The sequence below is a fragment of the Arachis ipaensis genome, chromosome B9 (assembly GCF_059453495.1).
Source record: "Arachis ipaensis isolate K30076 ecotype BB chromosome B9, ASM5945349v1, whole genome shotgun sequence".
In the NCBI taxonomy this organism is placed as follows: domain Eukaryota; kingdom Viridiplantae; phylum Streptophyta; class Magnoliopsida; order Fabales; family Fabaceae; genus Arachis; species Arachis ipaensis.
Window position 1 is genome coordinate 30,061,939 of NC_142444.1, and position 72,089 is coordinate 30,134,027.

Below are 72,089 nucleotides of genomic sequence, written 5' to 3' on the forward strand. Positions count from 1 at the left end.
TATATTACTTAATTTATTTTTAATTTAGTATCCTAATATATATTTTATATGAATGTCTGATTTAGTGATGAATTTTTTATGAACACATATTTTAAAGTTAAAATTATGTTTTTTGTATACTGAAAAAAAGAGAGTAAAAATCAAGTATCAAATTAGTCGTCACTCATATAAACTATATATTAAAATACAAAATACATATTAAAAATGTTCAGTTCTTCGGGCTCCGGACGGGTCGGTGGAGCTCTGATGGTGGAATGATGGGAACCAGCCTTGGTGTAGGTCCCAAGAGAGGTGTCCTGAGGCTTCACGATCCCGAGCTGTTGAGGAGGGGGGTGCCACCTGCAAAAATACTCCGACACTCAAGTCAGAAGAGGATCTGGGTGGCTATGGGAGTGAGTATGGTAGTGACATACCCTGGGGGAAGGGTAGGGCCCTCCCCATTTATACCTTGTTAGAGGGGTGGGTCCCATGAGGATAGACCCACCTTCCTAGAACTTTCATCGCTCCAGTTATGAGGTAGCTGACTTTCACAGGAGGAGAGGTGTCCGGGTCAGGGTCCGGGCGTGTGATGCCCCATAGACCGGCCGCTCGGGTCGGGCGAGATCGAGTGTTGGGCCGGGTCGGCTATGAGGCCAGCTGGGCTGGGCCGCAACAGTGCCCCCAACGCGCCAGCTATGGCCGTGAGCACCGTGGTTGGGGCGTTCAGTTCCTCTTTGTGTGTGTTGTCGCTTTGCCGGTTGCTTGGGTCGGGCGAGATTGAGTGTTTGGCTGGGTCGGCTATGAGGCCAGCTGGGCTGGGCCGCAATAGTATAGTGGTGTTATAGTATAGTGGTGAGTATTTCCGCTTGTCACGCGGACGACCCGAGTTCGATCCCCGGCAACGGCACCAGCCGGTCGCTTGTAATAACCCTAGTTTTTGAAAATCAAATAATTAGTTATTTGTTGATAATTTTATTCTAAGAAAATTATTTTACTAAAGGTAATTAAATGGAGTTTCATGATAATTGAAGTTTAAATTAATTAGAATTTTTATATAATCTTTATTAGATATTTGGTATAATTGAAATTATAATTTTGATAATTGAAAAATAAGAAGATTTGTATAATTTAATTTAAATAAATTCTATTTTGAATGAATTATGTTATTAATTTGAACTTCTAGAAAATGATTTTATTAAAAATGATTAGATTGATATTTATAAATACTTTAAGTTTAAGTCAATTAATATTTTTGTACAATTTTTATTATTAGTTATTTTACAATTTGAAATTAAAGTTTTGGTGATAGAAAAATAATAAAAAGTTATATAATTTAATTTGAATAATTAATATTGAGTCTAAACTATATTTTATGAAAATGTGATTAATATGCTTATTTTATAATTTAAATTAGAAACAATTAATTCAACTTAGCAATATGTTGATAAATAATGTTCTTAAATATTTTTAAGAGAGTATATTTGGTTTTAAAATTACTCTACCCTCCAATTTTATCAAAATATATATTCATATCTATCCATATTCCTTTATAAAATTCCTAATTTCTAATCCTAATTTGCAAATTGAATCAGAAACCCTAATTTCCAAATTAATTAAGAAACCCTAACCCTCCCCCACTCTCCTTAGCAGCAGCCGTTGGCCACACTTCCTTCCCCTAACAGTCATACAACACCCACGTAGCTGAGAAAGAAAGGCAGAAATGGAAAGGGAGAAGAGATAGAGCTTGGAATCAGAGAAGTAGAGGGAGCCGCACTCTGCACTGTCCAGCTCGCCGCCACCGCCGCGTCTCGCCTGCGCCGTCGCCTCTACTGAGTGGTTGCCGTCATCACGCGAGAAAGGAGAAGGAGCTCCCAAGGGGTCGTTGAGCCGCTACGGTCACCGTCGTCTCGGCTGTTCCCACCGCCGTTGGATCCGTCACGCGCGTCGTCGTCCGAGGAGCCACCGTCGTCCTTGCTCGTCGTCTCCCTTAGAGCCGTCGCCGTCGAGGGCCAGTAGAGAGAGAAACGCGAGAGTCAGGGTCGCCACCGAGAAGAGAAGGAGCTGTGTTCCACGCCACCGTCGCCACCGATCCACAGCCACCACCGCGAGGGTTCTGTCGTCGTCGTTCCAGTGCCATCGTTTATGCCGTTCGTCGCCACCACCGTGAGTAAATTCCGCCGCTGGTACTAGTTGAAATGCCGAAGTTGCTGTTTTGATTCTGATGTAATTCGTCCTTGCCTCTGCTCATTGTTGTCCTCTGTTCTACTTCTGCTTGTGATTTTCGTAGTTACCAGAGTCTCTGCCGCCGTGGATACTACCATTGGAGTCGCTAGGAACCAATTTCTGGAGATGCTCTTGATGATTCTGATGCTGCTACGTAGGTTCCGAGCTACTGTGTTGTTGCCAGAGGAAGGGAACTCATAGGAAAAACGTCACCGAGGCTGCTGCTTGGTTTGATTGCGTCGTTAATGCGACATTGAGGTAGGGGATTTATTTTAAAATTAACAGTTTTAACTTATGAATGCCAATGAGGTTTAGTGAGTAATTGCAAATGATTCATAAATATGATTAATTGATAGGAATAAGCTTGGTTTGAGGTTGTGAAATTTGGATTAAGTTTGATATTGAGATGATATTCTAGTGATTTAATTAGTTTAATGAGTTTAGATTATGGCTGTGAATGTTACTGGGTTTTGTTATTATGAGTAATTAATTTGACAAGATTAATTTTGGTTAATGCTGTGACTGATATTGGTTTTCTGATTTTGATGACTTTGTTGAAAAATTCTGATTTTATATGATATTGCTGAATTGGTTGAAATGTGGTTGTGAATGGTGATCCATTTGAAAATACTTGTTAAATTGAAATTTGATAAGTTAACTATTGAAAAGTTGTCGTATTGATAATTGATGAATTGAGTTGGATTTGTGTTTGGTTTGGGATCATTGTGATAATGGTTTGAGTTGTGGCTGTATTTTGAATATTGAGACTAAGCATTTGCTGTTGATTTTAGTAATCTGATATGTTGGAATGGCTGTGAAATTGACTTGCGACTGGTTGGAATTGGTTTTGATGCTTGTTAATGTTGATTCGTGATTAATTAGAATTAAGTTTGAGAATTGTTGAAAGATTGAAGCTTAATTATTAAATTTATCTTATGAAATCTGAATCTAAAGATAAAAACAGTAACTCTAAAAAGTATAAGGATAACTTGTGATAATTGGATATGGAGTTGAAATTTTTTTGGAAAACATAGCAGTTGGTTGTAAGAGAACTTGGCTTTTGTGAATAATACATACTTTGGGTGTTTTGGTGTCAATATTGCTAAGATTTTGGTTAAGTTAGGTGATAATATGTTTTGGGAATTTGAAAAGTGAAAAAATGTTAGTCCTTTGGTTAAAATAATTGATGAATTGATAAAATGGAAGTTATTGATGGATTATGTGGAAATTTGCTATGAATTGGTAAGAATGGAATTGGATTAATGGATTATGTGGGAATCGCAGAGTATAATTGAAATACTATTTATCATGAGTTGTGAATTTCTGATTGATTGAGAATCTTCTATTTGATAATTGTTGAGAAAGGATTGTTGAATTGTTAAGAAAAAGGGAACCCGTAAGGGTGGTTAAGTCCGAGTTTTAGGGGAGGTGCTGCCGAAATTTTATAAAATATCTGAGGTTTCATTTGAAAAGTTATTTTAGAAGCTTTGAATTTGGAAAATTATATTACTTGAGTTTTATTTAGTTAAGAAAAGAATTATAATATTTTGAGTTTGATTTACCAAGGAAAGGTCTATGTTTCGAATTTGAGTTATTTAAAAAGAAATTATGTTTTGAGTTTGATTCAATATAGAAAAAAGTTATGATTTGGGCTTAAAGTAAAGGATTACCTTTTAGAGATTTGTGAATTTATATTATAACATTTGAGTTGGAATATTAAAGAGAAAGATGATTTTCTTGAGTTTTTTGATAGAGAATTAAACTGGAAAACAATTTTAAAGTTGGTTCGAGTTAAGATTTGCTAAAGTAGAAATTATGAAATGATTTGATGATTAAGATTTTTATAGACAAATGCCTGAGGAATTAAGAAAGGTTTAAGGAAAATTATTAAGAATTTAAAGGGGAAAAGAGAATGGGGAACTGATATATGGATTGTTGAGTTTTAGAAAGGAAAATGAAAAGTGATAAAAGGCGGGAAAACCCCACGAACTGCTAGTTGTTTAACTACGGGAAAAAAACCCATGAATTGATAATTGGTTAAATTCGGGAAGTACCCATGAACTGAATGATCATTGATCTCGGGAAAACCTATAAATTGTTATTTGTTTTAAATGCGGGAAAACCAACGAATTGATAATCATTGATTATGGGAATAAGCCACTAACTGTTATATGTTGATCTCGGGTATAACCCACGAACTGAGGATCATTGCATTGTTGTGTATTGATCTCAGGGAAACCCACGAACTGAGGATCATTGTTTTATTTGTGTATTGATCTCGGGGACGCCCACGAACTGAGGATCATTGTTTCCCCTTGTGCGTATATTATGGGGTCGGGCTTTGCGCCGACTGCCGGTAGTCACGAAGGAGTGGTATTCTTACCACCGACACATATGAACTAAGGACACAAAGGAAAGCCATATCTGGGACTTGTTCCTAGGTAATGTCGGGTTGCAGGGTGTAAACCGACACGTGAGGTCATGGCCTGCTTAGGATAGACATGCATCATAGTGGTTGTGCATTTGCATTTGGTTGTGTTTGCTTGTATTACTTCTCTGTGATTATGTTGTTTGTTTTTTTGTGATTTGTTTGTGTGTTGAATTGAGTTTCTTACTTGTGCTAGTAGTCTGTGAATATATAGAGATGATTAATAACTGTTTGTTGTGACTGAGAATCAATTATGAGGCTGAAAGATATTTAATATGACAAATTTTGTGATTGAGATCTGTTTTGAGTTTAGGAATTTAAAGAAAGTAATTATTTACCTAAAGTAAGATTAAAAAGTATTTCAAAGGGTTTGACAAAGATAGTTTTATTAAGCAAAGTTAATTATTTGCGTGTTAATCACTACTTTTACGGCATTCCCATTCCCTACTGAGAACGTGTGGTTTGTTCTCACTCCAAAATCTTCCCCCTTTCAGTGACAGATAAACCCATATTTTATGATTCATCTTGTGCTCAATTAAGTGTTTTTATCAATTCTTCACCCACTTATTCATGAAAATTACATGGTTTTACTATTCCTTCCTTATTTTATGATATATGTGAAAACATGTTTCTTATGCTTTGAAAATATTAAATTTAATTATCCTTTATTACCATTCGATGCCATGATTTGTGTGTTAAGTATTTTTAGGCCTCATAGGGCAGGAATGGCTTATTGGACAGAAAGGAAACATACAAAAATAGAAGGAAAGCACAAAAATGGAGTTTTGAAGAAAAGGTAGTGACGCGCACGCGTGGATGACGCGGATGCGTGCCTAGCGCAAAATGGTAGCGACGCGTACGCGTGGACAACGCGGATGCGTGCCTTGAGCAGAACGCAAATGATGCGTACACGTGACAAGGAAAAACTCCAAATAACGCGAACGCGTGACCCACGCGCACGCGTGACAGACACCACGTGCAGGAATCTACAGAAAATGCCCTCAACGATTTCTGGGCCCCTTTTGGCCTAGATCCAAGCCCAGAAACACAGAATAGAAGCCATAGAATGGGAAAATCAACAAGAAGAATTCAGAAACTTCATTATTCACATAATTTTAGGTTTTAGATGTAGTTTTTAGAGAGAGAGGCTCTCTCCTCTCTCTTAGGATTAGGATTTAGGATTTCTATTATGATTAGGCTACTTCTCTTCAATCACAGGTTCAATGTTCTTTAATTTATGTTTCTCTTTTACTTTTATTTACTCTAATGCTTTTATTTGTATTTGACTTATGTTGCCCAATTGGCTTATGAACTCTTCATGTTAAGATTTGAATATTCTATTTAATGCAATTTGAGGTATTTCAGATTAAGGATTGTTTTATTCTATTTATGATGCTTTTAATTTAATTTAGATTTATTTTTTTCTTTTGGCTTTGGTTAAGTAATTGGTGACACTTGAGTTATCAAACTCAGCAGTTGATTGAGATTTGGGAATTGCTGATTGATTTGGATCGCTCTAAAGCTAGTCTTTCCACAGGAGTTGACTAGGACTTGAGGATCAAATTAATTAGTCGACTTGACTTTCCTTTATTTAGTAAGGGTTAACTAAGTGGGAGCAATAACTATTCTCATCATTCCTGATAAGGATAACTAGGATAGGATTTTTAGTTCTCATACCTTGCCAAGAGATTTTTCTAATTATTAATCTATTTTTCTTGCCATTTAAATTACTTGTTCCTTATTTTAAAAACCCAAAACAAAATATACTTTTTCCATAACCAATAATAAACATACTTCCCTGCAATTCCTTGAGAAGACGACCCGAGGTTTGAATACTTCGGTTATAAATTTTATTGGGTTTGCTTAAGTGACAAACAAGTTTTTGTATGAAAGGATTATTGCTTGGTTTAGAAACTATACTAGCAACGAGAATTTATTGTGAATTCTAAACCATCAATCTTCAGTTCATCAAAATGGTGCCGTTGCCGGAGAATTGTAACTGTGTGCCTTATTATTGGTTTTTGTAAATATTTTCTTTTACCTGTTTATTTGTTTTTATTTTCGTTTTTAATTTTTATTAGCTACTATGAGTTCTCACCCCTATCGCTTTGAGTTTGGTTCTAATATTGTTGAAAGGAATGGAAGCTATAACAGGAACATGCATCAAGGTCAAAACAATCAGAGATGGACGGAGCCACGAGGATCTGATCAACCTTTTAGGCAACAAAACCTTCCAAAGTACCATGGACGACGACCATTCAACAATGCATGTCGAGACAATAGTTATGTTGGACCCCTTCGTGACAACCATCACCCATCAAATTACTATGGTCAGGAGCCATTCCGAGGTGCGTACCAAGATGATAGATATGGTGGATCCCCTTGTAGTTACCAATAAGTGCCATCATATGCCCATAAACCACCTCCTCAACATAGCTATGAACTACCACACTCACAAGCCCCCTACCACCATTCACCTCCATATGACCCTAACCCATATCCACCCCAATTCCAATCCAATTACTCCCAAGAATCACCATTTCCCTATGCACCATGTCCATATCCATCAACCCAAGAATCACGGGAGCGTCTCAAGGAAACAGTGGAAAAATTTCATGCAATTATTCACCAACTGGAGCAAGCGATCAATCGATTACCTTTCAGACGTTCGGACACTCAAGGAACCCCCATGGCTTCATGTGGACAATCTAATGAAGAACGTAGCATGAAGGAGATACTAGAAACTTCGATGGACAATAAGGAGCATGATTTTGTACTGGAACAAGTGGAGAAAGCCGAAATTATCGAAGAAGAAGAATTGGTTGAAGACTTAGGAGATGCTGAACCTCCATGGGAATCCAGAATTGTGGAGAGTTTCATCAAGAAATTTGCAATTGATGCTAAGGAGGATAGTGCACAACCCCCAAAGCAGGTATCTTATGAAGAACTGGACGGAACAACTCAAGAAGCGAGTTTCCTTGATAATGATAATCACGAGTCAAGTTCTCCTAGTAATGAACTTACATCCGCAAGTGAATTTTTTGAGATTGAAGAATCTTCCCCAAGTGAATACGAAGATGATGCGGAGGTAGACTTTTCTCAACCTCCAAATTATGACTTGAGTGATGAGGAAGATATCGAAGACTTTGATCAAGACGTGGTTGCAGTTGAGGAAGTTTGCAAGGAAGTAGAGGAATTCACAGAAGAATACAAGGGAGTAGAGCTTGCAAAACCACTGGAAACACCTATTCCAAGGCCATTACCACCCAATACAAATTTCAAGTGGGTAAAATCCTTATCCCTTATCTTTACTTTTCCACTTGAATATGGTTTGCTTGAAAGAGATGGCCAGCTTAGAGCTCTTTGCGGCTTTAAGAGTAAAAGAGAAATGGTCTATACTCAGAGCTGGTATGCAAGATTCAATAAGGTTCCACGCTTCAATTTGTCGTCCAAGGATTGGTCTCAAGTTCGATTGCATGGGTCTCAGAAGATGTTTGGTCATCTTAGTGAGAATACAAATTCCGTACCGCACGGCTGGATAGATGTAAATAGAAACAATGGCGGATACAAAAACAAGGTTTGGGATCCTGGGATTCATTTAGACAGTCAACACCCGTGGAGCCTGAACCCCTGCTTTGATCTACTCAAGGGCTTTACGTGCCTTGTTTGGGACCCCGGAGGCTGTTGGCATTCCAAACATTGGTGGAGATTTTTGGATGAATTCAAGCACAAGCCACTATAACAGGGAGCTCAGCAAATGTCCAACTTAAGGACTTTAACCAAAAGTGTTAGGTGGGAGATAACCCACCGTGGTATGATCGTTCCTTTTTCACTTTTAATTTTATTTCATTTTGTTTATTTTTAAGTTTTATTTTATTCTATTTTATTGAACCTGGAATTATTCATAACATCCATATTAGCACTGCATCTGGTATATTGCATACTACATATTGCATAAAAAAAATGCACCCCATGCGTGCACCTGGGCCACGCGTGGGCGTCGATTTGAAATCGACGTAACAATCCAACGCCCAGAAAGTTGGGTTAGAATCGTGCGGCTGGTATGCGTTAGGCACAAATTGGGCCATGCGAACGCGTCAACGATGCGAATGCGTCACTTTCACTTCACACATACCACACGAAAGCGTGGGCGACGCATACGCGTCGCGTAGTAATCATTGCCCCCTAAATGGAAACAGAGAGTTGTGCCAAAATGACGCTGGAATTGTGCGTTTAGCACAACTCTGAGCGACGCGTACGCGTGCCTCACGCGTACGCGTCACTTTCATTATCCCTCAATCACGCGATCGTGTCAATGACGCGTCCGTGTCATTGCCTTCTCGCCCTAACCACGCGTTCGTGTTATCCACGCGCCCGCGTGGATTTAAATACACTTATCCCCTTCGACGCGAAACCCTACCCCTTTCGCGTCCCAAAACCCCCTTTTTCCTCTGCACTCTCCCTCTTCCCCTCTGCAACCACCAACCAGCACCACCACCCCACCACCACCGTCGCCGCACCACCACCACCGCGCCGCGCCGCCACCACCGCGCCGTCCTCGCAGAACCCTCCTCCTACTTTCTCTTCTTCTTCCATCCTTCTCCCATTCCACCCTCAACCCTCCACTGCCTCCCAGCCCCAGCACCGAACCGCCACCACCGTCGCCGCGCCCCCACCGGCCACCACGCCACCACAGCTCTCATCCTCCTCACCCCTTCCTCTCTTTCCCCCCGTAACCCCCCTTTCTTCACCAAGACCGCCGCACCACCCTGCCTCCACCGAACTGCCGCCGTGCCACCTCCCAGCGCCGCCGCATCGCCAGCCACCACTACCACAGTACCACCATCTCTCTAAGCCCAATTTCTGTTCCTCTACCTACCAGGTTATGCCGAACAACGATTCCTCTTTCAGTTAGTTAGTTGCATTTTTTTTTCAAAATTAGGATAGTTAGAGATGCATGATCGTAGTGGAGTTTAGGTGGTTAGGTAGCTAGGATGTGGTTTTGCACTGTTCTTGTTAATTGTTTTATCTATTTCGTAATTTTGAATTTGCTGTGATGATAATGCTGTTCATATGCTGCTCTTTACTATTCCTTAATACAGATTGAGTTTGTTTATTCTGAATTCATGAATTACTATTTGTTACTCTTTTCTGCACTACCTTATTATCATATGAACTATTTCGGCTGCTGTTTATTACCCGGGATTGTCCAATTTTTAGACGAAATGCTGCCCAATTTTTTTCAGCAAATTGTTTCACTCAACTACCATTCATGAATTAGTTTTGGAAATTTCAAATTTTGCACTAAATGGTTTTAACCAAAGCAATTAATGAATGCACGGGCTAGCTTTCTTATTGTTTCTTATTCCCTCATTCTTTAAATAAAATTATTGATGATTCTACTTTAATTTTGCAATTCTTTTCTATGATTAATCATCAATAATCTGCAATATTTACTTGAATTTGAGTTACTTGTTATTCAAATTTGTGCAATTTTAGTTAATTGGGAACCAAAACACCATGCCACTTACTTTAACTTCATTTTTAACTCTTAACTACTTTAACTTTCTAACTTCTCTATTAGCTTTCAACTAACCACTTTAAAACCACTTCAAGGCATGATTACTGTTTTTCCTGATTAACAACAATTCCGCACATCATAGATTTTGGATTGTAAATTTTTCTTCTCCAACTTTTAACTTGCATACAATCCAATATTTTACATCTATTTAACTCAATTCATGCTTATATTGCTACTTTATGCCTCTTTTGTCACTCTATGCTTAAATTGATAAATTCCTATTTGCTTACCTGTTTTCCTGCTTTAGTTCTTAAACTGTATCCTGAAATTTCTATTTTTCAGGATGTCTGACCCTAAAAGCAAAGGAAAGGGCAAGGCAACCACAGGCAAAAGGAAAAGAGGTGAATCCTCTACTTCTATATTGAATATCATCCATGATGATTCCTGGCGAGAAAAGAACTTTATCCCGCAAGAAAAGGCTAATCAATTGGTGCCTGCCACAGACCCAGTAAAGTTTGCCAACAGATACTGTGAGATGAAGTATCTGGTCTTTGCATCTTCTAGGAACCTATACCTGGAAAAGACCCTGAAAATTCCAGAAGAACTCAAACAATACACCTCAGAACAAATTAAATAGAGAGGCTGGTTCTTCTTGGAAAGGAACTTGACTAAAGTCAACTCATCCTGGGTCAGGAAATTCTACTGCAACTACTTCAAAATGTCCCTGGATGCAGTACAGCTTAGAGGCAAACAGATTCTGGTTACTGAAGAAGCAATTGAAGAAATCCTCCAGCTCCTACCTAAATCAAATCAGCCAGATAGTTACCAGAAGGCTGAAGAGGATATGAGATTCATAAGGTTTGACTGGGACGCAGTGAAGCAGAGAATAGCTATTGATCCCACTGTCCCCTGGGTCATGGGTAAGACAACAACAAACCCAAATGGCATAAAGCTTATCTACCTGAACGATGAGGCTCGGCTTTGGCAGCAGATTCTAAGTAACTACGTGATGCCGAGCACTCATGAGACTGAGGTACCAGCTACCATGATTACCCTCATCTGGTGTGTGATGGAGGGAAAAGACTTATATCTTCCCCGCTTTATCCGGTATTACATGGCCATAGTCCATGTCAGAGGCACCCTCCCTTTCCCATATTTGATCACTTAGTTGGGCCGCGGAGCTGAGGTGCCCTGGGAGATTGCTGATGAAAAGCCAACTGCCGCAAACTGCAAGAAGATTATCCCTCACAGCAGGAAGTTCCAGGCTTTAGGCTACCGACCTCCATTTCTCATTGCCTCTGCTGAGGTAGCCACATCCTCTGCTGCCCCTTCAGCACCTACTGCCCCAGCCACCACCACTGCACCCTCACCTGCTCCCGAGCCCATTTATCACCTCGTGCACCGACTCTTCGCACGGCTGGATCATGGAGCGTCGCAACAAGCAACGCTATGAGCACTTAAAGTTGATGATCCGATCCGACAGTGACATCCCCTCTGAGCCTGACACACCATCAGAGCCATCTGATGCGGAGGCGGACGATCATGAGGAGGAGGCACGTGTAGAGGCTGAGCAGGCAGGACCTGAGCAGGCTGCACCACGTCATGAGGAGCCCCATCAGATCCAGCCAGCAGATCCAGAGGTTCCTCTACAGACAGAGCCTCCGCTTCAGTAGGAAGACTCTCCGACACTCATAGAGACTGTAGACCCCCTGGCCACCACCGAGACACCAGCAGCACATCCTTCCGGAGATGACACTTCTTCACACCCAGCTTGATTGAGCATCGAGGACGATGCTATTATTTAAGTGTGGGGAGGTCGCCATCTCTGGTGAATCTTTTTGGTGAACCACTTTCGAACTCTTTTTATCCTATTTTGCTTATTTTCTGTATTTTATTTTATTTTATTTTTATCTTATTTATCCTTCAGTACTTGCACATTTTCCCTTTATTGTATTTCTGTTTACTTTATTTTACACTTTGGTTTGTATATATCTTAGATATTTAGTTTAGTTTGCACTTTTAGCTTATTAAGTTGTGATATAGAAAATATGGATTAATTAGCTTAGTTTACCCTTTTAGCATATGATAATTTGGTTTAATTGAAAATAAAAAGAGTAAACTAGAAACTTTAGTATAACAGAATCACAACAATCCACACACCTTATATATATATAGCAATAAATGTTGGTTAATTGACAACATTTTTCAAGGAAAATACTAAATTTTATAAAAGCCATTCTAAGATTCATATTAAGTTGAATGGAAACTCTTGATTTCTACTTGAATGACATAGATAACTGATATATGGTTTTTGAGCCAAAGAACACACAACCCGTGAATTTTTGAGCTTAATTGTATGGTTTTTAACCATAAATTTCATTCCTGTGTGTTTCGTACTTTTTTTTTATGCTTGCAATCTTTACTTTGTTTCAATCTATATGTCCAATATAGAATGTAGATACATACCTGCATATGATTGAGGCCATTATTTGTGGTTTACTCACTTATCCCAAATAAACATATCCTTTTATGTCACCCTTGTTAGCCCCCTTGAGCCTTTTAACCCCCCTTTTGTTCTATAACCACATCACTAACCTTAAGCAGAAAAACAAATTAAAAATTCCAAATTGAGTCTTTGGTTAGCTTAAGATAGAGATTGTGCATCAACTAAGTGTGGAAAAATTTATGGGAACATGGGATGATAGGAAAAATGTATTAAGTTAATAAAATAATCAGAAATTTGGGAACATGCTCATGCGAAACCAAAATAATTAAAATACCATGTGCATTGAAAATATTGTGTTTAAGATTAAAAAAAATCCCTTTTAATTAAATAAATAAATAAGAGGACAAAATCACCCCAATAATAAGTTTAGTAAAGGAATCAATGTACATGGAGGTAAAATCAAAATAAACTTGGTGCATGAGTATGTGACACAAAAGTGGGAAAATTATGGGAAGACTAGGATAATTTTTAAATTTTTAATAGAGTATGTATATGTTAGGTGAGATCTTAGACTAATCAAGGATTCAATTTATAGCTCACTTAGCCTCATATATATCCTCACCTTTACCTTGGCCCCATTACAACCTTGAAAAAGACCTCATGATGTTTGTATGCATACATTATATAATTGTTGATTGTTTAGATGAAGAACAAAGTTTTAGAAAGCATGAATAGAAAAGAGTAAGAGTGATCAACCCCAAACACTGAGTGACTAGAGAGTAAACACCAATCCAGTGAGGGTCCAATAGCTCATCTCCATATATCCAAATTTAATTATCAATTGTCTTGCAAGTTTGTGAATTCATTTAACACAACTCAATTGTGAAAGTGCTTTAACATGATTTAGGCTTGGCTATGCATATATGATTCCTTGAAAATATAAATCAAATTAACCACATGTAAGCTCTATATATATAGGTGGATAGTAATTAGAATTGTATGATTCATGTAGGTAGCTTGCATTTAGGATAGATTACATTGCATAAAATTCCACCATTCTACCTTCACTCTTTCTCTTGGATTCAGCATGAGGACATGCTATTGTTTAAGTGTGGGGAGGTTGATAAACTCATATTTTATGATTCATCTTGTGCTCAATTAAGTGTTTTTATCAATTCTTCACCCACTTATTCATGTAAATTGCATGGTTTTACTATTCCTTCCTTATTTTATGATATATGTGAAAACATGTTTCCTATACTTTGAAAATATTAAATTCAATTATCCTTTATTACCATTCGATGCCGTGATTTGTGTGTTAAGTATTTTCAGGCCTCATAGGGCAGGAATGGCTTAGTGGACAGAAAGGAAACATACAAAAATAGAAGGAAAGCACAAAAATGGAGTTTTGAAGAAAAGGCAGCGACGCGCACGTGTGGATGATGCGGACGCATGCCTAGCGCAAAATGGCAGCGACGCGTACGCATGGACGACGCGAACACGTGCCTTGAGCAGAATGCAAATGACGTGTACGCGTGACTGACGCGTACGCGTGACAAGGAAAAACTCCAAATGACGTGAAGGTGTGACCCACGCGCACGCGTGACAGACGCCACGTGCAGGAATCTACAGAAAATGCCCTCAGCGATTTCTGGGCCCTTTTTTGGCCCAGATCCAAGCCCAGAAATACAGAATAGAAGCCAGAGAATGGGAAAATCAACAAGAAGAATTCAGAAACTTCATTATTCACATAATTTTAGGTTTTAGATGTAGTTTTTAGAGAGAGGCTCTCTCCTCTCTCTTAGGATTAGGATTTAGGATTTCTATTATGATTAGGCTACTTCTCTTCAATCACAGGTTCAATGTTCTTTAATTTATGTTTCTCTTTTACTTTTATTTACTCTAATGCTTTTATTTGTATTTGACTTATGTTGCCCAATTGGCTTATGAACTCTTCATGTTAAGATTTGAATATTCTATTTAATGCAATTTGAGGTATTTCAGATTAAGGATTGTTTTATTCTATTTATGATGCTTTCAATTTAATTTAGATTTATTTTTTCCTTTTGGCTTTGGTTAAGTAATTAGTGACACTTGAGTTATCAAACTCAGCAGTTGATTGAGATTTGGGAATTGCTAATTGATTTGGATCGTTCTAAAGCTAGTCTTTCCACAGGAGTTGACTAGGACTTGAGGATCAAATTAATTAGTCGACTTGACTTTCCTTTATTTAGTAAGGATTAACTAAGTGGGAGCAATAATAATTCTCATCATTCCTAATAAGGATAACTAGGATAGGATTTCCAGTTCTCATACCTTGCCAATAGATTTTTCTAATTATTAATCTATTTTTCTTGCCATTTAAATTACTTGTTCCTTATTTTAAAAATCCAAAACAAAATATACTTTTTCCATAACCAATAATAAATCATACTTCCCTGCAATTCCTTGAGAAGACGACCCGAGGTTTGAATACTTCGGTTATAAATTTTATTGGGTTTGCTTAAGTGACAAACGAGTTTTTGTATGAAAGGATTATTTCTTGGTTTAGAAACTATACTAGCAACGAGAATTTATTGTGAATTCTAAACCATCAATCTTCAGTTCATCAAAATGGCGCCGTTGCCGGAAAATTGCAACTGTGTGCCTTATTATTGATTTTTGTAAATATTTTCTTTTACCTGTTTATTTGTTTTTATTTTCGTTTTTAATTTTTATTAGCTACTATGAGTTCTCACCCCTATCGCTTTGAGTTTGGTTCTAATATTGTTGAAAGGAATGGAAGCTATAACAGGAACATGCATCAAGGTCAAAACAATCAGAGATGGACGGAGCCACAAGGATCTGAGGGCCAGCAGAGAGAGAAACGCAAGAGTCAGGGTCACCACCAAGAAGAGAAGGAGTTGTGTTCCACGCCACCGTCGCCACCGATCCACAGCCACCACCGCGAGGGTTCTGTCGCCATCATTCCAGTGCCATCGTTTGTGCCCTTCATCGCCACCGCCGTGAGTAAAGTCCGCCGTTGGTACTAGTTGAAACACTGAAGTTGCTGTTTTGATTCTGATGTAATTCGTCCTTGCTTCTGCTCATTGTTGTCCTTTGTTCTGCTTCTGCTTGTGATTTTCGTAGTTACCGGAGTCTCTGTCGCCGTGGATACTGCCATTGGAGTCGCTAGGAACCAATTTTTGGAGCTGCTCTTGATGATTCTGATGCTGCTACGTAGGCTCCGAGCTGCTATGTTGTTGCCAGAGGAAGGGAACTCATAGGAAAAATGTCACCGAGGCTGCTGTTTGGTTTGATTGCGTTGTTAATGCGACATTGAGGTAGGGGATTTATTTTAAAATTAACAGTTTTAAATTATGAATGCTAATGAGGTTTAGTGAGTAATTGTAAATAATTCATAAATATGATTAATTGATAAGAATAAGCTTAGTTTGAGGTTGTGAAATTTGGATTAAGTTTGATATTGAGATGATATTCTAGTGATTTAATTAGTTTAATGAGTTTAGGTTATGGCTATGAATGTTACTGGGTTTTGTTATTGTGAGTAATTAATTTGACAAGATTAATTTTGGTTAATGCTGTGACTGATATTGGTTTTTTGATTTTGATGGCTTTGTTGAAAAATTCTGATTTTATATGATATTGCTGAATTGGTTGAAATGTGGTTGTGAATAGTGATCTATTTGAAAATACTTGTTAAATTGAAATTTGATGAGTTAACTATTGAAAAATTGTCGTATTGATAATTGATGAATTGAGTTGGATTTGTGTTTGGTTTGGGATCATTGTGATGATGGTTTGAGTTGTGGCTATATTTTGATTATTGAGACTAAGTGTTTGCTGTTGATTTTAGTAATCTGATATGTCGGAATGGCTGTGAAATTGACTTGCGACTGGTTGGAATTGGTTTTGATGCATGTTAATGTTGATTCGTGATTAATTAGAATTAAGTTTGAGAATTGTTGAAAGATTGAAGCTTGATTATTAAATTTATCTTATGAAATCTGAATTTAAAGATAAAAACAGTAACTCTAAAAAGTATAAGGATAACTTGTGATAATTGGATATGGAGTTAAATTTTTTTTTTTGGAAAACATAGCAGTTGGTTGTAAGAGAACTGGGCTTTTGTGAATAATACATAATTTGGGTGTTTTGGTGTCAATATTGCTAAGATTTTGGTTAAGTTAGGTGATAATATGTTTTGGGTATTTGGAAAGTGAAAAACTGTTAATCCTTTGGTTAAAATAATTGATGAATTGATGAAATGGAAGTTATTGATGGATTATGTGAAAACTAGTTATGAATTGGTAAGAATGGAATTGGATTAATAGATTATGTGGGAATCGCAGAGTATAATTGAAATACTATTTATCATGAGTTGTGAATTTCTGATTGATTGAGAATCTTCTATTTGATAATTGTTGAGAAAGGATTGTTGAATTGTTAAGAAAAAGGGAACCCGTAAGGGTGGTTAAGTCCGAGTTTTAGGGAAGGTGCTGCCGAAATTTTATAAAAAATCTGAGGTTTTATTTGAAAAGTTATTTTAGAAGCTTTGAATTTGGAAAATTATATTACTTGAGTTTTATTTAGTTAAGAGAAGAATTATAATATTTTGAGTTCGATTTACCAAGGAAAGGTCTATGTTTCGAATTTGAGTTATTTAAAAAGAAATTATGTTTTGAGTTTGATTCAATAAAGAAAAAAGTTATGATTTGGGCTTAAAGTAAAGGATTACCTTTTAGAGATTTATGAATTTATAGAGTAAACTACCATTTGTACCCACGAAAATTGAAAACGCTGACATATCTACCCATAGAAAAAAGAAATTACCATTTGTACCCATAAAAAATTATTTTTACAGGCAAAATTATCCAAACCCTAAAAAATTATCTAAAATCCCTAAATTACCCTTATCTTCACACTATCATCTTCTTCCTCCCTCCTCTCTCTCTCAATGTTCTCAGCCACCCAATCCCAGCATCAACCACAAACCAACGTCTCACCCTCCTCATCATCGTTCACCTTTCTCGGCTAGCAACGTCGCGGACCTTCGCCATCCCAGGAGCACCGCGCCAGCTTCTCCTCGCCACCATCACCATCGGCCTCAATCCAGAGCCTACCGCGTCAGAGACCCTCCTCTTCACGCTACCTTATCGCCGCTATATCCAACCCTCTTCACCTCTTTCTGCGTCGTAGAACCACCACCGCCGCTGCCCTTCCAGTTGGGAGAAACAGCGCCAACCCTCTCTCTCTCTGTCAGGACAGATGTCAATGACTCCAATGACGAGATCTGAACCGAAATCCATCTCCTTGAGGAGGCCGGCCCTGTCGGCAGTTTTAAGGCCCAAGAACTGCGGCGAGCGGGTAGTGTGGAGTTGTCGGACCTGCTCCGGGATCACTGCGATGACGTGGGACAGGGATTCCAGCTTCTGGGAATCTAAAGGTGAGAGCTTTGCTGAGAAGCCGTGAAAGACAGTGTCGTAAGTGTGAAGGACGGCGGCGGAGGCGGCGGTGGGGGTGGTTTCAGCTGCAGTGGCATGGTTGATATTAGAAGCAAGAGAGGATTTGTACCAGTGCTTGTGGATTGGGAAGATAGAGGGCTTGGATTCATGGTGGACTTGCACCGTGAAGGTGCTCTTCTTCTCCGGGGAAGCGGCAGCAATCGTTGCTGTGACTGTGAGGATGAAAGAGAGGAGGGTGTGGCAAGGAGCCATTAGAGCAGCGGTGGGGACTGAGTGGGAAGTAATGGTGAGAGTGTGTTAGAAAGGAAAAGAGGGGTGGTGGCTGGGTGAAGAGGGTGGTGGTGGGATTTGAGATTAGAAAGAGGAAGAGGGGTAGTGGCTGGGTGAAGAGGGTTAGGGTTAGAAAGGTGATTGGGTGAAGGAGGTGGTGTGGTGGTGAAGATAAGGGTAATTTAGGGATTTTAGATAATTTTTTAGGGTTTGGATAATTTTGCCTGTAAAAACAATTTTTTATGGGTACAAATGGTAATTTCTTTTTTCTATGGTAGATATGTCAGCGTTTTCAACTTTCGTGGGTACAAATGGTAGTTTACTCGAATTTATATTATAATATTTGAGTTGGAATAGTAAAGAGAAAGATTATTTTCTTGAGTCTTTTGATAGAGAATTAAACAGGAAAATAGTTTTAAAGTTGGTTCGAGTTAAGATTTGCTAAAGTAGAAATTATGAAATGATTTGACGATTAAGATTTTTATAGACAAATGGCTGAGGAATTAAGAAAGGTTTAAGGAAAATTATTAAGAATTTAAAGGGGAAAAGAGAATGGGGAACTGATATATGGATTGTTGAGTTTTAGAAAGGAAAATGAAAAGTGATAAAAGGCGGGAAAATCCCATGAACTGTTAGTTGTTTACCTACGGGGAAAAACCCATGAATTGATAATTGGTTAAATTCGGGAAGTACCCACGAAATGAATGATCATTGATCTCAGGGAAACCTATAAATTGTTATTTGTTTTAAATGCGAGAAAACCCACGAATTGATAATCATTGATTACGGGAATAACCCACTAACTGTTATATGTTGATCTCGGGTATAACCCACGAATTGAGGATCATTGTATTGTTGTGTATTGATCTCGGGGAAACCCACGAACTGAGGATCATTGTATTGTTTGTGAATTGATCTCGAGGACACCCACGAACTGAGGATCACTGTTTCCCCTTGTGCGTATATTATGGGGTCGGGCTTTGCGCCGACTACCGGTAGTCACGAAGGAGTGGTATTCTTACCACCGACACATATACACTAAGGACACAAAGGGAAGCCATATCTGGGACTTGTTCCTAGGTAATGTCGGGCTGCAGGGTGTAAACCAACACGTGAGCTCATGGCCTGCTTAGGACAGACATGCATCATAGTGGTTGTGCATTTGTATTTGGTTGTATTTGCTTGTATTACTTCTCTGTGATTGTGTTGTTTATTTTATTGTGATTTGTTTGTGTGTTGAATTGAGTTTCTTACTTGTTCTAGTCGTCTGTGAATGTATAGAGATGATTAATAACTGTTTGTTGTGACTGAGAATCAATTATGAGGCTGAAAGATATTTAATATGACAAATTTTGTGATTGAGATCTGTTTTGGGTTTAGGAATTTAAAGAAAGTAATTATTTACCTAAAGTAAGATTAAAAAGTATTTCAAAGGGTTTGACCAAGATAGTTTTATTAAGCAAAGTTAATTATTTGCATGTTAATCACTACTTTTACGGCATTCTCATTCCCTACTGAGAACGTGTGGTTTGTTCTCACCCCAAAATCTTCCCCCTTTCAGTGACACATGTTCGAAGACACAATTTGAAGCTGCGGGCGATTATAGAATTTATTTATAAGTTAAGTGTATGAGTTAATTTGCTTTCATAGAGTTCCCTCGCCCTTATTGCTTAAGATTTTTATTTTATACAGAGGGATATGATTTGTATCTGAGTTTTATTTGAAATCTTTTGTATAACAGATATTATTATTAATAATTATGTGATTATTATTACTTTGAAATGTTTGATATATGATTTTGATAATTAAAAACAAAATTTTCTGGAATTTTCTATAAAATAGAAACGCGATATCGAACTAAAGGCTCAATATTAAATAGTTAATAAAGGAAATAGGTTAGTAACTCCTTACTTTTGGTACGATCATGACGTACTGGAAGTTGGGTCGTTACATCGCTCGTGCTCGGAACGCATCTCCTGCGCGGTGAGCTTCTTCGTTTTAGGGGTGCACCGCTTCTCGCCTCATTTTTCGCGCTAAGCATTTAATGCTCATAATGGGTTATTCAAAACCCCGCGTGAAATGATCGTGCTACGCCTGCCTTTTGCGCTTCTCGGGTTAGTTTCCCTTCCAGTTTTCCATACCATCATCGCATTCCACCCGCATTCTTCTTTTCCATTCCGAATCCTTCACTACAATTCCTTGCTTCGCTCAAGTCTCCCTCAACTTTTGGCTTCTTCAGATCAGCACGATCATCTTGGTAAGTTCCATCTCCCATTCTTCACTCTGTATAGCTTTACTTTGCTGTCCATGCTGCTTGCTTTTCTATTTCACTTTTGTATGCGTGCTGTTCCTCTGGATTGTGTTGCGTGTTGAAGGACGTTAGTGTTAGGTAGATGCATTTTAGGGGGGTTACCATTCCAGAATGTTGATTTTTTAGGCTTTGCTTTACTTTGGCCATAGATTTATCCCTAGTTTAACTGTAGCTATTGAATAGGCAAACTGTAGTTTGTGGGCCAGGCCCGATCTCCGGATTTCTTAGACTAACTATGAGTGGTGCCCCCACTGTAGGTATGGCCCATTGTCCTGTTGCACGGGTTCCCGCTGCGAGAGCACCTTATGATCGGTACGCCTGGGTAACCTCGGACGTGAAGGATTCTCCTAACCAGATGGACTTGGAGGAGCTTACTGGTTTCGACAAGCCGATTACTTGTGTGGCGGGAGTGACGAGGAAGCCAATTATGAGGTCTTCATTCCTGCCGCTCATGAGCGGATATACCAATTAAACCTACACGCCCCCCGGATCGCCAATTGGATATGGTTTTACAAGGCGATGTTCACTCAACTGGAGTTCGTATCCCCTTCTCTCCTTTTCAAATGGTGCTGCTCAACTGGTGTGACGTAGCGTCGTCTCAATTGCATCCGAACAGTTGGGTTTCGATTCGCTGTTTCAAGATGGTTTGTGCATACTTGGAGTTACCGGCCTCCGTCGATGTGTTTTTATTTCTCTTTACCCTCACCAACCCATCTAAGGAAGGGAAGGCCAAAAAAAGGCTTTATGTCCTTCTGATCGGCTCAAGGTCGGAGGATCTTTGCTCTATTCGAGGATCTCTACCACAGTTTCAAGGACAAATATTTCAAGGTTCATCCGATCGACGGTCGGCATCCCTTTTGGTTGACGTTGGATGGTGAACGTCGTATTCCGACTTATTGGAGCTTTGGAGCGGGGTCCAATGCCTTCACCAAGGTGACGTATAAAGGGTTGTCGGTTGAGAACAAGAAGGTTGCCGACGTCCTGTTGGCCATCTTTGGTAGGAACCACGTAAACCCCCACCTCCTTATGGGGGATCAGGATGTGGCTAGAGGCTATATTGGTGGGTGGTCGCTTGATCGATTGCTTGTTTGTTATTTTTGTTGTTTTATTACCCGTTTTACCGACTAACGAGTTTTTATCTGCTTATGTAGTGTCGATGGCTTGCGACTAGGTTGGGCTTGATGCTTTATTCAACACATTCCTTGCTGGCAATACCGACGAGGAACCGGATACCGAGAATCAGGAGGTGCCTCCCAGCAATGCCGTCGAGGCTGGGGCTCAATCCCAACCTACTCAGGGTGAGGTGATCGGGAGTAGCGGTGGTCTGAATCCTCAGCCAGAGATTGAGGTGGAGGACAAAGAGGTAATTGTCGTTAACAACCCGAGGAAGCGAAAGTTGTCTTCTAGCCCCGAGGGAGTTCTTACAGTAATGGAGAAGAACTTCGATGCCGGGAACTTTATTGATTTCCAACTGCTTCTCGGCACGGAGGGCTTCTTCCATGATGGGGATCTCTCTGCCCAGGCCAGGTGGATGTACCGTACCTTGCTCCGGGGAGCCGCCATAGCGAGGAGAGTGGAATCTGCCCTGGTAGGTGCACGGTCATTGGAGAACAGGCTCGAGTCCTCTGTCCAAGATAATAATAAATATAAGGCTGAAGTCCAATTGCTTCGGGAGCAGCTAGCTAGCGCCGAGGAGAAGGTCAAGACCTCTGATGCTGCCGTGGTGCAGCTTACGAAGCGGGAGCTTACTTGGAGAGTCAGCTCAACGCTGGTCAGGGCCGGGTGAAAGAGGTTGAGAAAGAGCGCGATGAGGCCCTTGCATCGGCAACCACGGCCAAGAACGAAATGGCTGAATTGAAAAGGAAGTACAAGGAGACCGTAAGGCAAGGGAAGAGCATTATCTTGATGACTGAGTAGGCCTTGAAGGCCCAAATGAAGCTGCTGGCTCCCGATTTCGATACCTCGACTGTTGGCGTCTTCAAGACTATCAAAGATGGCAAAATTGTTGACATGCCAAAGAAGTGACGTGGTCTTGCTTTTGTACTTTGGTTTTTGTAATATGTAGATCTTTGAATATTTTATTTTGGTATACTTGATTGCCGTTTTGGCGTATGTAGATCTTTGAATACTTTATTTTGGTAAACTCAATTGCCATTTTGGCGTAAATGTAACAAATCGCTCGTTCACCGTTTTGTCAGTAAGTGCCCTAGTCACTATTTCTTACCGTTTTGACTGCGGTCTTTGTTATCTTAGTGGTTCCCGGGGTGATCAGTCCCGGGGTACCGTCTTGTTCTGTCGTTGATCATTCTGGTAAAATAATTTGGTCGAGTAATCTTTGAACGCAAAATAAAGAGATAACGAGTTTTAAGTAAAACTAATTGGAAATAAACTAGCAATGTCAAGTAATATGAATATATGGTAATGGCAAATAAATAACAAAGGGCAAACAATCCCACATATAGCAATATAGGTCTTACTCAACCGGTTGAACCGGTAAAACGCTTACTTGCCTAGTGTGCCCCGGCTGCTAGGGATAGAATCTCCTTAGATTACTTGCGTTCCAAGTTCTCGGTACTTCTTTGCCATCAAGCCGTTCCAGTTTGTAGGTGCCGTTGCCAAGAACTTCCTTCACCATGTATGGGCCTTCCCAATTTGCCGCTAGCTTTTCTTCCCCAGGTGTTGGGGGTCCAACATCGTTGCGTCGTAGAACCAGTCGCTCTGCTCAAACTCTCTCTTGAGTACTTTGGCGTTGTAACGCAGGGCCATTCTTTTGCTTTAACGCCGTCTTTGATAGGTGGGCTATCTCCCTAGCTTCATCCACCAAGTCCTTTTCTACGGCCTCTTCGACTCCTCCCAGGAGTAGTCGTGGGCTCGGTTCACCAATCTCCACGGGTATTATTGCATCTACCCCATAGGTAAGTCGGAAGGGGGTCTCCCCGGTAGACAACTGCAGAGTTGTGCGATAGGACCATAGGACCGAGGCTAACTTGTCCGCCCATGCTCTCTTTTTCTGGTCAAATCTCCTTTTGAGACACTGCAAGATGACCTTATTCGTAGCCTCGACTTGGTCGTTGGTTTGGGGATGTTCAACTGATGAGAATTTCTGCTTTACGCCTAAATCGGCAAGAAGCTCTCCGAACCTCTTATCGGCGAACTGCGTCCCATTATCCGAGATAACAACCTCCGAGACTTCAAATATGGCTATTACCTGGTTCCACATAAACTTCCGACAATTAGCCGAGGATATGCTGGCCAATGGCTCGGCCTCTATCCACTTGGTATAATAATCAATAGCCAATATTAGGTACTTGACCTGCCCTGGCCCAACCGGGAAGGGTCCTAACAGGTCGATTCCCCATTGCGAGAATGGCCGGGAGGCCATTAGTAGGTTTAGTTCAGCCGCTGGCGCTTTGTGGAAGTTGGCGTTCTCCTAGCATCTTCTGCACCTTTTCACGAATTCCTTAGAATCTGCCATCATAGAGGGCCAGTAATAACCGGCTCTGATGAGCTCTCTGGCTAAGGCTTTCCCCCGATGTGGTGGCCACAACATCCCTCGTGGACTTCCCTAAGCACATAGTCCGTTCGGTCGGGATGCAGACACCTCAATAGGGGTTGGCTAAGCCCTTTCTTAAACAACTGGCCTTGTATGATTGCATACTTGGCCGCTTCCCTCCTTATCATCTTTGCCAACTTTTCGTTACTGGGGAGTTTTCCGCTTTCTAGGAAATCGGTGATCAGGTCCATCCAGGAGGAATCTGCCTGGGTTAAATGCAAGGTCACTTTTAGTTCTTTTACCAAGCCTTGAATGCGAGATCGGTTCCCCGTTCCTGGCTTTGTGCTCGCCAGTTTTGATAGGAGGTCTGCCCGTGTGTTCCTCTCTTTCGGGACGTGCTGCACTGTGACTTCCTCGAATTGCTTGCTCAACTCTTTGACTTTCTCCAAATATTTTTGCAATAGCGAACCTCTAGCTTGGTATGTCCCATTGATCTATGACGTCACGACCTGCAAATCGCTACATATCTTTATTCTGGTGGCTCCGACCTCTCTTGCAAGAACTAGGCTGCCCAGAAGGGCCTCGTATTCCACTTGATTTTTTGATACCGGGAATTCGAATTTGACTGATTGCTCATATACGACTCCGGTTGGATTTTCCAGGATGATCCCTGCTCCCCCGAACGTTTGGTTGGAGGCTCCGTCCACATGGAGCTTCCACCGTATGCTCGGTGTCTCGGTAGAGCCTCCTGTTACTTCTACCAGGAAGTCGGCCATGGCTTGAGCCTTAATCTCATTCCTGGGTTCATATTGCAGGTCGTACTGGGATAGTTTGATAGCCCATGTCATCATTCGGTATGCCAGATCGGGTTTCTGGAGTACCTGGCAGATTGCCTGATCCATCCTGGCAATTACCTGGTGTCCTTGGAAGTATTGTCGTAGCCTGCGGGAGGAGGTCAGGAGTGCATATGCTAGCTTCTCCAGCTTATTGTACCTCAGCTCCGCTCCTTGTAGTGCTTTACTTACAAAATAGATTGGTTGCTGGATCTTTCCTTCCTCTCGTACCAAGACCGCCGCCAGCGCCTCATCGGTTATTGCCAAGTACAGGTATAGTGCTTCTCCGTTCTTAGGCTTCCCGAGAACAGGTGGTGCCGAGATTATCTCCTTGAAGTGCTTGAAGGCTTCTTCACACGCCGGGGTCCACTCGAATGCTATCCCCTTCTTCATCAAGTTGAAGATTGGTAGGGCCTTAGCTGCTGACGCACCGAGGAAGCGGGATAGTGCGGTGAGTCTTCCTGCCAACCTCTGGACATCTTTTACACATCTCGGTCTCTTCATTTGTAGGATCGCTTCAACTTTTTTGGGTTGGCCTCTACTCCTCTTTGGGTTATCATAAACCCCAAGAATTTCCTAGCTTCCATGGCGAAGGTGCACTTGAGTGGATTAAGCCTCATGCCGTGTCGCCGAAGAGAAGTGAACACGTTCTCCAGGTCATCGATGAGATCCCAACCTTGGTTGTCTTTACTAGAATGTCGTCTACGTACACCTCCACCGTGTTGCCTATAAGATCGCTGAATATCTTGTTCATCAGCCTTTGGTACGTAGCTCCTGTATTCTTCATACCAAACGACATCACCTTGTAGCAATATGTTCCCCCTGGCATTATGAACGCCGTCTTCTCTTCATCTGGTCGGTGCATCGGTATCTGGTTGTAACCAGAATAAGCATCCATAAAACACAGATACCGATATCCCATCGCCGCATCTACAAGAGCATCTATATTAGGGAGGGGAAAAGAATCCTTCGGGCACGCTTTATTAAGATCAGAGTAGTTCACGCACATTCTCCATTTCCCGCTGGGCTTTTTAACCAGAACTACATTCGACAGCCAAGTCGAATAGTCGAGTTCCCGGATGAAGCCCGCTTCTAGTAGACTGGCCATTTGCCTGGCCACCTCCTCCGACCTTTCTTGGGACATTTTCCTTCTTTTTTGGGCCACCGGCTTGGCCTCTGCTCTCACAGTTAGGTGGTGTGACAAGAAATGGGGGTCTATCCTCGACATGTTGGCTGGCGTCCAAGCAAATAGCTCACCGTTAGCCTTGATCATTTCCACCAAAGGTTCTTTCAGGTCATGGGGCAAGTTTCTGTTCACGAAGGTGAACTTTTCCTTCGAGTCGCCGACCCTAAACTTCTCGAGGTCCCCCTCGGGTTGCGGTTTGGGTTTGTCATCAACCCTGGCATCCAGGTCGGCGAGGAAAAGTCCGAATGCCTCTTTGGATTTTTTTCTCAGGGAGAGGCTGGCGTTGTTGCACGCGACTGCCGTTTACAAATCTCCCCTGATGGATCCCACTAACCCATCATCTGCGACAAACTTCATCATCAACAACTTTGTACAAATCACTGCCCCGAACTCGTTGATAGTCTTTCTTTCCAAAATGAGGTTGTAGGCCGTGGAGTCTCTCAAGACTACGAACTTCGCCATTACCGACCTCTTCCCTCCTCCTCCTCCTATGGACATTGGTAGGGAGACTATCTCATCTGGTTTAATAAAGTTGTCCCCCAAGCCGACTACGCCATGTCGATGGGACTTTAGGTCAGCGTCTTGAAGGTCCAAGGCGTCAAACACATTGCGAAACATGATGTTCGAGTCGGCCCCAGTGTCCACTAGGATTCATTTTGCTAAGCCAGTTCTGACTCTAGCCGTGATCACCATCGGAGGGTTCTCCGGTAAGTCGTCAAACCATTGGTCCTCGGGTCCGAATGATATTGACGGTCCTTCTGGAGGGAGGGGCAGACCTGGACGATGACACAGCCAAGACTTTGGCGTCCTTCCTGCTTGCAGATTTCGACCTAGGAGCCACGTCTCTCCCGACCACGATGTTCACGATGGTGAGGCCGCACTCATTATCCTCCTCCGGTTCTTGTCTCTGCCTCACGGTGTGACTCTTGTCATCGCCAGACCAATCACGATCCCGTCTTCGGGGTTTCCTTATAAGGTGGGAGAACTCTGCCAAATTTCCTTCCTGGATCGCCTGCTCCAAGGCATCTTCTAGGTCGAAACAATCTTGGATCTTGTGGCCGTAGCCCTTGTGGTAATCGCAATAGAGGTTTTTGTTTCCCCCCGTCCTGTCTTTCAGTTGCCGGGGTTTCGATAGGATGTATTTGTCGGCGATCTGCTGATAGACTTCCATAATTGGGGCTGTCAAAGGGGTACAGTTGGTAAACTTCCCTACCCGGGGAACGGCTTGAAGTTTTTAGCTGGAGCTCCGACTTTGGAGTATTCTCTAGGCCTTTCCCCGCTACCGGGCTAGCAGGCATGGTTGTAGGTGGGCTGCTGCTTGTTGGCTGCCACGACCTGACCAACCTCCTCATCAGTGATGTACTTCCTATCTACGTTTTGAATTTCTTGCATTGTCCACATGGGCTTGGTGGTGAGGTACTTTCTGAAATCCTTGTTCAGCAAACCGTTCGTTAAGCACAAACTGGCCACCGAGTCGGTTAGACCGTCAATCTCCAAGCACTCGTCATTGAACCTGTCCAGGTACTTCCTAGTCGGTTCGCCAGTTTTCTCTGTCACCCCGAGCAAGTTGATCAGGTGCTTTGCTTTAGCGATACGTGTGGTGAATTGATCCAGGAAGGCGCGACCGATGTCGGAAAAGGTGGTTACGGAGCCTTGGAGGAGAGAATTGAACCACTGAATTGCCGGTCCCGCTAAGGTCACAGGGAAGGCGCGACACCTGACTTCGTCACCCACCCCTTCCAGGTTCATCCTGGACTCAAAGGCCATTAGATGCTCTTGGGGGTCTTGGGTCCCATCGTACCTCATGTTCGTTGGCTTATCAAAGTGCTTCGATAGCCGGACCTCGAGGATCGAATGGGGAAAAGGGGATGCCCCCATTATCACAGGTGGTTGCCTTTTCCTCGGTCTTTCTCTGCTGTCTTCCTGGTTTTCCTCCACAGTATTTCTTGTCGGAGGTCGGGTGTAGATTACAGGATCTCGCCATCTCCTTGGCACTTCCCTGCTCTCCCCTTGGCTCTTTGACTCCGATCGAGGGCTCAGAGTACGCCTGGAGCGACTCTTTCGGGGGCTTCTTCCTCTCCTCTGGGGGGATTGTCGTTCGGATTTCTGCTAGTAAAGAAATTCACAAATATAATCGCGTTGTAAGTATAGTTTCTAAACTAACAAGAATCCTTTCGTACAAAAGTTTTGTTTGTCACTAAAGCAAACCCAATAAAAATAAATAACCAAAGTATTCAAACCTCGGGTCGTCTTCTCAAGGAATTGCAGGGAAGTATGATTTATTATTGGTTATGTAAAAAGATATATTTTTGGGTTTTTAAAATAAGGAACAAGTAATTTAAATGACAAGAAAAATAAATTAATAATAATAAAAAAAAATCTCTTGGCAAGGTATAAGAAACTTAAGTCCTATCCTCGTTATCCTTATCAGGTGTGATGAGAATTGGATTCTGCTCCCACTTAAATTATCCCTTGCTAAATGAAAGAGAGTCAAGTGGACTAATTAATTTGATCCTCAAGTCCTAGTCAACACCTATGGAAAGACTAGAGTTATTGGAGTGCTAATTAACCAGCAGAGAATTCCAATTTCAATCAACAGCTGAGTTTGATAACTCAAGTGTTGCTAATTACTTAACCAAAGCCAAAAGAGAAAAATAAATCTAAATTGAATTGAAAGCATCATAAATAAAACAATCATTAATCTGAAATTACTCAAATTGCATTTAAACATAAATTCAAATCCTAACATGGAAAGTTTGTAAATCAATAATAAAAAGATAAATGACAATTAAAGTAATGGAATAAATAAAAGTAGAAAATAAATTAAAGGAATATTTAACCTGTGATTGAAGAGAAGTAGCCTAAACATAATAGAAATCCTAAATCCTAATCCTAAGAGAGAGAAGAGAACCTCTCTCTCTAAAACTACATCTAATCCTAAAATTGTGTATTATTAAAGCTTTCTTCATGAATGAATGGATTTTTTCACTTTATAGCCTCTAATCTGTGTTTTTTGGGTCGAAAACTGGGCCAGAAACAACCTAGAATTCGCTGGGGACGAAATCTGGTCCGTACAGGTCGCTGATTTTCTGTAGAACCACGCATGCGTGTGGATTCACGCGTGCGCGTCACTTATCATTAGGGCAATTATGGCATATTATATATCATTTCGAAGCCCTGGATGTTAGCTTTCCAGCGCAACTAGAACCGCATCATTTGGACCTCTGTAGCTCAAGTTATGGTCAATTTAGTGCGAGAGAGTCAGGCTGACAACTTTGCAGTTCCTTCAATTTCTTGTATTCCTTCCACTTTTGCATGCTTCCTTTCCATACTCTGAGTCATTCCTGCCCTGTAATCTCTGAAATCACTTAACGCACATATCAAGGCATCGAATGGTAATGAGAGAAGATTAATATTAGCAAATATAAGGCCAAAGAAGCATGTTTTCAATCATAGCACAAAATCAGGAAGGAGAATGTAAAACATGCATTTTGTATGAACAAATATATGAAAGATTGATAAAATTCACTCAATTGAGCACAAGATAAACCATAAAATAGTGTTTTATTAACCTCCCCACACTTAAACATTAGCATGTCCTCATGCTAAGCTCAGGAGAAGCTATAAGAGAGTGAAGAGGAATGGTAGAATGTATGAAATGCAACCTATCTATATGAATGGAACTACATGCTAAGATGTTTCTATCTACTTGGTTAAAAGTAAACAAATCTTTTAAGAACAAATATGAATTGGAATTCACTAATTCAAATCACAAAATAAAGTACAAGTAAACTTGCAGAAGATAATAGCTCATGAAAGCCAGGAACAAAGAATAGAGCATCGAACCCTCACCGGAAGTGTATACACTCTAATCGCTCAGGTGTTTAAGGTTCGATCTCTTAATTCTCTACTAATATTGCTTTCTAAAGCTTTCTCTTCATCTAACAATCAACAGAAATTTAATGCACAAATACACATATCAAGAGGTTTTTTAAGGGTTGTAATGGGGTTAGGGTCAAGGTAGGATTGTATTTGGCCAAGTGGACTAAAATCTGAATCCTTAATTAACTTAAACTTTCCACCTAACTTTAGACAATCCATGTAATCATAATATCACATCTAACTATCCATTAGCCATGTTTTCCACATATTCATGCATCCTAATTTCGAGTACAGTACATATGCATTGCTTTCACCATTTACTTTAGGGCATTTTGCCCCCTTTTATTTATTTGCTCTTTTTTTCTTTTCTTTTTCTCCTTTATTTTTCTTTTTTTTCTTTCTTTTGCTTTTCTCAAGGCATATGATTAAGGTATTGAATGCATGAACATATTCTCAACATTCTTTCACATTTTCAGAAAATTCTAACATACTCAATTCTCAAACCAAATGTTTCCAAATCCACTTTTCCCACACTTAATTTATGAGCACTCTCACTAGTCTAAGCTAACCAAGGATTCAAATTAAGGAAATTATTGTTTTCCGCTTAGAGTTAATGATGTGCTAAAGTAAAGAACAAAGGGGCATAATAGGCTCAATATTGGTTTGCAAAGGATAATGAAAGGTTAAGGCCATATGGGTATGTAAGCTTAGTGAAACAAGGGCCTCAATCATATAAGTGCATGCATACATCAAACAATGGAAATATAGAATTAAGCAAGACAAAGATCACAATTTTAGAGAGAAAAACACACACCAAAAAATAAAATATTGGTTGATAAGATGCGACCAATTCAAATAGGCTCAAAATCTCACAGGTTTTGTGTTCGAGCTCTAAACCTTGTTCCAGTATAATATTTCTTCAAACAAATTTTTCGAAAAGTTTAATTCAAATTAGTGAAATGCTATAAAAAGTTTCTTGAAAAAGAAAATATTACTTTAACCAAGTGGTAAAATATGCACAAAATCAAACAAATATGCAATCAAACATGCAAATGCAACAATGAACAAACAAAGAAAATAAAATATTGGTGTTGAGAAGAAAATAACTAACCCATGAAGATCGGTATTACCCTCCTCACACTTAAAGATTGCACTGTCCTTGGTGCATGCTGAGATGTGCAAGTGGACGGGTTGCGACAACTGATGCTTTTCTCCAAGAATTGTGCAGATGGACTTGTTTGTCTCCCCATTTAGAAGCTTTCCCTTTCCCTTCTTTGGTGGCTAGCCTGAAAGAAGAGGAAAAAGAAGAAAAAGTAACCCAGAAATAAAGATAAGAAAATAAATAAAGTCTAGGTGGGTTAATGCCAAATAATGAGGGTCTCAATTACATGGTAGCTACAACATGCAAGAGGAAAGACAGTAGAAGCAAACGGCATATCAATAGTGCAAAAATTCAACAAAGGGAAAGAGAGTGTGGGTAATGCAAGATAGTATAAGCTCATGTCAATACAAAAGGAATACAGGTATCAGAAAAGATCAACATTGACTTAAATAATATTACCCAACAGTGGAAAATAAGTCACTAAGCACCAAAATAATACCAGAAAAGATGTAATAGTTGAATAAGAAAATTTAACACCAATGGTAAAATAATAAATTTAGAAAAGAAAATAAAAATATACACAAAATTAAAATGCAATGGATGAAAGAATGTAAATGTAATGAGGAAAGAAAAATGAGAAAGAAGAAGAAAGAAATAAGAAGGGGGAGGGAAAAATTAGGATTGGGGAAGAAAAGATAAGATAGTTGGCGCTGATCTGGATAAGCTGTGCGGCGCATGTGACGCGGACGCATGAGTGACGCGGTCGCATGGTGTGTGATGTTTTTCAGGTGACGCGGACACGTGGGTCACGCGGTCGCGTGGCCTGATTTGTGCAATTGGTGCGAGAGCAGCCTCGCGGTCGCGCAACTCTCTATTTTAAATGCATTTTGCCAAAAATCTGGGTGACGTGTGCGCGTGGGTGACGCGCACGCGTGAATGGCCTTTCTTTTAAAAATGACGCGGACGGGTGGGGCACGCGTTCATGTGATAGGGCTTGTGATTCTAGCATCATTCCAGCCCTACTCCACCATAACTTGCTGTCATACACCCATTTACGTCGATTTTGCAGGGCCACGCGTTCGCGTGGGTGACGCGAACACATGGGGAGGCTTATTTTCCAAATGACGCGGCCGTGTGGGTGACACGGACGTGTGGGCATGTTTGTGCCTAAGGCACGCCTCCAGCCACGCTTTCGCGTGACTTTCTATTTAAATTGCTTTTCTTCCCAACGCACATGTGACGCGGAAGCGTCGGCGACGCTTTCGCGTCGCGTGCGTGTTTTTTTTATGCAGGATGCAAAATGCAATGATAGTGTGGATGCTATGAATAATTCCTGGTTCAATAAAAATAGAATAAAATAAAACTCAAAAACAAACAAAACGAAATAAAATCAAAATTGAAGAAAAGGAACGATCATACCATGGTGGGTTGTCTCCCACCTAGCACTTTTAGTTAAAGTCCTTAAGTTGGACATTTGGGGAGTCCTTTGTTATGGTGGCTTGTGCTTGAACTCATCCAGGAATCTCCACCAATGTTTGTGATTCCAATGGCCTCCGGGATCCCAAAGTAGGCGCAGAAAGCCTTCAAGCAGGTTAAAGCAAGTGATAAGGCCCCAAGAGTGTTGATTGTTGGAATGAATTCCGGGATCCCAAACCTTGCTTTTGCACCCGTCTTCTTGTTGATCATCATGATTCCATCTGGGTAGCAAGAAATCTGAATTCTCACTAAAGCGGCCAACTAATTTCCTAGACCCATACAATTTAGTATTCTTCCAACCATGATAACTCAGCCGTGAGCTTCCTACCACAATGAACCTAGGATTGTGTTGCCAACCACTAACCATCTCCCTCTTACTCTTAAAGCCACAAAGAGCTCTGAGTTGCCCATTTGTCTCAAGTAAATCATATTCAAGTGAGCTAATTAAGCTTAGAGATGAAAGATTTACCCACTTGAATGAAGGGATAGATGGTGATGGCTTTGGGGGAGAGGTCTCCAACAACTTTGGCAAGGTGATTTCTAGCTCCATTTCCTTGTGCTCTTCTTTGACAATTTCCACCTCTTTGCAAGCTTCTTCAATATCAACCTCTTCCTCTTGGTAACTTTCTTCCAATTCGATCTCTGCTTCATTGTTCACCAAGGACATGGGAGGCTGTGCTTCTTCTTCTGTAATCTCCATGTCAATTTCAATGGGAGAGGATTCCAATGTAGATAAGAATTCATCAATGATTGAATCCATCTCTTGATCATTCCCTTCAAAGTCTTCAACCATGATATACTTTGGAGGTTGTACACCCTCCTCAACATCAATTGCAAACGTCTTAGAAGGAGGCTCTATGACTTGAGTTTCCCATGGAGGTTCTGCATCTCTAAATCTTCAACCACTTCTTCCTCTGCAACTGTTATGGCTTCCTCCACTTGTTCCAATACAAAGTCATGCTCCGTACTGTCCACTGGAGTTTCTAGTATCTCCTTCATGCTACGTTCTTCATTAGATTGTTCACATGAAGCCACGGGGGTTTCTTGAGTGTCCAAACGTCGGGAAGGTAATCGATTTATCGCTTGATTCAATTGGTGAAGGGTTGCATGAAATTTTTCAAATGTTTCCTTGAGTTGCACCCTTGATTCTTGTTGCGCTCGTAAAATGGTGAATTGGGGGTGGTTTTATATATGGTTCATATGGCTCATAAGGTGGTTGGTATGGTGGATAAGGGTCAGAATCATGTGATGATGTTTGGTAGTAGGGGGCTTGTGAGTATGGTGGTCCAGAGTTGTGTTGAGGAGGCGGTTCATAATCATATGGTGGGCCTTGTTGGTAACTACAAGGGGACCCACCATAACTATTGTCTCGACATGCATTGTGGAATGGTCTTTGTCTGTGGTACTGTGGAAGGTGTTGTTGCCGAAAGGGTTGATCAGATCCTCATGGCTCCTTCCATCTCTGATTATTTTGACCCTGATGCATGTTCCTGTTATAACTTCCATTCCTTACAACAACATTAGAACCAAACTCAAAGCGACGGGGTAAAAACTTATAGTAACTAATAAAAATTAAAAACAAAAACAAATAAACAAGAAAAAAAATAAAATAAATAAGAGAAAAGGTTTGAAAAAGATTTGATTTTAAGATTAGAAAAGATAAGATAAGTTAGGTAAGAGAAGATAAGTTTTTAAATTAAAAGGTTTTAAATTTAAATTTTTGAATTTGAAAATTAAATTTTAAAATTTGAATTTTAAAATTTGAAATTTGAATTTTTGAAAAAGTCAACAATATAAGATAAAGATGTGAAAAAGACTTAAATTTTGAAAAGGTTTGATTTTTAAAATTTTAAATTTAAATTTTGAATTTTGAATTTTGAATTTTGGAATTTAAATATTGAAATTTAAAATTTGATTTTTAAAATAAGATAAGATAAGATTTTGAAAAAGATATGATTTTTGAAAAAGATTTGAATTTTGAAATTTAAAACTAAGATAAGATAAGATAAAAAATTTTAAAATAAAAATCTGAAATTTTTTTTTGTAATATTCGAAAAAAATTAATTAAAATAAAGAGAAAATTTATTTTTGAATTTAATGAGGAAAGAGAAAAACAATAAAATGACACCAAACTTAAAATTTTTGATCAAAATGAAGAAAACAAATAAGAAAAATATTTACAATAACCAATAATAAGGCAAACGTTTGCAATTTCCCGGCAACGGCGCCATTTTGACGTTCGGATTTCTGCTAGTAAAGAAATTCACAAATATAATCGCGTTGTAAGTATAGTTTCTAAACTAACAAGAATCCTTTTGTACAAAAGTTTTGTTTGTCACTAAAGCAAACCCAATAAAAATAAATAACCGAAGTATTCAAACATCGGGTCATCTTCTCAAGGAATTGCAGGGAAGTATGATTTATTATTGGTTATGTAAAAAGATATATTTTTGGGTTTTTAAAATAAGGAACAAGTAATTTAAATGACAAGAAAAATAAATTAATAATAATAAAAAAATCTCTTGGCAAGGTATAAGAAATTTAAGTCCTATCCTCGTTATCCTTATCAGGTGTGATGAGAATTGGATTCTGCTCCCACTTAAATTAACCCTTGCTAAACGAAGGAGAGTCAAGTGGACTAATTAATTTGATCCTCAAGTCCTAGTCAACTCCTATGAAAAGACTATAGTTATTGGAGTGCCAATTAACTAGCAGAGAATTTTAATTTCAATCAACAGCTGAGTTTGATAACTCAAGTGTTGCTAATTACTTAACCAAAGCCAAAAGGGGAAAATAAATCTAAATTGAATTGAAATCATCATAAATAAAATAATCATTAATCTGAAATACCTCAAATTGCATTTAAACATAAATTCAAATCCTAACATGAAAAGTTTGTAAATCAATAATAAAAAGATAAATGACAATTAAAGTAATGGAATAAATAAAAGTAGAAAATAAATTAAAGGAATATTGAACCTGTGATTGAAGAGAAGTAGCCTAAACATAATAGAAATCCTAAATCCTAATCCTAAGAGAGAGAAGAGAACCTCTCTCTCTAAAACTACATCTAATCCTAAAATTGTGTATTATTAAAGCTTGCTTCATGAATGAATGGATTTTCCCACTTTATAGCCTATAATATGTATTTTTTGGGCCGAAAACTGGGCCAGAAACAGCCCAGAATTCGCTGGGGACGAAATCTGGTCCATACAAGTCACTAATTTTTTGCAGAACCACGCGTGTGCGTCACTTATCGTCAGGGCAACTATAAAATATTATATATCATTTTGAAGCCCCAGACGTTAGCTTTCTAATGCATCTGAAACCGCATCATTTGGACCTCTGTAGCTCAAGTTATGGTCGATTTAGTGCGAGAGGGTCAGGCTGACAGCTTTGCAGTTCCTTCAATTTCTTGTATTCCTTCCACTTTTGCATGCTTCCTTTCCATCCTATGAGTCATTCCTGCCCTGTAATCTCTGAAATCACTTAACGCACATATCAAGGCATCGAATGGTAATAAGAGAAGATTAATATTAGCAAATATAAGGCCAAATAAGCATGTTTTCAATCATAGCACAAAATCCGGAAGGAGAATGTAAAACATGCATTTTGTATGAACAAGTGTATGAAAGATTGATAAAATCCACTCAATTGAGTACAAAATAAACCATAAAATAGTGGTATATCAGGGATTGGGAACGCTCTTGCTTCAAAGCTGATTGGTGGCGCTCTCTGCCAGCCACCTCCCGCTCCAGGTTTTGCACTCTGTGGCGCAGCTCTTGTATTATTCTGGCGCTATCACTACCCGTTCCTCCGAAGGGTCGCCTCTCGTGGGAGCGCGAAGGGAGCTCGGGTTGCCGTAGGGGGGATCTGGTGCGTTCGCGAGAGGAAGCCACGGAGGCCACCCTGCCGCTTCTGGGGACCATTTCCTCCCCGTGCGGTTCGCTTCTGTCGTCCGCCTCTACAAGACCCAACAGAAAGTCCATGCTAGCAGGTCCCCACAGATGGCGTTAATGTTCGGTTCCTTGGGCTCCGAACGGGTCAGTGGAGCTCTGATGGTGGAATGATGGGAACCAGCCTTGGTGTAGGTCCCAAGAGAGGCGTCCTGAGGCTTAACGATCTCCCGAGCTGTTGAGGAGGGGGGTGCCACCTGCAAAGATACTTCGATGCTCAAGTCAGAAGAGGATCTAAGTGGCTATGGGAGTGAGTATGGTAGTGACGTACCTTGGGGGAGGGGTAGGGTCAGGGCCCTCTCCATTTATACCTTGTCAGAAGGGTGGGTCCCATGAGGATAGACCCACCTTCCTAGAACTTTCCTCGCTCCAGCTGTGAGGTAGCTGGCTTTCACAGGAAGAGAGGTGTCCGGGCCAGGGTCCAGACGTGTAATGTCTCGTATATCGGCCACTCAAGTCGGGCGAGATCGAGTGTTGGGCCGGGTCGACTATGAGGCCAGCTGGGTTGGGCCACAACAAAAAATAAATTAAATAACAAATGTTTTTATACATAAATACATAATAACTGATTTAATGACTAAATTTTAGTATATACATAATTTTTTTTTTGTATAATGTACAACAAAATTTTTCGAGTTACTCATAGTTATCAATTAAATTACTTTATTAATAATATCTTACATGTCAAAATCATTCTATGTTTGGTTGGTAGAGAAAGGTAAAAGAAAAATAGAGAGGAAGAAAGAAAAATTACAAATATAGCAATAGTACTATGCCATTGTCTCAGTAGAATATTGTTTAATATATAAATGATTTATTGTATTATTTTTACGTTATGGGCTTATGAGAACTTTTAGTATAATATTTATTTGTATTTTGTTTAGTGTTCTTCTATTGTATAATTTTAAGTATTCGAAGCCTTTATATTTTATTTTGGAATTGGTGTTTTAGAATATTAAATATAATACTCTGATTTTTTTTACATAATAAAAATAAACTACTATTTATATTTATAAACTTTGTAAATGTTGACAAAAATATTTATTAAAAACAAAAACTAATATTGTATCCATAAAAGATAAGTTTTGTGTGACAAAAATAATCAAATTCTAATTTTTTGTTGTCTTTTTAATAAAATTCTTAAATGACCTTTTTTATTATTTTCTTCTCTATATTTTCACAATTCTCTTTGTTGCCACCAACACCTTTCTGATTACCAGTACTTCTCATCCCCCTCTCTACTGCCTCCACTCATCGTCACTGTCACCGCTACTGGAGCACTTCGCAAGAACTAGAAGTCAGCGTCGTTGGATACATGATCTCCATTCCACTAGCGATGTTTGCGCTGGACCAGTCCAGCAATGGAGGGATCATTGTAGACTGCGAAACCGTTGTGATTCGACTCCAGACTCAGACCTACAACTCAGTTCGCGACGCGTTCAGAAGCATGACTTGGAACCTGTATATCATGAACGGGTTTGCGCTCTTCGACACGTTCCTACCACCACCACCACAATCACCAGGAATGGTAGGCTGGCCTCACGCTTTCGACAACCTAAGGTTGAGTTCTTTAAGGTTAGGGAAGCATCTCGTGATGAGTTCCAATTCCGTGGGTGCAACTTCAAAGATTCGGTAACACGTCAATAATTTCGGTAACACGTCAACAATTTCGAAGTTGGAAACTTTAGGGAAAGATTTCGCAAGCCAATGGAAGGGAAATCGGGTAGGTAAGAAAGGCTCGGGGAATGGAGGGATATGGCAAGTCGGAGGAACCAAATTGGGCGAGAAAAACGTTGAGGTCGCTAATGAAAGATCTCTGAGAGAAGTAGATGGTTGTGAGGTTGATTGATTTGAGGCTGGGGAAGCGGCAGAGGAGGGCAGGAGGAGAGGGAGGAAGGGGTCGGTGACGGTGACGGTAAGAGAGGTGCATAGGCAGATAGTTAGGAAGAGAAAATTTTGGAAAACGAGGGATAAGATTTTGTGATAGAGAAGGTGACTAAAATTTTTGAACACTAATTCTCAACATTCAAGAGCAGCACGATCCGTATGGTAATAAGATTCATAAATGACGAAAATAAGATTCAAGAGCAGCACAGTGAGTGGTGCCAATGGAAAGAAAGAGAGGAGACACCAAGGCAGTGATAATCAAGAACGGTGTCGGTGGTGGTGAGGATTGTGAAAATTTAGAGAAGAAAATAAAAAAAGGAGTAATTTGAAGATTTTATTAAAAATTCAACAAAAAAATTAGGGTTTAGTTATTTTTGTCACATGGAGTCAATCTTTCATAGATACAACGTTAGTTTTATTTTAGGGTATTGCTACACATCCAAGTATTTTTTCATCCAAGTTTATCGAAGTCGGTCTAACACAAACAAAAATCACTCTCATTAAAAGAGCATCATTACATGCACTTTTTCTTTTTCTCCTCTCCTATACGTCCTCTTCTTCTTCTTTCAAATTCATGCATACCTCCTCCTCCTCCTTCTTCTCTTCTTCTCCTCCTCCTCCTCCTCCTCTTTCGTTATCGTCATCACCAACAACACCAACATTTTGCTAATGGATTATTTTTTCAATCGAATTGAATGGAATGCAATTACTAAATTGAATTGAATTGAATGGATGCAGGTGTTCTAAATTGAATTGAATTGGTAATATCTAAGTTGTAGACACATGTGTTTTGAATTTGATTTTATATAATGATTAATGTTCCATTCATTTAGTACTATACAATTGTTTAACCTTAATGACGTATTTGCTTCATTATGCAGAAAGTTGTTTTGAATTTGATTTTATGTAATGGATAATGTTTCATTCATTTAGTACTATACAATTGTTTCACCTTAATGACGTGTTCGGTTCATTATGCAGAAAGCTGTTTTGAATTTGATTTTATATAATGGATAATATTCCATTCATTTAGTACTATACAATTGTTTCACCTTAAGTATGTGTTCGGTTCATTATGTAGAAAGCTGGTTTGAATTTGATTTTACGTAATGGATAATGTTCTGTTCATTTAGTACTATACAATTGTTTCACCTTAATAACGTGTTCAGTTTTATTATGCAGAAAACTGTTTTGAATTTGATTTTATATAATGGATAATGTTCCGTTCATTTAGTACTATACAATTATTTCACCTTAATAACATGTTCGGTTCATTATGAATTGAATTGAATTGTTTTGAATTGAATTGATAATCTCTAAGAGGAGGAGAAGAAAGAGGAGGAGAAGAAGTAGGAAAGAAGAAAACTTGCGTGTGCAAATTTAGAAAAAGAAGAAGAATAAGAGGATGAGAAGAAGAAGGAGGAGAAGAAGAAGAAGAGAAGAAGAAGATCCTACGCGAATTTGGAAGAAGAAGAGGAGGAAGAAATACGAGGAGGAGGAAAAGGAGAAGGAGAAAGAAACGGAAAAGAAGAAGGAGAAGAGCGTGTGATTTGAAAAGTTGTTACAACAATTTAGATAGACTTATATAAGAATTTTGCTTAGATATAGAATTTTATTCTTTTTTTTTTAATGGATATTTTTATCAGTGTTCGTAAAGTTCATGACTATAAATAGTAATTTATTCTGCATAATAACATAAATGTATTTTAATATATTTTTTTATATTCATTTATAATATGTAGTGGTTTTTTTTTCGGATGTGGAATCTGTAGTGTTTATATTCTATATTAAATTTCAATGGTTCACAGGCATGGCATCCAGTACAGTAAGTTGTCTCACCTGAAATACTTTCGTGCGTGTATATATATATTTGTGGAAAATTTTAAAGTTTAGTAAACAATTAAACATAAATTTTCATAATTTAAGTTAATTTAATTATTTTTAAAATTTTTAAATTAATCACTTCATTAATTTATCAAATTTAACATGATTCAATTATAATTTAGATCTAAATACTGTTTCAAAATTAAAATATGAATGTCAAAAATTATAATTGGATGGTTTGAATTATATACTCGTTTCATTGGATTTAAAAAATTTCATATTTTAAATTTACTTTTAAACATACTTTCACTATAAAAATGGGATTTTATTTGGTTTGAAAAATCTTTTTTTTTTAATTATTCATTTTTCAAAATTAATTTTTATTGTTTTAGAAATCAAATAAATTGAATGTAATTGGATTTGAATTTGTCAATTTAACAATTTATTAATATAAGGAAGGGATAAAACTGGTACTTTTATGGGATTTTTTTTATAAATAAATAATATAAATATTTAATTTACGAATATAGATAATTTATAGTATATTTATCATTTTTCATTTCCTTTACATGTTTCGTTTACACTGTAAATTAATTAAATTTTCATATATTTCGTTTATACGGTAAACGAGATATATATATTATTACAAAAAAAATTTACGATTAAAATAATATTTATGGTATGATTTAGATCGATTTATAAAATAAAAAATGATACAATTTATTACTATTTAGATCAAATTAGATAAATTTACAAGTAAAATTTAATCTGATAAAAAATAGGGTAAAGTATATTTTTTGTCCCTAAAGTTTGATACAAGTTTTAAAAATACCCCTAAGTTTTATTTTGTTTCAATTTTGTCCCAGAATTTTCGATTTGTATCAAATATACCCATAACGGCTAATTTTTCAAAAAATTTAAGACCGATTCAACAACAATTATTTCATAAGAACAACCCTCAACACAAGCAAATCAAGCATAGTTTTCATGCATTATTGTTAGATTGGTCTTAAATTTTTTAAAAATTTAGCCGTCGAGCGTATATTTGATGCAAAACTTTTGGGACAAAATTGAAACAAAATAAAATTTAGGGGCATACCTAATTCTGAAAACATATAACTTAGTTTTTTTTAGAAAAGTCATTAATAACTACTTCCTCACTCACAAGTAGTTTTTATCCCATGTTATAACGTATTTTTTATATTTTAAACTGTTAATTTTTTAATAAAATTAAATAAGCAGTTAATCTCTATTTTTATTTTTTCTAACGTTCTCAATTTAAATTTAAATTTAAAAATTAGTACTCATAAGAGTATATAAAAAATTTTAAAATTTTGTCAAATTTTAAATTTGTTATGTACTCTCTTGAGTATTAATTTTTAAATTTAAATTATATATATTTTAAAGTTCGTTTGTTATATGGCTATTTATCATATTGAAAATGTCAAAAAAATAAAAAATTTATAAGTTTGTAAGAGTAATTAACCGTTTAGGAGAGATTAACTATCTAATTTTACAACGTTAGAAGATAGAAAGCACTTGAAAATAGAATAAGAGTAGTTATTAATGACTTTTTTAAGAACCAGTGCTAATTTACCATTAATTTTTTTAATTAAATTTATATTATATATAAATTTTACTTGTAAATGTATCTAATTTGATCTAAATAGTAATAAATTGTATTATTTTTTATTTTGTAAATCGATCTAAATCATACCATAAATATTATTTTAATCATAATTTTTTTTTGTAATAATACATATATCTCATTTACATTGTAAACGAGATATATGGAAATTCAATTCGTTTACAGTATAAATGAAATATGTAAAAAAAAATAAAAAAAATAAATATGTTCGTAAATAAAATATTTAAATTATTTATTTATAAAAAAATTCAATATATTAGGCAGTTATATTTAAGTTAATGTTGGGATATTTAACTTTGTTTCAAATTTGAAGAAGATGATAACTAAAAAAAATAAATGAGATGTTTTTCTTCTAATTGGTTAAGGGTGTTATCGGTTCGATTTGGTTTGGATTTGGACTAAAAATCAACCAAACCGATTTGTTCAGTTTTTACAGAGTACTAATTAATTGGTTTGCTGTTTGTGTAACAATCGAACCGAACTGAACCAAACCAAAAGCGGTTTGTTTCAGTTAGTTTTTTCGGTTTTTAAATCCTAACAAAAAATTAATCACAGTAAAATGATGTTCAAAACAATCAATAAACTGAAATAACATTACATTACTTTCAAATTCAATACAATTTTAACTCATTTCAATAACTAAACATAAAAAAAACACATTTGTCAGGTCTAACATTTTCAGCTTCAACTTCAAGTTTGGGTTATTAGGCTGTTCATTGCTTGCTGGCTGCATATATACAAACATAAATGAACAACAAAGATACATCAAGATCAAACAACAAATTAATAATGATACAGTACATAACAAGTTAACAACTATCAAGCCAAAATCTATTTAGATACAAACACAATAAATGAACAAAAATTCAGATACAATTATTACTTTATCAATGCTCTAAACCAAATTTGTTCTCAAACAACAATAAATCATACTAAAAAAATTTCAATATACAAGCAATCAAAACCAAAAATTAGGACCAGCATAAAATTATTCTCAAATAAACAATTAGGACTAGCAACAATAATAAATTTTACGAATAATCTCTGCATACAAGCAATTAAGGCTTACAAGCTATACAAGTCTTTTACCTTAAATGCGCCTCTTGTGGCATCTGTCTTTCACACGCCTATTTAACAGAATATTAAATCAATCCAAATCAATTAACGCGCAAATATATAACTTCCAAAATTTAAAAAATTTCGTCTCCTTCGAATCTCTTGCCAATTTTGTTCGATCTCTTTTCTGCGTTTCTTCTACCTTTTCATTCATCCTTTTTCGTGATTTATCTCTGGTTTCTTATTCTTCATTTACGTGCGTTTCTCTCTCTGTACTCTAGCTTTGTTTTTTTTTCATGGTATCTAAATTAGTGTTTTGAAATCGTTTTGAAGATAATGGATGATTCAACTTCAGATTGTCAGATAAACCACTGCGAAGTAGATTTTGAATTTGAATCGAATGAAGTCCCTGAGGTGTGATTTAGTTTCAGTTAATTATTGAATCTGAATTTGATGCAGTTAGTCATTTGTGATTGTCTAGCTGAATAATGCGTGAACATTCACTGTGAAATTAATGCGTGAACATTGACTGTGAATTGAATCTAATGTTCTAGTTTTGATTAATTTTGTGCATTTTATACCAGAGGTTGGGGCGTAGATCAGAACCTTTTGGGTGTATTTTAGGGAAAATTTGGGTGTATTTACATTTTATGGCTTTTCTTATTATTTTAGTTGAGTTGTTGTCGTTTGGGTGTAGATCAGAAATTCTTGGGTGTATTTTTAGTTTTTAACATGGTGTATTTTGCAGCCTCTCTATGTTGTTGATGACCAGTTTGTTCCCAAAGTTGGAATGACTTTTACCACCCTTGAAGATGCTGCAAAATTTTACAAGGACTATGCCAAGACTGCAGGTTTTTCTACAAGAGTTTGGAGCACAAATAAGAAGGGAAACGAGATTAAGAATCAATTGATTACATGTAGCAGAGAGGGAAAATGGAAATCTAAAATATCTCCGACCGAGAAGACAAATCCTACAGCTGGTTTAAATTGTCCTGCAAGAATTTATATACACACATTGAAGGATGTTGGTGCTTGGATCATTTCGAAGGTCGTGCTTCATCATTCACACCCTTGCTGTCTAACTAAAGCAGAGATGCTCAAACAGCATAGGGAACTAAGCATGTCCGTTCGTCGTACAATAGAGAATAACGAGGAGGCTGGTATCAGACCGAGTAAAACTTACCAATCATTTGCTGCGGCAGCTGGGGGTCACCGAGAGTTAAATTTTATCGAAAAAGATGTGAGGAATTACATCACGAGAGAAGTGCGGAATATTTCGGAACAAGAAGATGCAAAGGAATTCAGGAAATATTTATTAAGAATGAAAGAGAAGAATCAAAATTTCTTTTTCGAGCTCGAACTCGAGGAAGATCAATCGATTAAGCTCGCTTTTTGGGCCGATGCAAGGAGCAGAGCTGCCTTTGAGTATTTCGGAGATGTTATTTCATCTGACACCACCCACAATATCAATAGGTAATATGCTGTTCTTGTTTATGATGCTAAATTAATATTGTTTTATGAATTTACTACAGAGGTGTATATTGGATTTTTTGGGTGTATAAAATCATTTTTTGGGTATACGTAATGATTTTTCATTATGCACTATCGTAAATTATTTCAGGTATAATTTGGTTTGTGGTTCTTTTGTCGAGGTGAATCACCACGGTCAGTCAACACTTCTTGGATGCTCTTTGATGAAAAATGAAGAAATTGAATCATTCAAATGGTTATTTCAATGTTGGCTTCGTTGCATGGGAGGAAATACTCCTAAAGGGATTCTCACCGATCAATGCGTGATGAGAGAACTTTTGCGTGGTCTAGAAATTTGCGGATAAATCCTCGTTGCAAGTATAGTTTCTAAACCTTCAAAAGTCCTTTCATACAAACGTTTTGGTTGTCACAAGTAACAAACCCCTTTAAAAATTGATAACCGAGTATTCAAACCTCGGGTCGTCTTCTCAAGGAATTGCAGGGAGGTATGTTCTTATTATTGGTTATGCAAAGGTATGTTTTGGGGTTTTGGATTAAGGTAAAAAGTTAGTTGAATGACAAGTAAAATAAAATAATAATAACTATAAAATAAACTCTTGGCAAGGTATGAAAAATTGGAAGTCCAGACTTAGTTATCCTTATCAATAATAATGAAAGTTGAATCTTAATTCCACTTAGTTAACCTTTACTAAAGCAAAAGAAAGTCAAGGGACTAATTGGTTTGATCTTCGAATCCTATTTATTTCCTAAGAAAAGATTAAGATTATTGAAGTTCAATTCAATTGGCAAGATAACAATTATCAATTATGCTGTTGAATTGGATAACTCCTGAGTTACTGATTTCTTAACCAAAACCAAAAGGAAAAAAGTAAATCTACTGGAATAAAAATTCCTTCAGATGGGAAGCAACAGTAACATAAATTAAAGATAGCAATATTAAACTGAAATACCTCAATTAACATTAATTCAAAAGAGTAATCTGTAACATAGAAGAATTCATAAATTAAACTGAGAAAATAAATAAAAAGAACATTGAACCTGCGATTGAGAGTCACTCCTAAAGCTAAGAGAAGTCCTAAATCCTAATCCTAAGAGAGAGGAGAGAACCTCTCTCTCTAAAAACCATATCTACTCCTAAAATTGTGAATTTGAAAGCTTATCCATGAATGAATGGATTTTCCCACTTTATAGCCTCTAATTTGTGTTTTCTAGGCCGCAAACTGAGTCGAAAATAGCCCAGAAATTGCTAGAGAAGAATTCAAACACGCTGATTTCTGTCACTGCGACGCGGCCGCGTGGGGCACGCGTTCGCGTTATCTAGCGTCAGGGAAACTATGGCATATTATATATCAAATCGAAGCCCTAGACGTTAGCTTTCCAACGCAACTGGAACCGCATCGTTTGGACCTCTGTAGCTAAAGTTATAACCGTTTGAGTGCGAAGAGGTCAGGCTGGACAGGTTAGCAATTTCTCCAACTTCTTGTATTCCTTCCACTTTTGCATGCTTCCTTTCTATCCTCTGAGCCATTCCTGTCCTGTAATCTCTGAAAACACTTAACACACATATCAAGGCATCTAATGTTAATAAGAGAGGATTAAACATAGGGAACTTAAGGCCAAAGAAGCATGTTTTCAACCAAAACACATAATTAGGAAGACAAATGTAAAACCATGCAAATAGTATGAATAAGTGGGTAAAGAGTTGATAAAATCCACTCAATTAAGCACAAGATAAACCATAAAATAGTGGTTTATCAACCTCCCCACACTTAAACATTAGCATGTCCTCATGCTAAGCTCAAGAGAAACTATAAAGAATGAAGAGGAATGGTATGAAATGCAACCTATCTATATGAATGCAACTACATGCAAAATATTTCTACCTACTTGGTTAAAAGTAAATAAGTCCTCCAAGACAAATATAAATCAGATTTCACTAATTAAAATCATACAATAAAAGCAAATAAACTTGTAAGAAGATAGCTCATGAAAGCAGGGAACATAGAATTTAAGCATTGAACCCTCACCGGTGGTGTATATCACTCTAACTCTTAAGTGTCTAGGGTTAATCACTCTACTCTTCTCTAGTCATGCTTTCTAAACTTTGTTCTTCATCTAACCAATCAACAAATATTTAGCATACAAATGCAAACATCATGAGGTCTTTTTCAAGGTTGTAATGGGGCTAAGGTAAGGGTAAAGGTATATATATGACTATGTGAGCTTTATAAATTGAATCTTTAATTAACCTAAGCTTTCACCTAACATATATACTCTATATAACTTTAGTTCATGCCTAGCTACCCAAAATTCCCACTTTTACATCACATACTCATGTATCAACTTTTTCTTTTTTTTATCACATGTGCATTGATTTTTCATTAACTTAACATATATTCTTCTTTTTTTTCTCTCTTTTTTTTTAATTTTTTTTGAATCATAAAAGCAAGCATAACTTATCAATGCACATGGATTCTCCATTATTTTTCTAATTTCCCACATTTAATTGTTACACAATCTCTATCTTAAGCTAACCAAAGATTCAATTGGGATATTTAATTATTTTTCTGCTTTAAGGCTAGTGATGTGGTAAAATACAGAACAAATGGGGATTAAAAAGGCTCAAAATGGCTGCCAAGGGTGATTTAAAGGGTAGGCTTATTTGGGATAAGTGAGCTAAAATCAAACAATGGCCTCAATCATATGCAAGCATGTAAATACACTAAATAATGGACATATAGATTGGAACAAAATATAGATTGCAATCATAGAGAAGTAAACACACAAGAATAAAATATTTATGGTTAAATAATATAATGTAACCATGTAAATAAGCTCAAAATCTCACAGGTTGTGTGTTCTTTAGCTCAAAAACCATGTTTCAAATACAACTTCCAACAAGTTTTAACATAAAAATTTTTTCAATTTAAATTAGTGAAATTTTTTCAAAAATAGGATCTTAAAAAGAAACTTATTATTTTAACCAAGCAGTAACTAAATGTATAAAATCAAATAAATATGCAAATGCAACAACTAATTTAACGAAGAAAATTAAAACATTGGTGTTGAGACAGGAATGTACTAACCCACGGAGATCGGTATCGACCTCCCCACACTTAAAGATTGCACCGTCCTCGGTGCATGCTGAGATGTGTAGGTGGACGGGTTGTTTCAACTGTTGCTTTTCTCTAAGAATTGTGCAGATGGACTTCTCTGTCTCCCCATGTAAACGTCTTCCGGTTCTCTTCCTGGTGGCCATTCTGAAAGAAAAAGGGAAGAAAGGTAACCCAATAATAGAGATAAGAAAATAACTGAAGTATGGTTGGGTTAATGCCAAATGAAAAGGGTCTCATTTACATGGAAGTTTCAACATGTACGTGAGAAAACAATAGAAGCACATGGCATACTAGTGGTGCAAAATTTGCAACAAAGGAGAGGAAAATGTGGGTAATGCAAGATAGTATAAGTTCATATCAATGCAAGAGAAGTACAAGTATCATAAAAGATTAGCATTGATTTAAATAATGTTACCCAATCAGAATAAAACAAGTCATAAGCACTAAGATAATACCAGAAAAGATATAACAGTTGAATAAGAACATTTGAACACCAATGGTAAAATAATAAATTTAGAAAAGAAAATAAAAATATACAAAATTAAAATGCAATGAATGAAAGTATGCAAATAAATAAAATAAAATAAAAGATAAGAAGAATGAGAAGGGAAAGAAAAAAAGTAAGAAAGAAAGAAGAAAAAAGAAAAGATAGAAGAGATTAGGATTAGAAAAGAAAACACAAGATAACTGGCGCTGATCTGGATAAGTTGTGCGGCGCAGGCGATGCGGACGCGTGGGTGACGCGGTCGCGTGGTGCGCAATAAGGTCAGGTGACGCGGACGTGTGGGGCACGCGATCGCATGACTCGATTTGTGCTAGTGGCGCGAGTGCAGCCTCGCGGTCGCACAACTCTCTGTTCAAAACTTAGCATTGCCAAAATCCAAGGTGACGCGGTCGCGTGGGGGACGTGATCGCGTGGTTGACCAATATTGGGATATGACGCGGACGCGTGGGGCACGCATTTGAGTGGTAAGGTCTGTGCATCTAGCGCCAGTCCAGCATCACTCCAGCTCATCTTTCGGCCATGCACCCTTTTGACGTCGATTTTCAGGTCACGCGGCCGCGTGGGCAACGCGATCGCGTGGGAGGCCAATGTTCCCACCTGACGCGGACGCGTCAGCGACGCTGCGGCGTCGCGTGCGTGCTCTCCTTTTTTTATCTGAAAATATGCAAAATGCAGTGTTTATATGAATGTTATGAGTAATTCCAGGTTCAATGAAATAAAATAAAATAAAACTCGAAAACAAATAAAACTAAATAAAAATAAAAAATGAACGATTATACCATGGTGGGTTGTCTCCCACCTAGCACTTTTAGTTAAAGTCCTTAAGTTGGACATTTGATGAGCTCCCTGTTATGGTGGCTTGTACTTGAACTCATCCAGGAATCTCCACCAATGTTTGTACTTTCAGTAACCTCCGGGGTCCCAAACTTGGCGCAGAAAGCCTTCAAGTAAGTTAAAGCAAATGACAAGGCCCCAAGAGTGCTGATTGCTAGGCTGAATTCTGGGGTCCCAGAACTTGCCTTTGCACCCATCTTCTTGTTGATCATCATTTTTTCACTTGGATGGTAAACAGTCGGAATTCTTACTGAGACATCCAAATAGCTTCCTAGACCCATTCTGTTGAGCTTTATACCAACCTTTGCGTTTAAACTTAAAGCTTCCAACCATAATGAACCTTGCAGGACAATTCTTACCACTGGCCATCTTCTTCTTACTCTTAATGTTACAAAGAGCTCTAAGTTGACCATCCGTCTCCAGTAGCCCATATTCAAGTGGAATTAGAAAGCTAAGGGATATGAATTTTACCCACTTGAATGTTGTGAAGGATGATGGCAACTTAGGGGGAGGTATTTTTAATGAAATTGCAAGCTCCACTCCCTTGTGCTTTTCTCTGATAATTACCACCTCTTTGCAAGCTTCTTCAATTTCAACCTCTTCCTCTTGGTAGCTTTCTTCCAATTCAATCTTCTCTTCATTGTTTTCCAAGGGCATGGGAGGTTGTGCTTCTTCTTCTTGAATCTCCATCTCTTGATCAACTTCTTCCAAGTCCTTAGTCATGATATGCATTGGAGGTTGTACACCCTCCTCAGCATCAATTTCAATCGCCTTAGAAGGAGGTTTTATAACCTGACTTTCCTATGGAGGTTCAGCATCTCCTAAGTCTTCAACCACTTCTTCCTCTGCAACTATTATGGCTTCTTCCATTTGTTCCAATACAAAGTCATGCTCCGTACTGTCCACTGGAGTTTCTAATATCTCCTTCATGCTACATTCTTCATTAGATTGCCCACATGAAGCCATGGGATCACTTTGAGTGTCCGAGCGTCGGGAACCTAATTGACTTATCGCTTGATTTAGTTGATATAGAGTTGCATGAAATCGATCCGCTGCTTCCTTGAGATGATCCCTTGATTCTTCCTTCACTAATTCTTCAACCACTCCTTCGACTTCAAGGGTTTTTACTACCTTCACCCTTAGGGCCTCATCTAGCTCCTTATGAAGTATGGATTTGCAAAGATGATCCCTTCTCTCTTGTTTCATGTCAATAGCATCATTGGGATCATGTTGCTCTTGGATTGATGGATGTGGGTGCCCTTCCATGGATGGTGGTGATGGGATGGAGAGATCATTCTGTGGTTGAAAAGGAAGTGCACTAGAGCTTGAGGGTTGATTGTTGAAGGTATTTGGTGGTCTGATTTGGGCGACGAGAGGTTGTATAGTAGAGTTTAGATCAGCAAGTGCTTTCTCCATGGAGGTTTGGGGTAGATAGGAGGGTTCATTTGGCTCATAAAGCGGTTGGTATGGTGGATACGGGTTAGGGTCATATGGAGGTGAATGGTGAAAAGGGACTTGTGAGTATGGTGGTCCAAAGTCATGTTGAGGAGAGGGTTTATAGGCATATGGTGGTGGTTGTTGATAGTCCATTGGAGGTGGTTATTGCCATGAGGGTTGATCAAATCCTTGTGGCTCCTCCCATCTTTTATTGTTCCAACCTTGATGCCTGTTCTCATTGTAATTTCTTCTTCCTGCAACATAATTGTAACCAGACTCATAGCCAAAGGGGTGAGAGTTCATAGTAGCAAATAAAAATTAAAAATGAAAATAAAAACAAATTTAAATTAAAAGGTTATTTAAATTTTGAATTTAAAAATTAAATTTTGAAATTTGAACTTTGAAATTTTGAAATTTGAATTTTAGAAATTAAATATTTAATTTGAAATTTGATTTTTGAAATAAGATAAGATAAGATTTTAAAAAAGATATGATTTTTGAAAAATATTTGAATTTTGAAATTTAAAACTAAGATAAGATAAGATAAAAATTTTAAAATCAAAATCTGAAATTTTTTTTTATGGAAAATTCGAAATTTAATAAAAATAAAGAGAAAAGATATTTTTGAATTAAATGAGGAAAGAGAAAAACAATAAAATGACACCAAACTTAAAATTTTTAGATCAAAATGAAGAAAACAACTAAGAACAACTTGAAGATCAAGATGAACACCAAGAACAAATTTTTTTGAAAAATTTTTAATAACTAAATAAGAACCAATAACCTCTTAATTTACGAAAAAGTAAAAATAAAAACAAAAATAAAAATAAATAATCAGGTAAAAAGCAAATATTTACAATAACCAATAATAAGGCACACGTTTGCAATTCCCTGGCAACGGCGCCATTTTGATGAGAGAACTTTTGCGTGGTCTAGAAATTTGCGGATAAATCCTCGTTGCAAGTATAGTTTCTAAACCTTCAAAAGTCCTTTCATACAAACGTTTTGGTTGTCACAAGTAACAAACCCCTTTAAAAATTGATAACCGAGTATTCAAACCTCGGGTCGTCTTCTCAAGGAATTGCAGGGAGGTATGTTCTTATTATTGGTTATGCAAAGGTATGTTTTGGGGTTTTGGATTAAGGTAAAAAGTTAGTTGAATGACAAGTAAAATAAAATAATAATAACTATAAAATAAACTCTTGGCAATGTATGAAAAATTGGAAGTCCAGACTTAGTTATCCTTATCAATAATAATGAAAGTTGAATCTTAATTCCACTTAGTTAACATTTACTAAAGCAAAGGAAAGTCAAGGGACTAATTGGTTTGATCTTCGAATCCTATTGATTTCCTAAGAAAAGATTGGGATTATTGAAGTTCAATTCAATTGGCAAGATAACAATTATCAATTATGCTGTTGAATTGGATAAACCAAAAGGGAAAAAGTAAATCTACTGGAATAAAAATTCCTTCAGATGGGAAGCAATAGTAGCATAAATTAAAGAGAGCAATATTAAACTGAAATACCTCAATTAACATTAATTCAAAAGAGTAATATGTAACATAAAAGAATTCATAAATTAAATTGAGAAAATAAATAAAAAGAACATTGAACCTGGGATTGAGAGTCACTCCTAAAGCTAAGAGAAGTCCTAAATTCTAATCCTAAGAGAGAGGAGAGAACCTCTCTCTCTAAAAACTACATCTACTCCTAAAATTGTGAATTTGAAAGCTTATCCATGAATGAATGGATTCCCCCACTTTATAGCCTCTGATCTGTGTTTTCTGGGCAGCAAACTGGGTTGAAAACAGCCCAGAAATCACTGGAGAAGAATTCAAACACGCTGATTTCCGTCACTGCGACGCGGCCGCGTGGGGCACGCGTTCGCGTCATTTAGCGTCAGGGAAACTATGGCATATTATATATAAAATCGAAGCCCCGGACGTTAGCTTTCCAACGCAACTGGAACCGCATCGTTTGGACCTCTGTAGCTAAAGTTATAACCGTTTGAGTGCGAAGAGGTCAGGCTAGACAGTTTAGCAATTTCTCCAACTTCTTGTATTCCTTCCACTTTTGCATGCTTCCTTTCTATCCTCTGAGTCATTCCTGCCATGTAATCTCTGAAAACACTTAACACACATATCAAGGCATCTAATGGTAATAAGAGAGGATTAAACATAGGGAACTTAAGGCCAAAGAAGCATGTTTTTCAACCAAAGCACATAATTAGGAAGGCAAATGTAAAACCATGTAAATAGTATGAATAAGTGGGTAAAGAGTTGATAAAATCTACTCAATTAAGCACAATGAGGTAAAAATGATAGAGATGAAAGATAATAAGACAAGAGTAATTTGAGTATTTTAATTAATTTTTTAATAAATTTAATAAAATTTAATGATTGATATTTTTTTACAAAAAAAACTTATATTTTATGAGTACAAATTTAATTTTAATTTTTCATAATTAATTTTATCAGCGTCTTTTCATGATCAGAAATAGTTATTTACTCTCATTTTAATATAGAGGAGAATGGATGGTTAAACTTTGCATCAAGTTATTAATAATCTATCTTGGTCTCTGGCACGACTTTGTGACTTCATGCATCAAGAAATGACACTGATGCTATCGACGCATACACATTGCATGCTACAATTCAAATAATAATCACATTCATTACAAATCATTTTCAAATTCTTGTCTTATATAGCTAAGAGCTACAGGTTAATAGCTAGATCTAAATACTAATATATAGTAATTAAGTTCACAATAACTGGCACTTTGATTTTTTTTTTATCAATATATATTAGATATTATTTTGACATTCGTTATAATATTTATTAATTATTTTTAGTTTTTATCCATCTCATAATATTAAACACAATAAACAATAAAATATTTACCCTATAATTTAGTTATTATTAAATGAGAATATTATGATAAATGATGTTATAATTTTTTATTTTAAATTCTTTAATTATTATGCAAATAAAATAATATATTGTGAACCCTATAGAACTTAGAAGTCTCATTTATTGCTAAATAGTGACTAATTGACTAGTACTTGAGATATTTCTTTTTGAGCTTAGTCATAAGAACATAGCAGTCAAAATTAAATTCATGATCAAACGGATCATATTATTAATATATTAATTTGTTAATTAAATATTTAAATTAGTTGATTTAGTCTCACATAAATAAATATATAAAATACTTAAAAATTTAAAATTTAAATTTAAAATATATATTTTTATTAATATTTTAAAAATAATTAAATTTCAACAAATTATAATCAATAAAGTATAATCTAATATTATTAAATAATTATATAAAGTTTTAATATTTTTTTATAATAAAAATTTTTAATTTTATTTTTATATTAATTTAACTATTTTAAATTTTAATATCTAACTAATTAATTTATATTTATTATATTATTATATATTATATATATTTATTAATTCATATAATCATAAAAAGAATAATTATATTATAATTAATAAAAATATTTGATATGTTTTATTTATACATGTTTAATAATATTTATATTTATATTAATAATTATGAATAATAAAAAATATAAATAATTTAAATATAAGTAAGTATATAATTAATAATTAGTATATAAAATAGTAAAGAATAGCATATATTAATGACAAAGAGAGCATGCAATAACAAGAAAGACCTAAGTTTGAACTACAATTTCATCAATTTTAGAATTTTTATTTGAACAATTCGATTGAACCAGTTTTCACGGAATTTAATCAATTTTCGCTAAGTTTGACCCATTTTTGTTAGTTCTCAAGTTGAAGCGATTTTGGAATTAAAATGAACCGGTTAAAAATCTAATTTTATTGATTTTCTGATCGAACGAATCAATCTAATTCGATTTTAACAACTATGTCTAATAAAATTAAGACTGATTTTGTAGTGCTTATTTATTTGAGATTTAATTTTTATTTAATTTATTTTTATAATAAATTTTAAATATTTATTAAAATTATTTTTTTATATTTTTAAATTAAATATTAATTTTTCTTTTATTTTTGATAAATTAAATATTATTTTTTAAGTACCATAATAATGACTGAAGATTAATTAAATTCGAGTTATGACTGTCTCTTAAATTTGTTTAGTTGGAACACAGTTATGGAATAATAGTAGTTTATTAATAATAATTAAGTTGAATTAGTTTATAGTTTATTTAAATAAGTAGTAAAAATTTAAATATGTCTTATATATATAATAATTTATTGATCAATAACAAATTTTTAAATAAAATTTTAATTTACAATAGATATTAGTCTTTATTTTGCTAGACTGAAAATTACCATAAAAGAGATATTCCACTAATGATGAGTAATATCTTAGTTTATTAATTAAAATCTGAATGTACAATCTGAAAAGAAGACAGGGGATGAAACTGAAATTATATAGTTTAAAGTAATTATTATAATATCTAAAAGTATTTGTTTAATTTATTAAAAAAGTTAAAAATTAATATTTAATTTTAAAAATATAAAAATAAATAATTATTAAAAATTCAAAAATTACCATAAAAAATAAATTAAATAAAAATTAGACACCAAATTATAGACACCATAAAATTTCCCATAATCTAAGCTTTAAAGTCTTAACTCTAACCTCTCAAGGATAAGCTAAAATGATATCAACACCTAACTACTACTGTGCCCTAGTGCTATTAAAGTATTAATTGTATGCAGTTGAAAATTTAATTGGATGTAGATGTGTTTAAATCTCTCTCATCTGATTCTGATTGGTTCTTGCGTTATGCCGTGCTGAACCTCTTGATGAAGGGATTTTTTATTTAATTAAATTAAAAAAAATTATTTACTAAAATAAATGTTTATAAAAATTATTACAAAAATAGGTGAAATGACTTATTTCATTTACAGTGCAAACGAGATAATTTTACACGTATTTCATTTACATTATAAACGAAATAAGACTGTGCACATAACACGTGTATATCTCGTTTACAGTGTAAACAAGATACGTGCAAACTTATCAAATTAAACGAGATACAATAAGACAAATTTTCAATCTCTATAAAAAGATGTGCAACCATTGGCATTCTTCACATACATTTCATATCTTCTTTTCTTTCGTTTTTGTTCTAAAAAATAAGCAAAACTGTCCAGTAGCAGCGGACATGTGGTTGTTTGTGTCTATCTCAATTGTCGTATGAGAAACAGTCACAATGGGGTGATATTTGAGGGTGATATTTCCACTCGACCTTTGTGCAAGATGACCCACCTCTCGCACCACCACCGATTCATGTTGCTAGTCCAGTGGAAAGTATGGACATGGGTGATGAAAATTCTGACGAAGAGTACGTTGCGGATAGCAATAATAGTGATTCCTCTAAAGATAATGATGGGGAGGAGTTTGTATCGGAGACGCCGATCGAGACAGCGGTGTGCTATGTTTGACTCCGCCCACACGATTCCAGCGCTATCAGATGTACCAAGTCATTATCATACATTGTATCTGGACGCCATGTATGAGAAATCTCCATTTTTCAACACCGAAGAAGAGGATTACAACCTAGACGGTGGGGTAGAGTTTCAGGTCGGCCACATAATCAAATGCAGAGATGCAGTAATACAGAGTGTGAAGAACTACAGTATTCACAGAAGTGCTGGGTGTCAAGTGGTCGAATCGGACCAATTAAAGTACCATGTGCATTGTCGCCAAGCTGCTGCTGGAAGTCTCTGGAGTCCCCGTGTAGCCCTCCGACAGAACCTCGGATACTGGTGAGTTCAAGTTTAATTGTGGCGTATTTACTCATTTATGATTGTTATATCTAATGTAGTTTTCAACCATGAATGTTTTATTTCGTTAGGGAGGTCCGGAGGGTTGGTGGAACGCATATATGTTTAGCACCCACCATGTTCCAAGACCATCGACAGTTGGACAGCAGCCTCATCTGCAAGGTTATCTTGCCATTGATACAGTCAACCCATCTGTCAGTATCCCTATCCTGCAAAGTGCAGTTCAGCAAAGCTATCATTTCAAATTTTCTTATAAAAAGATCTGGATGGTGAAATAAAAGGCAATTACATAATTATACAGAAACTGAAAAGAGTCATACAACAAGATGTCGAAGTTGCTATAAAAACTACAGACAAATTGAAATGACAATTGTGAAATAATGATCAGGATCCAAACTAAATTAAAGGATAATTAAATATTTAATATCTCAATATGTAATTATTGGTTCGTTATAAATATTTAATTAAAATATATATATATATATATATATATATATATATATATATATATATATATATATATATATTATTCTAATGTCGATGTACTCAAAAAGTCTTCATATCAACAAGACTAAATTTTGTAATTAACTTTCAATGCATTTACTATATTTAATTACCTTTGATGGATAGAGAATCATCGGTTCGGAATTTCACAAAATAATTCCGTTGAAGTATAGATCCAAATCAATTATTAATCATCAATTAAAGTTTAATTTGTTTGTCACAAGTGCAAACCATAAAAATACAGAAAGTATTAGATCTCGAATCGTCTCTCAAAGAAATCACAGTGAGATATGCATATTATTGGGTATGAGATTCACGGGATTTGCGGATAAAGAAGACAAGAAATTAAATGGCAAGAAATTTAAAGCAAACAACTAAAGATAGCAATTAATAAAGATGTATTCAAGGCAAGGATTGAAAGTCAAGGTCTTTTATCCTAGTCATTAATTATAATACAACAATTACCAAGAGCTAATCCTATTTCATTATTTCTAACATCGGGAGAAAGTTAAATAGGCCTAATTAATCTCAATCCATAAGTCGTAATCAACTTACTAATTAAATTAGCAAGAGATTAGCGTCAATGGAAACAATATTAATTAACAACTCTAGATCACCAACATAAGTTGGGTCTTAATGACTCAAGATTACCTAGCTTCTCTTTCCAAGTCAAGAATGTTCAAAATCTACTCTAAAATCCAACTAAGTATTTTGTCAAACACTTGGAAGGTATAAAAGGAAAGCATGGTAAAATGGCAAGAATAATAAAATCTACAACTACCAATTGCAAGAAAATAATAACAACTTAGCAACAATAAACAAAGAAACATCAAATTGCATTAATGAAATTGAAATTAACAAGAGTTCAAGAACATAAAAAGTGGCACAAATGAGAAATTAACAAGATAAACTAAGAGAATTAAAGCAAAAGAACAAGGAAATGTAAAAGAAACTAGATGAAAACAAGAATTAAAACTTGAATCTAAGAGAGTTTAACCTAAATCTACCCTAATTCTAGAGAGAAGAGGGAGTTTCTCTCTCTAGAAAACTATCCTAAAACATGTTTCTAACCTAACCTAATTGCTCCCCCCTTTGTTCCTTCTTGAATTTGGCCTCAAAGACTTTAGAATTAAGTTGGATTTGGGCCTCATTGATCTTAGAAATTGCTCCCAACGTATTCCTTTAAGTTGGTCACCTGCTGCTTGTCATGCGTACGCGTGGGTCACGCGTACGTGTGGCCTGGCAGATTTCCTTTTCACGCGTACGTGTGGGTCACGCGTACGCATCGCCATGAATTATGCAAATCCTTGTTTTTCATGGATTCTCTATCTTGCATGATTTTTCTTCAATTCTTTGATCCAATCCTTGCCTCTAAACCTGAAATCACTAATCAAACATATCAATACATCGAGTGGAATCAAAGTGAATTAAATTTAACAAATTAAGAGCATAAAAAGTATGTTTTCACTCTTAAGTACAAATTAGGAGACATTCACAAAACCATGCTATTTCATCGAATAAATGTGATAAAAGTTAATAGAATCTACTCATTTTAACACAAGATAAACCCTAAAAATGGGGTTTATCAACTTTCGTTAGCTACAAGCAATTCCAAATCGAAGAATAACTGGAAGCAAAAGGAACTACCAGAGAATAAAATCGTAGTGCTAACCTCATCCATCCTTACTAGTCTAGCGATAGACACCATCGGAAGACCCTCGTCTTATGCTGGTCGCTGCACTGCTGCGTCAACCCTATCAATCTGTCACCGGTTACAAGAATAACACGAGTTCAATTTACGAAATATCATAATGAGTTACAAATTCAAAACACAACTAAGACATAAATAATAGTTACTGGTGCTGATTGAGAATACCACAACTGAACCGGCAAGTGCACTGGGTCATAACAAGTAATACCTCAGGTGAGTGAGGGTCGATCCCACGAGGATTGATGAACCAAACAACAATGGTTGAGTGATTCACTTAGTCAGACAAGCAAAAAATAGTGTTTTGAGGTTTCAATTGCATTAAATAGTAAATTCAGAGAATGAATAGGCAAACAATGAATTTGGTGGGAAAACTATGTGAGAGAATAGTTAATGTTTCAGAGTTGTTTATTTTTTGGATTTCTATTTCTTACCAAATATTTTAATCAAGCAAGATTCAATTCATGGTAAATTGTAATTGACTAAACCCTAATTCCTTAGTAATTTAGTCTTCTCTAACCTAATCAACCACCAATTCCTTGGTCACTTAATTTCGATTAGAGGTTTAAGTCCAATTCTAGTTCATTAGTAACAAAAACCCTAATTACTCAAATATAAGAGGATTATATATCACATATCCCGTTAAGTCCAAGTAATTAGTGTTCAGTAGGAATTGTTTTCAAGCTGTTGTTCGAGTAAATTACTTTTCCAAGATTTAACAAGAACTCAAGTAGAAAAAGGGTTATCTTCTAATATACCCTAATCCCTAGGATAAAGAACCAAAAAAACAAATCCTTGAAACTGAAATCAATACATTAATCAAAATAGTGAGGCAATAGTATTAATCCATAGAATAAACAGAGCTCTTAACTTTAACAGTGGAGGATTAGTTGTTCGTGACTCAGAGAAAAAATTAGGGTTCTAAAAAGTGTAAATTGTAAAATGAAGTCCGTAAGAGAGAAAAGAGCCCGAAGGGTTAAATCTTTTCCCTTTTATATCAACCTAATTTGATTTGAAACTAAAATAAAATAATAAATTCTAGACCTAAAAGATTTTGTTTGTAAATAAAAATAACTGAAACAAAATAAAATACAATAATTAAAAGCTACATCTAACTAGAGATGCTCCTTTGGTGAAGATTGATCCGCATCATTGGCGCTAAATGCCAGATTCGGCGTTTAGCGCCTTAGGTGGCAGAAACTCCCATTCCGATTCTGACTTCCTGGCGCTAAACGCCAGGCTTGGCGTTTAGCGCCCCTGATGGTAGTGAGCTTCTCCTCGTTTCTAGCTTCTTGGCGGTAAACGCCAACGGCAAAAGCTTGGCACGTATTACAAGGCTTCTGGTGATAAACGCCCAGGCCCGCGTTTAGCACCAGCTTGACAGATGCTAAACTCTTCTCTTTTCTTGTACACGAACTCTACCAAACTGATCCACACTTCACCTGAAATAAGTAAAACACTAAAACAACTCAAAGTAGCATCTAAATGGGATTCAAATACTAAAATCTAATTAAAACTCAATGAATTCATATCTGAAACAAATAGAAAATAAAGAAAAGATGCTCACACATCACAGCACCGAACTTGAACTATTGCTTGTCCTCAAGCAACTAAATCATATAGAACTAAAAAGTGAAGTTGCCTAAGAATTGAGTTTTCACTTAAGCTCCTATCCCCTTACTAAGTGGGGTTAATGACACTGTGATCCTAAATAGTTTCGGCATCTCACTATCCTTTTAAGCTAAAAAATGTCAATATCATTCAAAACTAGAACTCGAATGATATTATGGATCCTCTTCCTTTTTAACCTCTCATTAATCCTTGAACATAACTTTATCTTATCTCTTCCTTGGTGCTTTGCACCTTAAGCCTAGCCGTGACTTTAAATATTTTGTCTCAAGCTGTACTTGACACAGAAATACTACAAGCACTTAATTGGAGAACTCTTTGGGTTATTATTTTTCCTTTTACTTCTCCTAGTCAATGGTGCTTAGAGACTTTGGCATACTCTATAATTGCACTTAGTCTCGACTCTTAGTGCTCTGTCTCAAGGATTACTTGACACATTCACATCACAAGCATATGTCTAGGAAAATAACTCTTTGAGCTTTAAACATATTTGACCTTCCTAGCCATTGATGCTCAGAGCCTTGAACCTTGCTTTTTATTTTCTTTTTCTTTTTGTTGTTTGTTTTGCTCCAAGGATTAATTTCTATTTAATTTAAAGAATCCATAATATTTCTCTAAATTCCTGTACTTCAAGACTTAACATTCTTAACTTTAATATCAATCATGCACTATTCATTCATGCATTCAGAATTATAGATAGTACCACCACTTCAAAGTAAATGAGATAATGCAAAATATATAACTCAAGTTCTCATGCAATTACATCGTTCTTCTTCTCTTTTTTTTTTCTTTTTCAAGTTTGATGAGCAATACATGAGACCACTTTCAAAATAAATACAAAATACTAAACTGGTCAACTAAACTAGAGAAAATATAAATACTACTGATCATGCAAAGGATTTCAAAAGATAACAGAAAATAAGACATAATACTTAAAAATAGAAAATAGGAAAATCATAGATAAAGAAACTCAACCACCTCAGTCCTGGTGGCTACTCCCTCCTGGGACTCTCCAGCACCTTAGCTCCTCCATCTCTGGCCTCTAGCTCTATTGCTCCTCCACTAGCTACTGGAGAAGGGGCAGAGTGGCCCTCATGATCAATCCTTAGCTGATTAACTAATGATGTTAACTACCTAATGGATGCTGTTAGTTGATCCCAATAGTCCTGTGGAGGAAAATAAAATCCCTGAGGCATTTCAGGGTGCTCCTACTGAGGAGGGGGAGCTGGCTCCTAAGGTAGTGCTCGTTTAAGATCCTTAACGTACTCCATACCCCTCCTAGTGATCGACCTGTCGACGTCAATGGGGGTGTCTCGATCAATGCGGACTCAAGTGGCCTCACATAGGCGAAAGATGAGGTGGAGAAAGGTCAGTCTACTAGAGAAGGAGGCCTTCGTAGCTATGCTGTATTACTCGTGAGGGATCACACGATGCACCTCCACCTTATTACTGAGCATGATGCAGTGAATCATCAAAGCTCGGTCAATAGTAATCTCGGACCAGTTACTCGTACTCTCGTAGTAATGATAGAGCGCTGAATGAACTCCAACCACCCCGAGAAACCGGCTTCAGATCATGCCTTCCCAACTGGTATGGTTGTCCCTTTGCATCATGCCTCCACTATGGTCTGGGAAGGCATATGTCAGTGAGGATCTGGTCCAATCTCTGATCACTGTTGATCATCTTAGTGTAAGAGTGAAGGTCATCTCTGGATGGCGGCGTATATCTCTCACCCTCTCTGGACCGAACTCTAGGATCCTCCCTCAGACCATAGTGTGCCAGTTCTCTGGGTCGGGGTTCACTCCCTTGACATGCTTGTAAGTCACCCAAGCATTTGCGTAAAACTCCCTGACCATCAAAACACCTACATCAGTCACAGGGTTACACATAACTTCTTAACCCCTCATCAGAATCCGTTCCCAAATATCCAGATATTCATCAGGCTGCAAGTCAAATCGCACCTCCAGGATCACCTTCTTTTTTCTCACAACCTCATTAAAGTGATCCTCGTGAGTCTTGGAATTGAACCGGTTGATATTAAATGGACCGATTGCAGGAGCCTTATTCTTTCTCTTCTTAGAGGAGGACTCGCCAGTTTTTTGTGCCATATGGATGATGAGGAAAAAAAGAGAAAAAAAGAGTATCTCAACACCAAACTTAGAGTTTTTGCTCGTTTCTGAGCAAAGAAAAAGAGAAAAAAAATAAAGGAAAAGGTAGAAAGATGGAGAAGAGAAATAAGGGAAACAAAGAAATAGACGAAAAGAAGATAGTGAAAATAGGGAAAGGGAATATGGTGGTAAGGCGAATAAAAAAGAAAGTGTAGGGGTTAAGGTTTGGTAATAGAAAGAAGAATAGGTAAGATGGTGAATTAAGGTGTGGTTAAAAGTGAAAAGAAGGGGGTTTATATAGAGATGGAGGTAGGGGTTCGGTTGGTTGGGGAAGGGGAGGGGGATTAAATGAAAATAATGATGGTGGTTAGTAGGTAAAGAAAGAAAAAGGATGAAAAGGTGTTTGATGGGAATGGGGGAATGGAATTGGGAAGGAGATGGAGTTAATGGGGTTGAATGGAGGTAATGGGGGAAGGAAGAGAAGTTAACGGGGGAGGGGGGTTGGCAACGGTAAAAAGAGAGAGAAAGAGAGAGAGAGAGAGAGAGAGAGAGAGAGAGAGAGAGAAAGAGAGGGGTAGGGAAAACTGAATGGGGGTGGGTTGGTGGGAGTAGGGCCCATAAGATCTGCTTTGGAAAATTTGAAATCCCTCTTGTAATTACCGTTACTACGCTGCGAGCCAAACGCCAGGTCCGGTGTTTAGCGCCACGGCGCTTTGAAGCTTGTGCCATTTGGGGTGCTAAACGCCCATCCTGGCGTTTAGCCCCATTATAAAATATTTTTTTTGAAAAGAAATAAATAAAATAATAAATCTGGGGATGAGAGCTGGCGCTAACCGCCCAGGTGGCGTTTAGCACCCTGTAAGGCAAAGTCTTGTCTTGGAATTCATGCCATTTTTGGCGCTGAGCGCCCAGCTTGGCGTTTAGCGCCAGAAACAACGTAATAGCTCCTCGGAAGTCATGCTCCTCGGCGCTAAACGCCTAGCCTGGTGTTTAGTGCCATCCAAATAGAGAGCTCCTTAAAGTTTGTGCCATTTCTGGCGTTGAACGCCCAGCCAGGCGTTTAGCACCAAAGCACCTGAATGAAATCCTCTCCAGGGTGTTTGTTCTTCTTCCAGATTCCTCCTGTTCCTATTCTCAATACTTTGCATGGCCACAAACATGATTAAACCAAGGAAAACTAAGAATAAAAATAAAAAAATAACTGAAAATCAAATAGAACACAAAAATAAAAGATACTAAGGGTTGGGTTGCCTTCGAACAACTACTTGTTTACCGTCACTAGCTTGACGATCAGTTCTGCTAAGGTGGGGGTTGATCATAGTGCTTTAACTCCTTCCCTCTCATTATAAATCTTTTCCCTGTGTTTCCATGAAGTAGCTCAACATGCTCAAGAGAGAGGATTTTATTTACAGTATGCGGCAACACCGGACTACGAGCCAACACCACCTTCAACCTTGGGGAGAAGCTTTCAGTGGGGATCTTTTTGTTTCTCCATTCTCTGGGTACTTTCTTCTTGGGAACCTCCTCCTTGGTGGATGACGCACACCCGACACCAAACTTAGGTTTGATGTCAGGGAGAATTGTATTGATTCCCACCAAAGGAGGCTTGAGCCGTAAACCTTGTTGTGCATTATCAGGAGATTCTTAAAGATTTGAAATAATGAGCTCAGTCTGCATGCACATCTCCTCTCCGCCTGATAAATGCATAGTTTTGAAGACATGAAAGGCTAGTTGCTCATTATGCACTCTAAGCACTAATTCACCTTCTTCTACATCAATCAGAACTCTCCTAGTGGCTAGGAATGATTTTTCTAAGATTATAGAGGTATTTTCATCCTCCCCCATGTCAAGAATCATAAAATCTACTGGGAGGAAGAACTTTTCCACCTTGACCAAGATATTCTCCACTATTCCATGTGCATGCTTTAGAGATTTGTCTGCCATTTGTATTGCTATCCTTGTTAGTTGTACCTCTTTGATTTTTAGCTTCTTCATCACAGACAAGGGAATTAAATTGATGCTTACGCCTAGATCACACAAGGCTTTCTCAAAGGTTGTGCTCCCAATGGTGCATGAAATTTGAAAGCTCCCTGGGTCCGGTATCTTCCTTGGCAAATTACTCTGAATGATGGCACTACATTCCTTGGTCAGGACCACTATTTCATATCCCTTTAAAGTCTTCTTCTTGGAAAGTAAATCCTTCATGAACTTGACATAGAGAGGCATTTGCTCCAAAACCTCAGCAAAAGGAATATTGATTTGCAGCTTTCTAAAGACTTCCAAGAACTTTGAGAACTGCTTATCCTTGGTCTCCTTTTGAAACTTCTGAGGATATGACATCTTTGGCTTGTATTCAGGTGCCTTGCAATACCAGATGTGTATCAAGAGTGACTGAAAATGGGTTATCTAGATGCCTTGGAGGAGCATGTACTACAGTGTCTTCGAACTTCTCCGAAGCTTTTTTTCCAACCGGCTTCTTAGTGACTTGTGCCTCCACACTTACCACTTGTTCACTTACCAAGGTGATAGCCTTGCACTCTTCTTTTGGATTTGGAATTGTATTACTAGGAAGAGAATTTGTAAACTTTTGATCAATTTGTTTTTCTACATGAAACTAAGAGTACTCTTAGAGAGTTCTGTAACTATAGATTCCAAGTCAGATGACTTTTGGGGCTGAGAGAGTGCTTGTTGCGGTTGAGAAGGCTAAAACTGATGGTTGTTGGAGTTGTTCGGATTGAAATTGTCCTGAGAATTATTTTTGAATTTTGTTGCCTCTGAGGTTGATCTCTCCACCCAAAGTTTGGGTGGTTCTTCCATCCTTGATTAAATGTCTTAGAACATGGATTATTATTGGGATTTTTAGAGAAATTTCCCATGTAATTAACCTGCTCAGAAATAAATTGACCATAGTCATGATTCTCACCTTGAGGGAAACCTCCACCCATGTCATAAGAGGCATCTTGAGTATTAACGACTGAGACTTGCATTCCACTCAGGTGTTGTGTAATAGCACTAGTTTGCTGAGACATGAACTTGTTCTGAATAAGAATATCATCCAAAGCATCCAGCTCCATGACTCATTTCTTCAAAGAGGTCCTCTCAGAAGAATATAAATATTGGTTGTTAGCAACCATTTCAATCAAATCATTATCCTCTTCAGGAGTCTTCTTCATATGCAGGTATCCGCCTGCAAAATTATCTATAGACATCCTGGAAATCTCAGAGACTCCATCATAGAAAATTCGCAATTGAATCCAATTTGAGAACATATCAGGAGGACATTTTCTGAACATCAACTTGTACTTTTCCCAGGCTTTATAGAGAGATTCACCATCACTCTGCCTGAAGGTCTGAATATTAGTCCTCAGCTTAGTCAGAAACCTGTTGACCACCTTATCCCAAGTATTCAAGCCCTCTTTGGGCTGAGTATCAAGTCACTACTTAGCTCTGTCCCTTATAGAAAATGGGAAGAAAAGTAGCTTGTAAACATCAGGATGAACTCCATTAGTCTTCATAGTGTCACAGATCTGTAGGAAATTAGAAATAAACAAGTTTGGGTCTTTCTGCGGGAGTCCATGAAACTGGTAGTTTTGTTGCACCAGAGAAATCAATTGAGGCTTCAGCTCAAAGTTGTTTGCACCTACAGGGGGCACAATAATGCTATTCCCATAGAAATCAAGGCTAGGAGCAGTGTATGAGCCAGGTATTCTTCTAGGTTGTCCATTCACATTTGAAAGATTAAAAACATTGTCGTTTACCACATTGTTGTTATTAGGCTCCCTAGTGAACTCTATAGCTTCCTTCTCAAAATTATCTCTGATCTTTTCACCGGCTTTGTAAGCTCTAGCTTGCTGCAAAAGCCGCCTCAAGGTCCTTTCAATCTCAAGATCAAAGTCAAGAAAAGGTTCTTTATTCCTGTTCTGGCTCATAAACAAATAGAAAATGAGAGAAAGTGGGAATCTCTATGTCAAAGTGAAGAGAATTTCCAGTGAGGTAATCTGAGTAAAAAAAACAAAGTAAAATAAATTGAATAGATAGTGCAAATAATTCGGAAACTAATAGGCAAAACAAATAAAAAATTTTGAAATAAAAAAGGGAAAATAACTAGGAAAAATAAAATAAAATAGTTAGGGGACACCAAACTTAATTTCAGAAATTAAGGGAAAACAATTTAAGCTAAATTCAAAAATTTAAAGAAAGAAATCAAACAAAATGATAGGATTACTTAAGTCTCATTCCCAAGTCAAGGCTCTTTATACATATCTTTGCATTTTCACTAGTTTTGACCTTATTCCTTTTTTATTTGTATTAATTTCAATTTTGATCTTTTCTTAATTCTTTTATCTCTTAGTTCTTTTAATTTGTTGTTCTTTGATTTCAAAACCCCTTTTCCTCACAACCAAAAGTGTGACATCTTAATTGTATTCCGAGGGAGAATGACCCCAGGTTTAACTACTCTCGGTTTATATTTTGTATTTGAAAAATTAAACTTTGGTTGATTGGGAGTTAGTTGCCGGTTTGGTCTATACTTGCAACAGAAGTTATTATTTTAAGTGGAAAAATATAATATTACCACAACTATGGCAACTATGATGAGTCAATCTCGCTTCGTCTACCCCTAACATCGAGGAGTAAGTCAAGCAAGCATAATTGACCTTAATCCATAAGTCCTAGCTAACTTACCAAATTAATTGGTAAAAAGCTAGCGTTAATGGAAACAAGAGTCAACTAACTACCCAAGAATTGTCACTAAATGTTAGACATTATGACTCTAGTATCCTAGGAACTCAAATCCCAAGCCAATGTGTAAAAATCTACTCAAAATTATCAAGTGGCATTTTTACAAACACCTTGTGGGCATAAAAGCAAAACATGAGAAATTGCAAAGGAAAATAGAAAACTATAACCAACTATTCACAATATCAATAATAAACATCCAAACAAGCAACTATAAATCATAAAACACTAAATTCATCAATCAAAACTTCAAGAAACTAAAATTGAAAATATTAACAATGTAACTTGAACCAAAGGAAAATGAGAGTAAATGTGATGTAATTAAAGAGAAATTAAAGAGTACTTACAAAAGAGTTGATCAACCCAAGATGAAAACTTGAAACTATAAAATGCTACAATGGAAATGGAAAATGAAATAAAACCCTAAGAGAGCATTCTAACTACACTACTCCTACTCCTAAATTATGTTGTTAAAACTATCTCTAAGTGTGCTCTCCTTGATATGTGGTGAAATCCCTTCATATAGCCTTGAAATTCAGCATCAGCACACTCAAAATTGGGCTAAAAGGCCCCCAAATTCGTGATCCATGTGCTTCATTAATGAAGTTACGCGCTGGGACCTGTGCGTACGCACACTTTGCTGATTTTTACTCGTGCGTTCGCATAGAAGGTTGTGCATACGCACACATGCTGAATTCCTTCTTGTGCATACACATAGGAGGTTGTGCATATGCACACTTGACTGTGTGCTTCTCCCTTGTTTTCTTCATGTGTTCTCTCTTTGTACATGCTTTCTTCCACCTTTGCCTATCCATTCTTGCCTCTATGACCTGAAATCACTCAACAAATATATCACGGCATCGAATGGAATAAAAGTGGAATTAAATTGCTCAATTTAAGCACAAAAATGCATGGTTTCATATTTAGATCCAAATTAGGGAGAAAACACAAAACTATGCTATTTTGGTGATTAAGTGTGAGTTTATACGATGAAATCCATCCAATTCAAGCTAAAATTTATGTCAAATATGGACTCATCACAAAATTAAAGTGAAAACGCCTAATCTAAGAAATTAAACAATGAATAGTTGTCAGTCACAGTCAATCAGTGCAAAAAACTTGGTGCAAATTGAGAATACCACAACTGAACCGGCAAGTGCACCGGGTCGTACCAAGTAATACCACAGGTGAGTGAGGATTGATTCCACGAGGATTGATGGACCAAACAACAATGGTTGAGTGATTCACTTAGTCAGACAAGCAGAAAATAGTGTTTTGAGGTTTCAATTACATTAAACAGTAAATTCAGAGAATAAAAGGCAAACAGTGAATTTGGTGTGAAAACTATGTGAGAGAACAGTTAAGGTTTCAAAGTTGTTTATTTTTCGGATTTCTATTTCTTACCAACTCTTTTAATCATGCAAGATTCAATTCATGGCAAATTGTAAATGATTAAACCCTAATTCCCTAGTAATTTAGTTTCCTCTAACCTAATCAACCGCCAATTCCTTGGTCACTTAATTTTGATTAGAGGTTTAAGTCCAATTCTAGTTCATTAGTCACAAAAATCCTAATTACTCAAATATAAGAGGATTATATATCACGTATCCCGTTAAGTCCAAGTAATTAGTATTTAGGAAGAATTGTTTTCAAGCTGTTGGTCAAGTAAATTACTTTTCTAAGATTTAACAAGAACTCAAGTAGCTAGAAAAAGGGTTATCTTCCAATATACCCTAATCCCTAGGACGAAGGACAAAAACAAATCCTTGAAATTGAAATCAATACACTAATCAAAATAGTGTGACAATAGTATTAATCCATAGAATAAACAGAGCTCCTAATCTTAACATGGGAGATTTAGCTGCTCAAAATTTAGAGAGAAAACTAGGATTCTAAAAAGTGTAAACTGTAGAATGAAGCCCGTAAGAGAGAAGAGAGCCTGAAGGGATAAATCTTTTTTCTTTTATATCTAACCTAATTTGATTTGAAACTAAAATTAAATAATAAATTCTAGACCTAAAAGATTTTATTTGTAGAAACAAAATAAAATACAATAGTTAAAAGCCAAATCCAACTAAAGATGCTCCTTTAGTGAAGATTGATCCGCATCATTGGCGCTATTTGGCGTTTAGCGCCTCAGGTGGCAGAAACTCCCATTCCGATTTTGACTTCCTAGTGCTAAACACCAGGCTTGGCATTTAGCACCCCTGATGGCAGTGAGCTTCTCTTCGTTTCTAGTTTCTTGGCACTAAACGCCAAGGTTGGCATTTAGTGTCCTTGGTGATAGAGGCTTAGCACGTATTACAAGGCTTCTGGCGCTAAACGCCTAGGTCCGCGTTTAGCGCTAGCTTGGCAAATTCCAAACTATTCTCTTTTCTTGTACACGAACTTTACTAAACCAATCCACACTTCACCTGAAATAATTAAAACACTAAAGCGACTCAAAGTAGCATCCAAATGGGATTCAAATACTAAAATCTAATTAAAAATCAATGAATTCATATCTGAAATAAATATAAAATAAAGAAAAATGCTCACGCATCGATTGTCTCACTGCCATATGATACATGAAAACCTGTCGGTCAGGTAGACACCATTGGGGAACTCTCTGGAATATCCAGGAAATCAACAGCAGAGTGCAGCCGACGATGTCAGTCGTGCATCAGTGTGCTGCGGGGCACAACAAATGATATGTCCATGCAAGCACCGCCGAACCCCAAGACAACCCACGGCACTTCTCAAAGTTTTGAAGCAGTGGCAGTCACCGGAGATGGACCAGGTTGTTTGACTTGTCCGTCATCAAGTATCATCGATCAGTAACAAGATGTAACACCCCACATACTGTCGGAATGTCTCCAGATCATTCGTCTGTGGCTAATGGCAGATACGGTCCCGCAACCATGTAAGTTTCAGCGAGAACAACTCCTTCCTCTGGGCCCCCTGCTGCACAGCCACCAGAGGCCTGGCACCGAGCACCCCCACTGGCTCTCCGTGAGCGCGTAGCCCAAGGTAGTACACCACGTCCTGCAAGGTGATAGTGGCTTCACCCTATGGCAGGTGAAACATGTGGGTCTCCATTTAGAAATCGAAAATCTTAATTAAAAACCGCAAAGTGTCAATCGTTATTTCCGTTGCCACTAGTGTTAAGCCGCTCCCACCAGCCGATATGCCGCAACTCCACGAACTGGTTTTCCGAAACATGTTGAGCTCGTAAGGCATAGGGTAGGTTAGCCATCCTCACCACCTCTCCGTTAGCGTGATCGACCTCATCCGTGAATTGCCATTCGGGTTTTCTTTCCACACCAAACAGTCGATATCAAGGTGATCAGTCTCAATATCAAAAGTCTAGCGCTTCAATTATCCCAAAAGGCACTCACAAACAAGCATGCTATGCATAACAAACTGATATCCTAAATAGCATGAAAAGAAAAAACAACCCAGAGTATGCAATGAAGCACAATCGGTCCATCCCTCAGGCTCACGAGGACGAACCGCTCTGATACCACTAAATGTAACACCCTAATTACCCTAAGCCTTACCTCTAGCCGTAAAGCAAAGGTTAATCAGAGGTTACGATAGTCCTAAGGCTTATACATATTTATATTTAGAAGGGAATAATATATTATGGAAGCCTGATGAAGGATTAAGCTAAAAGACAGAATTACAAAAGCGTGAAACGTTCACACGAAGCTAACGCATAAGATACAAGGTATAGGTATAAGAGAATAAAACATATATAAATATAAGAATATAATAATCATAGAGAACTAGCCGCAGCTTGCGGAGTTTAAGCCGACTAGTTACAAATAGAAAGATACATAATTTTAGAATTAAAATAGCTTATACGACCTATCTCTTAAATAAGCCTCTAAGGCCATAAAGATAAATATACAAAAGGTGAGAGAATACTATGACGAAGGTAAAACAGAAATAAACAAGGAACGAACTATACTCCGCTCTGTCACCATATTCGCAATCTTACCAAAGTAGATTACGACCTGCATCTGAAAAATAACAACAAAGTATAGAATGAGAACCAGGGATTCTCAGTATGATAACAGTGCCCAATGATGTAAGATGTAAGGCTCCGGGATGCCGAAGGCAATCCTAGAACTTCACATCACATACAGATATTCAAGCTTAGAACAAAATAAATAAATATATAAAGAACTTAAACCATAAATCGGGTTATCTAAACTTAGGGGAATTCTAACTAATACTAATCACACTATTGTATCCCACAGCCTACGCCACCCTAACCTCCGTTCGATCCCATCACCACCACCTACCTAACCTCCTCAGCACCAGACAATCACAATTAATGCAAACAAGTAAAACACAGATAATATTCATATACAACAAGTAGTTCAAGTAGTTCATATACAATTAGGCAAACTCAAGTAAACAAAGCAAGCAAGCATATAAAAGATGCACATGATGAATGTCTGTCCTATTGGCTATGATATCACATGTCGGTTATCGCCAAACCCGACAGAAAATCTGGTCAACAACTCCCGGATTAGTCTCTCTATTTCACATAAGGAGAAAAAATTCCGAGGGATGAGTGCCCTACCACCTTCTCCTTTCAGAGGAAAATATTCCGAGGGAAAGTGCCCTACCACCTTCCTCTGGTTACCGTATGATTCCGTGGGTTAGTGCCCTACCACATTCCAATCAGAGAGAAGTCGCATTTTCAGGAGGAATAATTTCGAGGGATGAGTGCCCTACCACCTTCTCCTTTAAGAGGGAAATATTTCGAGGGAGAGTGCCCTACCACCTTTCTCTGGTTGCGAGAAATAAGAGTGAGAAGCCCAGCTTCAACTCTCACATCCGAACGTAGGCGGGAGACTGCCACAACCCCTACGACGGAGAATAATGTATATCATAATCACATATTTAATCTCAGGGACTACTACTCATAGCACACTTCCACTCATACTCGTCACAACCATCATCAATTCACAACTTTCTATTTTGAACTCACTAGTTCGTCACTTTCTCAATTCACATACCATTCTTGCTTCGCACTCCACCAAGCCCATCCTCAGCACACCAGAAACCTAAGCCTCCGTTCTCTAACTTTTCAAAATATTACCATGTAAAATTACCTAAGGCCTTTCCCATATTCTAATACCCGAAATTAAGCCCAAAAGTCTTAAAATGGTGTCACAGAAGCTTACAAGCTTGTTGGGAAGGTGAAATAGTTGAAAACAAAGTTTAATTTTGAGAAACAAGGCGT

The 72,089-nt window shown here is 37.4% G+C and overlaps 3 protein-coding genes and 1 long non-coding RNA gene across 4 annotated transcripts; 2 read left to right on the plus strand and 2 right to left on the minus strand.

Moving 5' to 3' along the window:
* The first annotated feature begins 1,557 nt into the window (after positions 1 to 1,557).
* On the plus strand, positions 1,558 to 6,000 carry LOC110266232 (uncharacterized). The gene is made up of 3 exons (XR_002353308.2): positions 1,558 to 2,142; positions 2,267 to 2,460; positions 4,436 to 6,000. It is a non-coding gene; the product is annotated as an uncharacterized LOC110266232 (long non-coding RNA).
* An 18,159-nt stretch (positions 6,001 to 24,159) lies between these two features.
* Positions 24,160 to 25,473, minus strand: LOC107615299 (uncharacterized). Its single transcript, XM_016317383.1, has 2 exons — positions 24,745 to 25,473; positions 24,160 to 24,630 (listed from the first exon to the last, which is right to left on the minus strand). The coding sequence occupies exons 1-2, from the start codon at positions 25,471 to 25,473 to the stop codon at positions 24,160 to 24,162; spliced, it is 1,200 nt and encodes a 399-aa protein (XP_016172869.1).
* Positions 25,474 to 27,442: 1,969 nt separating this feature from the next.
* LOC107615298 (uncharacterized) lies at positions 27,443 to 27,961 on the minus strand. The gene has a single exon (XM_016317382.1). It carries the CDS (start codon positions 27,959 to 27,961, stop codon positions 27,443 to 27,445), a length of 519 nt encoding a protein of 172 aa, XP_016172868.1.
* A 15,361-nt stretch (positions 27,962 to 43,322) lies between these two features.
* On the plus strand, positions 43,323 to 44,463 carry LOC148544151 (protein FAR1-RELATED SEQUENCE 5-like). The gene is made up of 2 exons (XM_088498216.1): positions 43,323 to 43,400; positions 43,759 to 44,463. The coding sequence occupies exons 1-2, from the start codon at positions 43,323 to 43,325 to the stop codon at positions 44,461 to 44,463; spliced, it is 783 nt and encodes a 260-aa protein (XP_088354342.1).
* The last annotated feature ends 27,626 nt before the right edge of the window (positions 44,464 to 72,089 follow it).

Excerpts from the sequence above, each read along its gene's own strand:
- LOC107615299 (XM_016317383.1), bottom strand. The coding sequence starts at position 25,473 with ATGAAGAGACCGAGATGTGTAAAAGATGTCCAGAGGTTGGCAGGAAGA. Across the intron at positions 24,631-24,744 it reads CAGTCAAATTCGAATTCCCG|ATCAATGGGACATACCAAGC; the intron begins GTATCAAAAAAT and ends GTGACGTCATAG.
- LOC107615298 (XM_016317382.1), bottom strand. The coding sequence starts at position 27,961 with ATGAGGTACGATGGGACCCAAGACCCCCAAGAGCATCTAATGGCCTTT.
- LOC148544151 (XM_088498216.1), top strand. The coding sequence starts at position 43,323 with ATGGATGATTCAACTTCAGATTGTCAGATAAACCACTGCGAAGTAGAT. Across the intron at positions 43,401-43,758 it reads AATCGAATGAAGTCCCTGAG|TTTGTTCCCAAAGTTGGAAT; the intron begins GTGTGATTTAGT and ends GTTGATGACCAG.